Source organism: Elephas maximus, chromosome 18 (genome assembly GCF_024166365.1).
Source record: "Elephas maximus indicus isolate mEleMax1 chromosome 18, mEleMax1 primary haplotype, whole genome shotgun sequence".
NCBI lineage: Eukaryota > Metazoa > Chordata > Mammalia > Proboscidea > Elephantidae > Elephas > Elephas maximus.
The window spans coordinates 16,723,701-16,795,789 of record NC_064836.1 but is presented as its reverse complement, the minus strand read 5'-3'; the positions used below and the strand labels follow the sequence as shown (position 1 = coordinate 16,795,789).

Genomic DNA, 72,089 nt, shown 5'->3' with positions numbered 1-72,089 from the left:
AGGAGAAGCAATACTAATCTCACATAAAATAGACATTGAAATAAAATCCACCATATAAGATAAGGAAGGACTTCATATAATGAATAAAGGGACAGTCCACCATGAGTACATAACCATAGTAAATATCTATGCACCCAATGACAGGGCTCCAAAATACAGAAAACAAACTCTAACAGCACTGAAAAGAGAAACTGACAGTTCCACGATAATAGCTGGAGACTTCAACACACTACTCTCAGTAAAGGACAGAACATCTAGAAAGAAACTCAACAAAGGTACAGAAGATCTAAAGGCCACAATTAACCAGTTTGATCTCGTGGACATGTATAGGACACCGCACCCCACAGGAGCAAAATACACATTGTTTTCCAATGCACACGGACCATTCACCAAAATAGATCACATCTTAGGCCACAAAGCAACCTTCAACAAAGTCCAAAACACTGAGATAATACAATGCATCTTCTCTGATCACAACACCATAAAAGGAGAAATTTATAATGGGGAGAGGAAAGGAAAGAAAGTCAAATACATGGAAACTAAATAACAACACCTTGCTTAAAAACTTCTGGGCAATAGAAGAAATCAAAGATGGAATAAAAAGAAATTCCTAGCATCAAACAAGAATGAAAACACGTCATACCAAAACCTTTGGGACAAAGCAAAGGCAGTGCTCAGAAGTCAGTTTATGGTAATAGGTGCACAAGTCAGAAAAGAAGAAAGGGACAAAATCAAAACATTAGCTATGCAACTAGAGCAAATAGAAAGAGCACAGCAAAACAAGACAATGGTCACCAGAAGAAAGGAAATAGTAAAGATCAGAGCAAAAAATAAACGAAATAGAGAACAGAAAAAAAATACAAAGAATCAAGAAAACAAAAGTTGGTTCTTTGAAAGGATCAACAAAATCAACAAACCATTGGCCAAATTGACAAAAGAAAAACAGGAAAGGAAGTAAATAACTCAAAGAAGAAATGAAGTGGTAGACATTACAGCAGACACAACTGAAATTAAAAGGATCATAACAGACTATTGTGATAAACTGAACTCCAACAAATTTGAAAACCTAGAGGAAATGCCAAATACCTAGAAACATACTACCTATCTAAAGTAACACAAACTGAGATAGATACTCCAAACAGACCCATAGCAAGAGAAGAGATTGAAAAGGTAATAAAAAAAAAACTCCCAACAAAAAAGCCCCGGCCCAAATGGCTTCACTGGAGAACTCTACCAAACATTCAGAGAAGAGCTTCCACCAGTACTACTCAAACTATTCCAGAATATAGAAAAGGAAGGGATACTTCCAAATTCATTCTATGAAGCCAGCATAACCCTGATACTAAAACCAGGCAAAGACACCACACACACACACAAAAAAAATTACAGACCAATATCTCCCGTGAATATAGATGCGAAAATTCTCAACAAAATTCTAGACAATAGAATTTAGCATCATATCAAAAAAATAATATACCATGACCAAGTGGGATTCATACCAGGTATGCAAGGATGATTCAACATTAGAAAATCAATCAATGTAATCCACCATATAAATAAAATAGAAGAATCACATGATTATCTCAATTGATGCAGAAAAGGTATTCGACAAAGTCCAACATCCATTCCTGATAAAAACTGTCAATAAAATAGATATAGAAGGGAAATTCCTCAACATGATAAAGGGCATTTATAAAAACCCAACAGCTAACATCATCCTTAATGGAGAGAGGCTGAAAACATTCCGCTTGAGAACAGGAACAAGACAAGGACGTCATTTATCACCACTCCTATTTAACATTGTGCTGAAAGTCCTAGTAAGAGCAATAAGGCAAGAAAAAGAGATAAAGGACCTCCAATTGGTAATAAAGAAATAAAACTGTTCCTGTTTGCAGATGATATGTTACCGTACATAGAAAACCCAAGAGACTCCACAAGAAATCTCCTGGAACTAATAGATTCAGCAGAGTAGTAGGATACAAAACAAACAAACAAAATTTGGATTCCTGTACACCAAAAAAGAGAGTTACAAAAAGGAAATCAGGAAAACTATACCATTCATAACAGCCCCTAAAAAATAAAATACTTAGGAATAAATCTAACCAGGGATGTAAAAGACCTATACAAAGAAAATTACAAAATACTACTGCAAGAAACCGAATGAGATCTACAAGAATGGAAAAGCATAACATAATGGAAGAAAAATAGCGTCAACACTAAAAAACCCAGTGCTGTCGAGTCGGAATCTAGGAACCCTAATATGCGACCTTAATAGGATATAAACCATGACTAACAATGCACAAACACCAGAAGATAAGCAACATAACTCGGATCTTTAAAAATTAAACCCTTATGCTCATCAAGACTTCATCAAAAGGATAAAGAGAACCTACAGACTGGGGAAAAAATTTTAGCTATGATATATCTGACAAAAGTCTAATTTCTAAAACCTATAGGAAAATATAACACCTCTACAACAAAAAGGAAATAATCCAGTTAAAAAGGGGCAAAGGATATGAACAGACATTTCACCAAAGAAGACATTCAAGAGGCTATCAGACACATGGAGAAATACTCGAGATCACTAGCCATTGTTGTTGTTGTTGTTAGGTGCAGCTGGCTCTGACTCATAGTGACCACAGAACAAAACAAAATACTGCCCGGTCCTGCGCCATGCTCACTATTGTTGTTATGCTTGAGCCCATTGTTGCAAACACTGTGTCAATCCATCTCATTGAGGGTCTTCCTCTTTTTCACTGACGCTCTGCTTTTCCAAGCATGATGTCCATCTCCAGGGACTGATCCTTCCTGACAACATGTCCAAAGCATGTAAGACGCAGTCTCGCCATCCTTGCTTCTAAGGAGCATTCTGGTTGCGCTTCTTTCAAGACAGATTTGTTTGTCCTTTTGACAGTCCATGGTATTCAATATTCTTCGCCAACATCACAATTCAAAGGATTCAATTTTTCTTCAGTCTTCTTTATTCATTGTCCAGCTTTCCCATGCATATGAGGCAATTGAAAATACCATGGCTTGAATCAGGCACACCTTAGTCTTCAAGGTGACATCTTTGCTTTTCAACACTTTAAAGAGGTCTTTTGCAGCAGATTTGCTCAATGCAATGTGTTGTTTGATTTCTTGACTGCTGCGTCCATGGGTGTTGATTATGGATCCAAGTAAAAGGAAATCCTTGACAACTTCAATCTTTCCTCTATTTATCATGATGTTGCTTATTGGTGCAGCTGTGAGGATTTTTGTTTTCTTATGTTGAGGTGTAATTCATCCTGAAGGCTATGGTCTTTGATCTTCATCAGTTAGTGCTTCAAGTTCTCTTCTCTTTCAGCAAGCAAGGTTGTGTCATCTGCATAACTCAGATTATTAATGAGTCGTCCTCCAATCCTGATGCCCCGTCCTTCATGTGGTCCAGTTTCTTGGATTATTTGTTCAGCATACAGATTCAATAGGTATGGTGAAAGGATACAGCCCTGATGCAAAACTTTCCTGACTTTAAACCACGCAGTGTCCCCTTTTTCTGTTCGAACGACTGTCTCTTGGTCTACGTACATGTTCCTCATGAGCACAATTAAGTGTTCTGGAATTCCCATTCTTTGCAATGTTGTCCATAATTTGTTATGATCCACACAGTCAAAATGCCTTTGCATAGTCAATAAAACACAGGTAAACATCTCTGCTTTCAGCCAGGATCCACCTGACATCAGCAAAGATATCCCTGGCTCCACGTCCTCTTCTGAATCCAGACTGAATTTCTGACAGTTCCCTGTCAATACTGCTACAAGCGTTTTTGAATGATCTTCAGCAAAATTTTGCTTGTGTGTGATATTAATGATATTGTTCAATAATTTCCAGATTTGATTGGATCGCCTTTCTTGGGAATAGGCATAAACATGGATCTCTTCCATTTGGTTCACCAGGTAGCTGTCTTACAAATTTCTTGGCATAGACGAGTAAGCACTTCCAGTGCTGCATCTGTTTGTTGAAACATCTCAATTGATATTCCGTCAATTCCTGGAGCCTTGTTTTTCACCAATGCTGTCAGAGCAGATTAGACTTCTTCCTTCTGTACCACCGGTTCCTGATCATATGCTACCTCCTGAAATGGTTGAACACTGACCAATTATTTTCGTTATAATGACTCTGTATTCCTTCCATCTTCTTCTGATGCATCCTGTGTCGTTTAATATTTTCTCAATAGAATACTTTACTATTGCAACTCAAGAGTTGAATTTTTCATTCAGTTCTTTCAGCTTGAGAAATGCAGAGTGTGTTCTTTCCTTTTGGTGTTCTATCTGCAGCTCTTTGCACGTCATCATAATGTTTTACTTTTTCTTCACGAGCCACCCTTTCAAATCTTCTGTTCAGTTCTTTTACTTCATCATTTCTTCCTTTTGCTTTAGCTACTCGATGTTCAAGAGCAAGTTTCAGAGTCTCTTCTGACATCCATTTAGGGCTCTCCCGTCTCTGTCAGACCAGTAAGTCTGGTCTTTTTTTTGTGAGTTTGGATTTCATTCCATATTTCTTTCTAGCTCTGTCCAGGACCCTCTATTGTGATCACTGTCAGAGCCGTCAGTGGTGGTTGCTGGGCACCACCTACTTGTGCTGGACTCAGTCTGGTGGAGGCTGTGGTACTTGTGGTCCATTAGTCCTTTGGACTAATCTTTCCCTTGTGTCCTTGGTTTTCTTCATTCTCCCTTGGTTCAGATGGGGTGAGACCAGTGGAGCATCTTAGATGGCCACTCACAAGCTTTTAAGACCCCAGACTCTACTCACCAAAGTAGAATGTAAAACATTTTCTTTATAAACTATGTTATGCCAATTGAGCTGGATGTTCCTGGAGACCATGGTCCCCAGCCCTCAGCCCAGTGATTTGGTCCCTCAGGGAGTTTGAATGTGTCTGTGGAGCTTCCATGACCTTGCCTTGTACAAGCTGTGCTGGCTTCCCCAGTATTACGTACTGTCTTACCCTTCACCGAAGTTACCACTTACCTATTGTCTATTTAATGTTTTTCCATCCTCATCCCTCCCCTCCCTTGTAAACATGAAAGATTGTTCCTTTTTGTGTGCAAATCTTTTCATGAGTTTTTATAGTAGTGGTCTCATACAATATTTGTCCTTTTGTGATTGACTTATTTCACTCTGCGTGATGCCTTCCAGATTCATCCATGTTGTGAGATGCTTCCCAAATGCATCATTGTTCTTTATCATTGCATAGTATTCCATTGTGTGCATGTACCATAGTTTATTCACTCATTCATCTGGTGATGGGCACTTAGGGTTGTTTCCATCTTTTTGTTACTGTGAATAATGCTGCAATGAACACGGGTGTGCATATGTCTATTCCTGTGACTGCTATTATTTCTCTAGGATATATTCCTAGGAGTGGGATTGCTGTATGGTATTTCTCTTTCTAGCTTTAAAGGAAGCACCATGTCATTTTCCAAAATGGTTGTACCAGTTTGTATTCTCACCAGCTGTGCATAAGAGTTCCAATCTCCCCCAGCCTTTCTAATGTTTGTTATTTTCAGTTTTTTTGATTCAGGCCAGTAATGTGGGAGTGAGATGGTATCTCACCGTGGTTTTGATTTGCATTTCTCTAATGGCTAGTGATCTTGAGCATTTCCTCTTGTGTCTGTTATTGCTGAACATTTTGATCAAAGACTATATAAAAGAATACTGATCCAAAGGTGAAAAATGCAGAACAGAATTTCAAATTTTATGGATTCCACACTTACTGGAGCCATGGAAGCTGGATGAGCCCCTGAAACTATTGCCCTAAGATACTCTTTAAACCTTAAACCAAAACTATTCCCTGAATTCTTCTTAAAACCAAACAATAGGTTAGCCTAACTAGTAAAGAATGTCTGCGTTGCGCTTTTTCAAGATCTATCTATATGGAATCAAATTGAAAACAGCAAGTCAATAGATAAGATAGGAAACTTAGGGGGCAGCGAGTGTATTTAGTGGGGGAGGAATAACTCAGAAAAGAAGAGTGAGGATGGTTGCACAACTCAAAAAATGTTATCGATGTCACTGAACTGTACATGTAGAAACTGGTGAATTAGTGTATATTCTGCTGTGCATATTCTCAACAATAACAACATAAACAAAATTTTAAAAAGATATGATAAATACCCATCTCTATTTTCTAGTAGCTCTTTTAGATGATTTTTATTTAGTCCTTCAGTTAATTAATCCATCTGGAATTTATTTTAACAATTAATCAGAGCAAATTATTTTCTAAATTGCTAGCCAAGACCATTCTTCCTTCGTGTATCATTTGGTGACACTTATCAACTACAAAATTCTCACTTTAATAGGATAATATTGTTTCAGCTATTATACCTAATAACTCCTAGATCCTGGCTGACCTATGGCTCCCATACCACTGAATCAATGATGTCCATAGTTTCATGGGGAGAGAAGAGCCATCAAGAATGGGGATTACTCTTTGGCTCTGAGTTTAAAGACCAAGTCAAGGCCATAGTGAGATTACAGTGTGAAAGCAAAGGCTTTTGATTAACAAAATTCAGGCCATGTTGAGAAAGTTTAAAAAAGGGATGGAGGAGTTTCAGATAGTTAGGGCTTAAAGAACTAATCATAGAATAGATCATTGATTAGAGTGGAGAACAGAATATGACATTAGTGGAGTTCCTACCACCTAGGAAGGGGAAAGTTCCTTCTTAGTGCTGAGAGTAGGAGCTGGGTGAAGGAGGGAGAGAGGTAAAGGGTCACTTGAAATGTCCTGCTCCCTGCTCACCCTAGGATGGAACACTGACAAAAGAGTGGACAGGAGGGGGCGTCATGGGTAAAACAACCAATCAGACATATTTGAGAGAATCTGAGACCTTCAGGGGCTAGTATCCTGAACACCTGGGCAGAACTTAAGGAAACTTGGTCCTTCCAGAGAAATTCCTCCTGGGGTTGGGTGTCTTGTCCAACAGGATTCAAGAAAGGGGAAGTAACAGTGACTGAGACAGGTGCTGAGGGCAACCTCACAGAGCCCCCACACCACAGCATGTTGGAGAGAAAGCAATCAAGAATTTTCTGCTCCCCATAAAGGAGTGGAATAGCTGAGAGACCAGACAATACCTAGTGTTCAAATAAGGAAGCAAAGAGTAGGGCACGCTTGTCACCAGAGGCAAGAGCCAGGGTGTGGGTGAAAGATGTCCGTGTGATATTCCTGGACCAGATCAGGCTAGACGACTATGGCAAGGCAGATGAGAGGAATCTCAGCAGAGACCAGGAAGGACCCAAGGGAGAACTGAACAACTCCACTGCACCCGGACATTATCCTGAGAAGGTGTCTCAAGCCCTCCAAGCCGTTAGGGAGTCAGAGCATTGCCTTGACTGCTTTACCTAAACAAAATCTCAAAATGGAAGAAACTAAGTTAACATTAATCAGCAAATTGAAGTTTCTTGCCCTGTGTCACCTTATCCTTGCTATTCGCATAAAAAAGCATCCAGAGTGTGATACATTTATAAAACAAAAATTCTACCTTTATTTTCCCATATCTGAGTAATATGTAAATTTTGAAACTAGTACCACCAAACACACACACACACACACACACACACACACAATTGAGGCTCCTTCTGGATATTTTATTCCTTTATTGATTTAAAATATTCCCTAAATTCAAAACAAATCTTTAACGTGTTTGGGGTATGTTGTGAAGATCCTTTTGTTGTTGTTGTTTCTTTTAATAAATGTAAGTAGAGGTTTCTTTAGTGTGTCAGAGGAACTCAGAACCCTTCCTTGAATTGTCAGTCTTGTGACAGGTGTAAGGTGTAGGTATGGGACGCCTCATGCTGGGAGTGAATGTAAAAAACAACAACAAAAATGTAGGAGAATGGAAATTTGGAAACACCGCCGGATTTTCTGCCAGAAAACCCTTGAACTTCCTCTTGTTCTCTCACACCCCATAGGAATGTGTGCGTGTCCAATTGCCTGGGACAGTTCCCATTTACCACTGCTCCCCCGACACAATTACAAACCGTGCCCACTTTTGCTCTCAAAAATAGCCTGGTTTGAGTAAACTCTATGGTCACCCTGGCCATGAAGTCTTCCTGGCACGAGGGGGCAGCATCTACCCATAGTTGAAAAGCGGTGCAGCTTGTGGATGGTTGTAGTACCTGTGGCAGAGAAAGTGACCTCTTCATTAACTGTGGTCAGAAAAGAAACCCACTGCCATAGAGTTGATTCCGACTCACAGCGACCCTATAGGACAGAGGAGAACTGCCCCATCAGGTTTCCAAGGAGCGCCCGGTGGATTCAAACTTTTGGTTGGCAGTGTGGTTAGCACTTAAACTCTATACCACCAGGGTTTCCCAACTTAGGTCAGGGCCCCATAAGGCCACAGGAATGAGAGTACCTTAGAATGCAAGGACCTGTAAGGGGGTCATCTTGCCCATTCCCTGCCATGGGGCAGGCCACGTAACCATTCCAGCAGCTGTGACAATAGGAGCCCTCAAGGTGGGGATCCTTTCAGCTTTTGAAATTAGGGTCTATTTAAGCATTGCCTGTGCTGAAAAAGAACCCTTTAAACTGTTAAAAGGCAAAGATGTCACTTTGATGACTAAGGTGCAGCTGAGCCAAGCCATGATATTTTCAATCACCTTATATGCATGTGAAAGCTGGACAATGGAAAAGGAAGATAAAAGAAGAATTGATGCATTCGAATTGTGGTGTTGGCAAAGAATGTTGAATAGACCATGGGCTGCCAAAAGAATGAACAAATCAGTCTTGGAGGAAATACAGCCAGAATGTTCCTTAGAAGCAAGGATGAAAAGACTTCGCCTTGCTTACTTTGGACGTGTTATCAGGAAGGACCAATTGCTGGAGAAAGAAGTCATGCTTGGTAAAGTAGAGGGTCAACAAAAAGGAAGGAAACCCTCCATGAGATAGGTTGATACAGTGGCTACAACAATGGGCTCAAGCATACCTACTGTTGTGAGGATAGTGCAGGACTGGTCAATGTTTTATTCTGTTATACATAAGGTCACTATGAGTTGGAGTCAACTCAATGGCACCTAACAACAACAACAACCCAGGGAAGGGTCTTCTCCACCAGCAGTTTCTGAGATTCTCACACACAAAAACTCTGGTCCTTGTATTGAACATGTTGACTGCTTAAATACCCAACCATGGAGAAGATGTTTGTTTTCCAGATGGTACCTCAATTGTCAGCTCTTATCTTTTTTTTTTTTTTAATTGTACTTTAGATGAAGTTTTTACAGGACAAACTAGTTTCTCATTAAACAGTTAGCACACATGTTATTTTATACATTGGTTAACAACCCCACGATGGGTAAACGCTCTCCCTTCTCAGCCTTGGGTTCCCTATTACCAGCTTTCCTGTCCCCTCCTGCCTTCTAGTCCTTGCCCCTGGGCTGGTGTGCCCCTTCAGTCTCATTTTGCTTCATGGGACTGTCTAATCTTTAGCTGAAGGGTGAACCTCAGGAGTAACTTCATTACTGAGCTATAAGGATGTCCGGGGGCCATACTCTCAGGGTTTCTCCAGTCTCTGTCAGGCCAGCAAACAAGTCTTTGTTTTTGAGTTAGAATTTTGTTCTACAGTTTTCTCCAGCTCTGTCCAGGACCCTCTATTGTGATCCCTGTCAGAGCAGTTGACGGTCACAGCCAGGTACCATCTAGTTGTACTGAACTCAGTCTGGTGCAGGCCATGGTGGATGTGGTCCGTTAGTCCTTTGGACTAGTCTTCCCCTTATGTCTTTAGTTTTCTTCATTATTCCTTGCTCCCAAAGGGGTGAGACCAGTGGACTATTCTAGATGGCTGCTGACAGGCTTTTAAGACCCCAGATGCTACTCACCAAAGTAGAATGTAGAACATATTCTTTATAAACTATGTTATGCCAATTGAGCTAGATGTTCCCTGAGACCATGGTCCCCACAGCCCTCAGCCCAGCAATTCGGTCCCTCAGGGAGTTTGAATGTATCTATGGAGCTTCCATGGCCTTGCCTTGTACAAGTTGTGCTGGCTTCCCCAGTATTGTGTATTATTTTAGCCCTCACTAAAGTTACCACTTATCTATTGTCTCTTTAGTGTTTTTCCATCCCCACCCCCTCCTCCTTCGTAACCATCAAAGATGGTTTCTTTTTGTGTATAAACCTTTTCATGAATTTTTACAGTAGTGGTCTTATACAATATTTGCCCTTTTGTGATAGACTTATTTTACTCAGCGTAATGCCCTCCAGATTCAGCCATGTTATGAGATGCTTCACAGATTCATCGTTCTTCTTTATCTTTGGGTGTATGTACCACAGTTTGTTTATCCATTCATCTGTTGATGGGCATCTAGTTTGTTTCCATCTTTTTGCTATTGAGAACAATGCTGCAATGAACATGGGTGTGCTTATGTCTGTTCGTGTGACGACCCTTATTTCTCTAGGAGTGGGATTGCTGGATCATATGGTATTTCTATTTCTAGCTTTATAAGGAAGTGCCATATGTTTTCCAAAGTGGTTGTATCATTTTGCATTCCCACCAGCGGTGCGTAAGAGTTCTGATCTCCCCACAGCCTCTCCAACATTTGTTATTTCCTGTTTTTTTGATTCAGGCCAGTAATGCCGGGGTGAGATAGTAACTCACTGTGGTTTTGATTTGCATTTCTGTAATGGCTAGTGATCTTGAGCAGTTCCTCACGTGCCTGTTGGCCTCTTGAATGTCTTCTTTGGGGATGTGTCTGTTAATTTCCCTTGCCCATTTTTTAACTGGATTATTTGTCTTTTTGCTGTAGATGTGTTGGATTTTCTTATAGATTTTAGAGATTAGAACTTTGATTTGTAATAGCCAAAAAAGTTTTTTCCCGGTCTGTAGGTTCTCTTTTTACTCTTTTGGTGAAGTCTTTTTGTGATCATAAGTGTTTAATTTTTAGAAGATCCCAGTTATCTAGCTTATCTTCTGGAGTTTGTGTGTTGTTGGTTGTAGTTTGTATCCTGTTAATGCTGTGTATTAGGACCTCTAGCATTGATCCTATTTTTTCTTCTATGAGCTTCATAGTTTGCGGGTTTATATTTAGGTCTTTGATCCATTTTAAATTAGTTTTTGTATATGGTGTGAGGTATGGGTCCTGTTTCATTTTTTTGCAGATGGACTTCCAGTTTTGCCAGCACCATTTGTTAAAAAGACTGTCTTTGCCCCGTATGATGCACATTGGGCCCTTGTCGAAGATCAGGTGACCATAGGTGGATGAATTTACATCTGGGTTGTCAATTCTTTTCCATTTGTCAATGTGTCTGTCATTGTACCAGTACCAGGCTATTTTGACTACTGTAGCTGTATAGTAGGTTTTGAGATCAGATAGCATGAGTCCTCCTACTTTATTCTTTTTTTTTCTGTAGTGCTTTACTTCTCTGGGACTTCTTCCCTTTCCATATAAAGTAAGTGATTAATTTTTCCATCTCTTTAAAGAATGATGTTAGTATTTGGATCATGATTGCATTGTATTTATAAATTGCTTTGGGTAGAATTGTCATTCTCACAATATTGAGTCTACCTATCCATGAGCATGGTTTGTTTGTCCATTTATGTAGATCTCTTTTGGTTTTTTGCAATAGCATTTTATAGTTTTCTTTGTACAGGTCCTTTACATCCCTCGTTAGATTTATTCCTAAGTATTTTACTTGGGGGGGAGGGGCTATTATAAATGTTATTATTATTATTTTGCTGCTGTTTATTCTTTTTAAAAAATGTTTTATTGTGATTTTGGAAATAATTTACATAGAAAATTAGATTGTCATTTAACAATTTCTATATTTATTGCTATTCAGTGACATTGGTTACATTTTTCACAACGTGTCATCGTTCTTATTATTTACATTCTGGCTGTTCTGTTGCCATTGATCTAGCTTTCTTACCCCCCATACCTTCCCATCTTTGATCTAGGGTAAATATTGACTATTAGGCCTCGTTGTGGTGATTGTTTAAAAGAACACAGTACTCACAGGTGCTATTATTTATTTCATGAGACATTCTGCCTTTTAATTGATAGGTAACCTCTCCAAGTGGTTTGAGTTTCAAGTTTAAAGGGTATCCGAGGGCAACAGTTGTAGGGCTCCTCTAGTCTCTACCAGTCCAGTAAGTCTGACCTTTTTTAGCAATCTGAGTTTTGCTCTACATTTTTTATTCTGCATTCTACCCAGGACCACCTAACGTCCCTGTTCAGAATGGTCGGTAGCTGTAGCTGTGCACCATCTAGTTCTTCCGGTAAGCCCGTAGTTCATAATTAATCTTGAAGACTAGTTCCTTCTTTGAGTCTGTTTTCCTTCTTTCTCTTTCGCTCCAGACACATAGGGGACAATAGTTATATCTTAGATGGCCTCTCACAAGGTTTTTTTTTTTTTAATTTTTATTGTGCTTTACGTGAAAGTTTACAAATCAAGTCTGTCCTTCATACAAAAATTTGTATACACCTTGCAATATACTCCTAATTGCTCTCCCCCTAATGAGACAGCCCGCTCCTTCCCTCTCTACTCTCTCTTTTCGTGTCCATTCTGCCAGCTTCTAAAATGGTATTGTTTTTGTGATTTCCTTTTCTTCATTCTCTTTATTGGTGTATAGGAATACAACTGATTTTTGTATGTTTTTACTGTATCCTGTGACTCTGCTGAATCTTTCTATCAGTTCAAGTAGCTTTCTTGTGGAGTCTGTGGCTTTTCTATGTATAGTATCATTATCATTTGCAAATAAGGAGAGTTTAACTTCTTAATTACCAATTTTGATGCCCTTTATTTCTTTTTGTTGCCGTATTGCTCCAGCTAGCACTTTCAATACAATGTTAAACAGGAGTGGTGATAAAGGGCATCCTTGTCTTCTTCCTGTTCTCAAGGGGAATGTTTTCAGCCTCTCTTTATTAAGAGAGATGTTGGCTGTTGGTTTTGCATAGATGGCCTTTATTATGTTGAGAAATTTCCCTTTTATTCCTATTTTATTGAGAGTTTTTATCAGGAATAAGTGTTGGACTTTGTTCAATGCATTTTCGGCTTCAATTGAGATGATCATGTGATTTTTTCCTTCTATTTATGTGGTGGATTATGTTGATTGATTTTCTAAAGTTGAACCATCCTTGCAAATCTAGTATAAATCCTGTTTGGTCTTGGTGTGTTTTTTTTTTTTTTTTTAATAATGCTGAATTCTTTTGGCTAGAATTTTGTTGAGAATGTTTGTATCTATATTTATGAGTGATATTGGTCTGCAATTTTCTTTTTTTGTGGTGTCTTTGCCTGGTTTTGGAATCAGGGTTATGTTGGGTTCATAGAATGAATTCAGAAGTATCTGCTCTTCTCTGAATGTTTGGTAGAATTCTTCAGGGATGTCATCTGGGCTTTTTTGATTGGGAGTTTTTTCTTTTTATTATTACCTTTTCGATCTCTTCTCTCATCATGGGTTTGTTCAGATTTTCAACATCATTTTATGTTAGGTTGTGTACGTAGTGTGTTTCTAGAAATTTGTCCATTTTCTCCAGGTTTTCAAATTTGTCTGAGTATAGCTTTTCATAGTACACTGTCATGATCCTTTTAATTCAGTTGGGTCTGTTGTAACGTCCCCCGTTTCATTTCTTATTTGGGTTACTTGTGCCCTCTCCTGTTTTTCTTTTGTCAATTTGGCCAGTGGTTTGTTGATTTTGTTGATCTTTTCAAAGAACCAACTTTTGGTTTTGTTGATTCTTTCTATTTTTCTATTTCATTTATTTCTGCTCTGATCTTATTTCCTTTCTTCTGGTGGCTGTGAGCATCTTTTGCTGTTCTCTATTAGTTCAAGTTGTGTAGCTAATGTTTTGATTTTGTCCCTTTCTTTTTTTTCTTGATGTGTGTACCTATTGCTATAAATTGACCTCTAAGAACTGCCTTTGCTGTGTCCCAAAGGTTTGGTTATGATGTGTTTTCATTCTTGTTTGATTCTAGGAATTTTTTATGCCATCTCTGATTTCTTCTATTATCCAGTGGTTTTTAAGGAGGGTGTTATTCAGTTTCCATGTAATTGATTTTTTTTCCTTGTTCTTCTTGTTGTTAATTTCTATTTTGAAGGTGTTTTGATCAGAGAAGATACTTTGTATTACCTCAATGTTTTGGATTTTGTTGAGGGTTGCTCTGTGGCCTAAGATGTGGTCTATTCTGGAGAACATTCCATGTGCATTGGAAAAGAATGTGTACTTTGCAGCTGTCGGATGGAGTGTTCTATATATGTTTATAAGGTCAATTTGACTGATTGTGCCCTTTAGCTCATCTGTATCTTTCTTGAGTTTCTTTCTAGCTGCTCTGTCCTTTACAGAAAGTGGTGGGTTTAAAGTCTCCAACTATTATTATGGAACTGTCAATTTCTCTTTTTGGTACTATTAGAGTTTGTTTTATGTATTTGGAGCCCTGTCATTGGGTGCATATATGTTTATTATGGTTAAGTCTTCATGATGGGTCATCCCTTTAATCATCATATAGTGCCCTTCTTTGTCTTTTATGTTTTAAACAGACTTTGTTTTAAAGTTTATTTTATCTGAAATTAGTATTGTCACTCCTGCTCTTTTTTGGAAGTTATTTGCTTGATATATTTTTTCCATCCTTTGATTTTTAATAAATTTACATCTTTGTTTCTAAGCTGTGTCTCTTGTACACAGCATATTGATGGATCCTGTTTTTTTTTTTTTTAATCAATTCTGTCACTCTCTGTGACACCAGTATCACCAACATATAACGTTGACCTTGCTGACTGTGCACAAAGACATTATACTAACTCCTAAGAAATGTTGCATCTTTTCTGCAGCAAGTACTTTCTGCCTAACTAAACCCCTGGTGCACTGGGTATTGACTGCCTCTATCCTCCACTCTGCCTAGTTTGCTTTAAGACCCTGTGTCTTAGTCAGCACCACCCAAAGTTGTGCTCCATTCAGTCCAGCCGAAACCTAGCCACATTCTAAAAGTATGAAACAAAGTTAAAAATGTGAACTTTAAAAAAATCAATATTTATTTAGTATAGTAAGAGTCATATTGTGCTTTAAAGATCTGAATTTCCATTTCAGCTTTGCTGTTATTTATATACTATTTTGTGACCTCGAAGTCACTTGATCTGCCTAGGCTTTTGCTTCCTTAATCATGCCAGCCTCCCCTCATTCAGTGTAATTATTGATAGGTGTGAGTTTTTTGCTATCATTTTGTAGTGCTCTTTTTTGTGGTGCTGAAGTTTTCTTTGTTGTTCTTACTCTCCTATGCTGAATTCCTTTTGTTTGTGGATTTTTTTTTCATTTTTTGTTTTTGTAGATTTCGTTTTTACTGAGACTTTATGTTTTTCTTCTTTGTTTTGATGCGTAGTTTTGTTAACTTTCTTTGTGGTTACATTGAAACTTACCCATATCTTCCTAGGTTTGAACCAGCCTATTATTACTTGGTATCACCTTGTCTTCCTCTCCGTTATAAAATTCTGTACCTACACCATTTATTCCCTCTTTTATTGTTCTGATGTTGTCATTTACAGATTAATTTTTCTGGTTCCCTATTGTAATTCTTTTGGTTTTGGACAGTCCTTGAGAGTTCATTTCCTTGATTGGTGTCTGGCTGGTACACTATTGCATCCTAGATTCAAGCTGTGGTCTGATGTTGTTTGTTCTCAGACTGAAGGACTGCCTTTAATAACACTTGTAAGTTTGGTTTGGTTTTTACATATTCCCTTAATTTCTGTTTATCTCTAAATATCCTAATTTCTCCATCCTTTTTTGGTCTGAGCGTTTTGTAGGATGTATTATTCTTGGTTGGCAATTTTTTTTCTTTCGAGGTTGTGTATATGTCATCCAATTGCCTTCTTGCTTGCATGGTTTCTGTTGGATAATCAGGGTTTAGTCTTGTTGTTTCTCTTCCGTATGTGACTTTTCGTTTTTTTCGAACTGCTCTCAGAATTCTTTGTCTTTGGTTTTAGTGAGTGTGATTATGATGTGCCTTTGTGATTTTCTCTTGGAGTCTATCCTATATGGGGTTTGTTGAGTTTCTTGGATGGTCAGCTATTCATCTTTCATGAAATTAGAGAAGTTTTCTGTCAACAATTCTTCAATGATCCTCTTTGTATTTTCTGTTTCTCCTCCTGTTCTGGAACTCTAATCACTAGCAAATTTTTGCTTCTGACTGTACCCAACCTAATTTTCAGGATTTCTTCATTTCTGTTTGTCTTTTATTCTGATTTTTTCCTCAAACAGAGTTATATTCAAGTGTTTGTCTTCAATGTTGCTGATCCTATCTTCCGTCATTTCAAAACTGCTGCTCAGCCTTCTATGACACTGTCCATTTCTGAAATCTTCTTGTTTGTACTTTTGATTTCTAATTGTTGTTTTTGTATGATCTCTAGTTTTGAATTTATTTTGGCATTTTTTTTCCTGTATTATTTTCCTGAATTCTTCCATTCTTTTTTGTCTGTATTTTCCATGAATTTGTCTGCCTTTCCTGTGAATTTGTCTATTTTTTTCCTCATTTTTGTCTGCTTTTTGCTTCAACTCTTGGATAGTTCTGAACATTAGGGATTTGAATTCCCTATCAGGTAGTTCTATGCCTTTTCTTCTACTGGAAAGTCGTCTGATGTTTTATTTTGGATGCCTACTGAAACCATCCTGTCCTTTTGTAAATATGTTTTGATATTGTCTGCTGTCTTCAGGACATTCAGTAGTTATCTCCTTCATTTATTGATTGTAGATCTGTTTGTTTTGCCCTGATTTTTTGTTTTATTTGGTTATGTCTGAGCAGGTGGGCTGTGCATTCTTTGTTGTTTGCTTGTCTGCGGTCACGATGCTTTTCACCTACTTGTCCAGTGGGCAGGGCCAGTAGCTCTGCTATGGTGCAGCAGTGCAGGTCCAGCTGAAGTGTAGGGGCTGTGATGGGTTGTTTGTGGCATATACTAGGGCCAACAGGGTGGGCTGGGAATCACTGCTGGGCAGGTTCTGGTAGGCCGTGCCTGTGCTACTCGGGGTGTGATGTTCAGTGCACAGTGCGGTTAGGCAGGAAGGAGGGGGGAGATTGTGATGTGTGGAGCTAATATGGGTTTGGAAAACAGGGTGTGAGGAGAGAGAAACAAGAGCCAAAAACAAACAAGCAAAAAAGAGTGTGTAAGGAGCTTGCCATTGGAGTGGAGAGATGAGAAACCAAGAAATGGAGAAAAAAAGAAAAAGGGAAAAAGAAAAAAAAAAACTAGTTAAAAATTTGGTAGAGAGAAAAAAGAAAGGAAAGAAAAGCCCCCAGAGATCCCACTAGTGTGGCTGCAAAGAACAGGGAAGTGGCTCACAGACTGCACAGTATACCCTGGCTAGAGGGGGTATAGATGTCATACAGTGCCAGGTATTCAAAAGATAGGAAAAGAAGGCAAGTATAGAGAGATGAGAGCTGAGAAAGGAAAAAAGAGAAAAAGAAAAAGAAATGCCCCCATAGATCCCACCTACGTGTTTGCACAGATTGGGGGAGTGGCTCCTAAGCCGCGCAGTGCAGCCCTACTAGAAGGGGCTCCCAAGCCTGGAAAAGAAAAAGAAAACAAATAAACAAAACAAAACAGAAAAAAGCATAAACAAAACAAAGCACCAGGGATCCCACCAGCGTGGTGTCTTGGGCCAAGGGAGTAGTTCCCCAGTTGAGTAGCTTTTCACAGCCTTTCAAGAGGAAGTAGAGATGGCACACAGAGCCAGGTGTTCAAGACAAAGAAAGGGGAGGTGGTGGGGGACACAGAAGAAACCAAAAGAAACAGAAAAAGCAACATCAACAACAGACAAATGGCACTCAGGAAACCAGCAAGTGTGGGCAGGGTGAATCCAAGTGACCCAGGGCCAAAGTAATTGCCTCTGGGCCAAGAGATTGTGACTGATGGGAAGCAGAAGAGGCCAGGGGTGGGGGAAGAAGGGAAGGTTACTGGGTGCTCTGTCTCCTGCTGGGAACTTCATGAAGCAGCTTTCCCATACTGTTTGCCTATTGACTCCAATGTGGGTGGGGCAAATCCAAGTGGCATGGAAGCTACACTTCCTGGCCAGCTGAGCCACTGCCTGCCAGGAAGCACAGAGGTAGAGCAGTGGGAGATGATGGGGAGTGGGAAAGCATGTTTCGCTGATTACTGGGTTCTCTGTCTCCTACTGGGAGCTCCATGAAGCTGCCCTCCCGTGCTCCCTGTCCACCAATCTCTCACAGGGGTCCAAGATGGCGAATCTGTACTGTGTTAGGTGATAGGGGACCTGCACACCTATCTCTCCTTGCTCTCTGTTCTCTTTCAGTTTCTTAATCTATTCAGTGCTTTGCTTTATCTCTTCATTTGACACTTTGAGTTCCAGGACTGACATTTGTCTCTGTTTTACTTAGTTTTTCAGGTCTTTTCTGTTGAGGGACAGCATGGTGTTTCTGTCTATGGCACCATGTTGGCTGGAAGTCCAACTCTTCTCTTTTTTCTCTCTAGTTGCAGTTGCTGATTCACATTTCATGAATTAGTTATCTATTGCTGCATAACAATACTGCCATAAACTCAGCAGCTTAGAACAACATACATTTATTATCTCACAGTTTCTTTGGGTCAAGTGTCCTGGCAGGCAACATAATTTACAAGCCATTGCCCAAATTGACAAAAGAAAAATGGGAGGAAGGAAATAACCAAATAAGAAATGAAATGGAGGGACATTACAACAGACCCAACTGAAATAAAAAGGATCATAACAGAAAAACTGTATTCCAACAAATTTGAAAACATAGAAGAAATGGATGAATTTCTAGAAACTCACTACCTACCTAAACTAACACAAACAAAGGTAGAAAATCTGAACAGAGCCATAGCAAGAGAAGAGATTGAAAAAGTAACAAGAATTAAAAAAAAAAAAAAGAAAACTCCCAACAAAACAAGTCCTGGCCCAGATGGCTTCACTGGATAATTTTACCAAACATTCAGAGAAGAGCTCACACTAGCACCACTTAAACTATTTCAGAACACAGAAAAGAAAGGGATACTACCAAATGTATTCTATGAACCCAGCATAACCCTGATACAATCAGGCAAAGATGCCACAAAAAAATTATAGACCAGTATCTCTCATGAATATAGATGCAAAAGTTCTCAATAAAATTCTAGCCAATAGAATTCAGCATCATATTTAAAATATATAATACACCACCACCAAGTGGGATTCATTTCAGGTATGCCTGGGTAATTCGACATCAGAGAATTAATTCACATAATCCATGTAATCCTCCACATAAATAAAACAAAAGAAATGAATCACATGATCATCTCAATTGAGGCAGAAAAGGTATTCAATAAAATTCAACACCCATTCCTGATTAAAAAAAAAAAAAAACTCTCAACAAAATAGGAATAGAAGGGAAATTCCTAAACACTATAAATGGCATCTATACAAAACCAATGGCCAACATCATTCTTAATGGAGAAAGGCTGAAAACATTCCCCCTGAGAACAGGAACAAGACAAGAAAGCCCTCTATCGCCACTCCCATTTAACATTGTGCTGGAAGTCCTAGCTAGAGCAATAAGGCAAGAGAAAGAAATAAAGAGTATCCAAATTAGTAAAGAAGTAAAACTATCCCTATTTGTGGATGATATGATACTATACATAGAGAACCCAAAAGAATACACAAGAAAACTACAGAACTAATAGAAAGATTCAGCAAAGTTGCAGGATACAAGATAAACATACAAAAATCAGTTGGATTCCTATGCACCAATAAAGAGATCTACAGAAAAGGAAATCAGAAAAGGGCTATCATTTATGATAAAAAAAAAAAAAAAAATTTTTTTATCGCTCCTAAAAAATAAAATACTCAGGAATAAATCTCTCCAGGGACCGAAAAACCTATACAAAGAAAACTACAACAGGCTACTCCAAGAAACTAAATGAGAACAACAAAAAAAAAAAGGGGGGGGGGGAATAAAAATAAATAAAAACAAGGCAAAAAAAGAAAAGCCTCCAGCAATTCCACTGGTGCAGCCACAAAGACCACGGAAATGGCTCCCAGGTTGCAGAGTACAGCCTGGCTAGAAGGGGTAGAGATGTCACTCAGTGATAGGTGTTCAGGAGACAGGAAAAGAAGGTAAGTATAGAGAGACAAGAAACTGAAAAATGAAGAAAGACAAAAAAAAAAAAAGAAGAAGAAATGCCCCCAGGGAGCCCACCAGTGTGGCTGCACAGACCAGGCAAGTGGCTCCTAAGCCACACAGTACAGTCCAGCTAGAAGGGGCTCCCAAGCCTTGAAAAGCAAACAAACAAACAAAAAAAAGGGGGGGGGAGCCCCAGGGATCCCACCAGCATGGTGACAGGCCAGAGAAGCTGTTCTCCAGTCAAGTGGTGCTTCACAGCCTTTCAAGAAGAAGCAAAGATTGCACATGGACCAGGTGTTGGAGAGAAAGGAGGGAGAGGTGGTGAGAGGCACCGAAAAAACCAAAAGAAAAGGAAAAAAGCAAAACCAGCAACAAACAAATGGCACTCCAGAAGCTGGCCAGTGTGGGAGGGGTGAATCTAAGCAGCAAGGGGTTGAAGCCAGTGCCGCTTGGCCAAGAAAAGCAGAGGAAACTGAGCAGCAGAGGGGAGAAGGATGGGAGGTGGAAAAGCATATATCACTGGTTACTGGGTGCACCGTCTCCTGCTGAGAGCTCCTGGAATCTGCTTTCCTGTACTCCCTGTCATGGATTGAACTATGTCCCCCCCAAAAATGTGTGTATCAATTTGGCTGTGCCATGATTCCCGGTATTGTGTGATTTTCGTATATGTTGTAAATCTTGTCCCTATGATGTTAATGACGGAGGATGGGTAGCAGTTGGGTTAGTGAGGCAGGACTCAATCTACAAGACTGGATTGTGTCTTGAGGCTAATTCTTGAGATATAAAAGAAAGAAGTGACCAGAGAGACAGGGTGACCTTATGCCACCAAGAAAGCAGTGCCAGGAGCAGAGCTCATCCTTTGGATTGGGGTCCCTGTGCAAGGAAGCTCCTAGTCTGGAGGAACAATGATGAGAAGACCAACAGAGAGAGAGAATGTCTTTCCCGTGGAGCTGACACCCTGAATTTGGAATTTTAGCCTACTTTACTGTGAGGAAATAAATTTCTCTTTGTTAAAGCCACTCACTTGTGGTATTTCTGTTATAGCAGCGCTATATGACTAAGACACTCCCTGATGCAGGCGGGGTGAATCCAAGCAGCACAGACCCTGCACTTCTCAGTTGGCCGAGCGACCGCAGCCAGCTATGAAGAGGAAAAGGTTGAGCAGAGGGGAGAAGGATGGGGTGGAAAAGCATATATTGCTGGTTACCAGGTGTTCCATCTCCTGCTGGGAGCTCCGTGAAGCTGCTTTCCTGTACTCCCTGTCTGTTGATCTCCAACAGGAGTCCAAGATGGCAAATCCATGCTGCATTAGCTATAAGGGACCTCCACACATATTTCTCCTCACTCTTTTCTCTGTCAGTTTCTTATTCCATTTGGTTCTTGGCTGAGTTCTTTATCTCTTCATTTGACACTTAGGGTTCAAGAATTGACACTTGTCTCTGTTTTACTTAGTTTTTGGGGTGTCTTTGCTGTGGAGGGACGGCATGGTGCTTCCGTCTATAGTGCCATGTTGCCCAGAAGAGCACATTGTAGTTTTTTGACCAATACATGAGGATTTGTTAAATCAATTCCTCTTTGTCTTCACTACTACTCCACCCTTGACTTGACTAGAACATCAATTTGGCCTCATCAGTCCCATCTCAACTTCATTACTTTTGGTTACTGTCACATTTTTTCAAATGTTCTCCCTCTGGTACATTTTGCTCACTGCCAGTACCCTGCTCAAAACACTATCACTGATTCAGAGTGGCACAGTAGAAAACTCTAGAGGTCAGTCCAGCCACCAAAACAACAATTAAACTGGAAAGAGCAATTATTTTGGAACTCTGGAACCTGATCAGATACTTAAAACCAAACAGAAATGTCAGATGAACAGCAAGGCTGCCGGTCTTTCCTAGGTGAGCCACTTATGCCAACAGCTACCACCCCCATGGCTATTTATTCAGGTAATGGTACAGTAGGGAAAGGGGACCCATAGTCTAAATTGACATTATACCCAGAGAACCAAAGCATTATCATGACCTCTTAGTTAGAACGGGATCTTTGGGGTTCAGGTAATAAATGAAGTCCTGGCCACAGTCCAGCTTATAGTGTGTTTGTTCACTGGGTCTACAGATACACCCAGGGGTAATGTCTTCAGTTCCTTAATTGGGATTGACATACTTGTTAGTTGGAACATTGGGTCATTGGTCTGTGGGGTAAGAGCTACCATAGTGGGAAAGGCCAAGTGGCCCACTCCCAACCAAGACAGTAAATACAAAACAATATCACATGATGAAGGGGATTGTGAATATTAGTACCACCGTTAAGAATCTAAACATGCAGGAGTGGTTGTTGTTGTTGTTAGGTGCCATCGAGTCAGTTCTGACCCATAACGACCCTGTATACAACAGAACAAAACACTGCCTGGTCCTATGCCATCCTCATGATCGTTGTTATGCTTAAGCCCATTGTTGCAGCCATAGTGTCAATCCATATCATTGACAGTCTTCTTCTTTTTCGATGACCCTCTACTTTACCAAGCATGATGTCCTTCTCCAGGGATTGGTCTCTCCTGATAACATGTCCAAAGTATGTGAGATGAAGTCTCGCCATCCTCCCTTCTAAGAAGTATTCTGGCTATACTTCCTCCAAGACAGATTTGTTTTTTCGGCAGTCCATGGTATATTCAACATTCTTCACCAACACCATAACTCAAAGGTGTCAGTTCTTCAGTCTTCCTTATTCATTATCCAGCTTTCCCATGCATATGAGGTGATTGACAACACCATGGCTTGGGTGAGGTGCACCTTAGTCTTTAAAGTGACATCTTAGCTTTTTAACCCTTTAAAGAGGTCTTTTGCAACAGATTTGCTCAATGCAATGCTTTGTTTGACTTCTTGACTACTGCTTCCATGGGCATTGATTGTGGATCCAAGTAAAATGAAATCCCTGACAACTTCAATCTTTTCCCCACTTATCATGATGTTGCTTATTGGCCCAGTCGTGAGGATTTTTGTTTTCATGTTGAGGTGTAATCCATACTGAAGGCTGTAGTCTTTGATCTTCATCAGTAAATGCTTCAAATCCTCTTCACCTTCAGCAAGCAAATCCTCTTCACACTTCCTCTTGTGTCTTCTGCATAATGCAAGTTGTTAATGAGTCTTCCTCCAATCCTGATGCCCCGTCGTTCTTCTTCCTAGAGTCCAGCTTCTCAGATTATTTGCTCAGCATACAGATTGAATAAGTATGGTGAAAGGATACAACCCTGACACTCACCTTTCCTGACTTTAAACTGTGCAGCACCTCCTTGTTCTATTTGAACAACTGCCTCTTTATCTATGTACAGTTTCCTCATGAGCATGATTAGGTGTTCTGGAATTCCCTTTCTTTGCAATATTATCTATAATTTGTTATGATCCACACAGTTGGTTGCCTTTGAATAGTCAATAAAACACAGGTAAACATCCTTCTGGTATTCTCTGCTTTCAGCCAGGGTCCATCTGACATGAGCAAGGGTATTCCTTGTTCCATGTCCTCTTCTGAACGCAGCTTGAATTTCTGGCAGTTCCCTGTCAATGAACTACTGCAACGACTTTTGAATAATCTTCAAAACACCCAATCATAGGACACTAAAGGAGTATGCATCTAGAACTCTCCTCATGAGCTGCCATCTATCAGACCACCAAGTCAGAAGGCCAGGCAGGCCCACCAGCAATTCATCGTAAGTTGAGAGTGGTACCTCTGGGACTGAGCACAGGTAGGACTTGGACCACAAGAAAGATGCAGAAGCAGATAGCCTAGACTCTCATATTCATTGCCACTGATGAACAAGTGCCCCTCCCTCAGCTCATAAGGGGCCATGTAGGAGCACACTTTATGATCAATGATGGAGGAAGAAAAACCCCAAGCTTCGTTTATGGATGAGTTGGTTTAGCTATGTGAGTTCAAGTTAAGAGTGGACAGTAGCTGTACTACAGCCCCTCTGAGGAGAAGCCTTGAAAGACATTGGCAAGAGAAAGTCCTTGCAATTGACAGAGCTCTCGGCAGTGCACCTGGACATTTACTTTGTGTGAAAGGAAAAGTGGCCTGAGGTTAGAATATATACAGACCTGGATGGGGAAAGATTGCGAACAGATTGGGGTAGAGGCATGTGGATGGACATATGGAAGTAGACATGAGTGTGAAGATCTCTGTATCATATGTTGATGCTTACCAGAGAGTATCCACCATGGAAGAGGCACCAAACTACCAAGCTGACAGATAATTTGTCCAGTTGATGTCAGCCAACTTCAGTCATTGGTCACCCTGGTGCTGGCACAATGGACTCATGAGTAAAGGATGAAGGCTATACTTGGGCACAACAACACAGTCTCCCACTAACCAAGGCTGAGTTAGTTTCTGTTGCTATTCAATGTCCAACCTGAAAGCAACAGAGATCAACACTGAGTGCCCCATATAGCACCATTCCTTGAGGAGTGCAACTGTCACTTGATTGCAAATTAACTATTCTGAGCCCCTCCCATCCTGGAAGGGCTAGTGATCCACTTATTCAGAATAATGTGTGTTCCAAATAGCATCTTAACCAAATAATTCCCAACTAAAGAAAAAACAAAACAAAAAACCAAACCCGTTGCCATCTATTCTGACTCTACAGGACACAGTAGAACTGCCCCATGGGGTTTCCAAGGAGCACCTGGTGGATTTGAACTGCCAATCTTTTGATTAGCAGCAGTAGCTCTTAGCCACTACACCACCGGGGTTTTCAATTCCCAACCAGTAAGAAACATATTCATTTCAATCCCCAGACTCAAGTCACTCCAGAAGGATTATGCAAGAGGTGTTGATCATATTTTCCTACAGGGATCTATACCACCATCTTGATGTGAGCTACAGCCATGGTCTTGGGCAACTATACTCCCATTTTTCAAATGATCTCCTAGGATTCTTTCACTGGCAGTTTGTACATGAACTTAAACCATCTCAGCATTCTCCTGACTGCCTGTGGAATAGCTTCTGTATTTGGAGATTAAGCATTGCTGGGTTACAAGATTTGCTATCAGCTAACTGTTGGTAAAAAAAGTTGGTAGAGGCTGTAAAAGCTTGCTAAATGCCGATATAAAATGATTAGTTGTGCTATGCAAATACTTTGTTCTGTTATCATTTGGAGGAAGGACAAGTCTCATAGTTCACCTTCCTCTTTGAGGTTCCAATTAAGTGATCAAGGACTTATAACAGGCCAGGTGTTTTTAAACAATGTGGTTGTCAGTGCTCAGCATTCTGGCCAGAGCTAGGGAGAAAATTGTACCTTTCCAGCAGATAACAATAACGTATAAGGGTGATTGTAAATCTTGACTTCCAAGGAAGTGAGCAAAACTGGGTGAGGCACGGACACAATGGGTGCATAAAACATCTTTGTACATTGCTCTTAACCACACATTATAAAACACGTTTTAGAGAAGGAAGAGATCAATACTGTTTTATTACGCTAATGGCTTTCCTTGCATTGGTTAATTTTCTTTTTTCTGATTTTGACTTCTGTGTGTGTTTTGCAAATAAAATCCTTTGCTAAAGCTGGGATTAGGAGATGGGAAGTAGATGGGCAAAGAGTAGATAAAGCTCTAACCAGATCTGACGCTTGGTAAAATGTATTATTTAGCCTGACTTTGGAGTCTGGTGTCTGGAAATCAGTGCCGTAATGTATGTAGAGAAGTCCCCTGTAGTTTTGTGTTTGGCAAGAGCATGCGGTTATGCCCCAAAGAGCCGTAGCCAGTAGGGAGTCCCCCTGCCCTCCATAAAGCTTTAGAAAGGGAACCCTCATGGCTCTGGGTCAGTGTTCTGAAAACTGGTCCAGCACATTGCAACTAATTGTATTTTACTATAATTTGTGCCTATACCAAAACCTCGTTGCCATCGAGTCGATTCTGACTCATAGCAACCCTATAGGACAGAGTAGAACTGCCCCATACTATTTCCAAGGAGTGCCGGGTGGATTCGAACTGCCAAACTTTTGGTTAGCAGCCATGGCACTTAACCAAGAGGTCACCAGGGTTAAGTCTTTAAGATGTTCAAAAGTAGGTAAAATAGAAAATGATACGCTTAACAATGCAAAATGACTACATCAGTTACAAAAAGCTGAAAATTTGACATTCATTTAGAAATACAGAATTAAACCTTAGACAAATTGATTTATTTTTTTAATCTTTAAAATGCCAAAAACCAAAACCAAACTCATTGCCGTGGATTTGATTACAACTCAGAGTGACCCTATAGGACGGAGTAGAACTGTCCCATAGGGTTTCCAAGGAGCAACTGGTCGATTTGAACTGCCGCCCTTTTGGTTAGCAGCTGAACTCTTAACCGCTGTGCCACCAGGGCTCCAAAATGCCAAAAAGATGGTAAAAAAAAAAAAAAAAAAGAAAGAAAGAAATAGACCGCTGAATAGATAAAAATGCTCAAAAAGGAATTTTTTGAGGCTTTGATTATAAGATGCCTGCTCCTTATTGCCGCAAACTAATCTGATAATATTGCAGCTAATGTTGTTGTTAGGTGCCGTCGAGTCGGTTCCGACACATAGCGACCCATGCACAACAGAAGGAAACACTGCCTGATCGTATGCCAACCTCATGATCGTTGTTATGCTTGAGCCCATTGTTGTAGCCATAGTGTTAATCCATATCACTGACAGTCTTCTCTTTCGATGACCCTCTACTTTACCAAGCATGATGTCCTTCTCCAGGGATTGGTCTCTCCTGATAACATGTCCAAAGTATGTGAGGCTAAGTCTCGCCATCCTCACTTCTAAGAAGCATCCTGGCCACACTTCTTCTAAGGCAGATTTGTTCGTTCTTTTGGCAGTCCGTGGTATATTCAATATTCTTCGCCAACACCACAATTCAAAGGCGTCAACTCTTCTTCGGTCTTCCTTATTCCTTGTCCAGCTTTCACATGCATATGATGCGATTGAAAATACCATGGCTTAGGTCAGGCACACCTTAGTCTACAGGGTGACATCTTTGCTCTTCAACACTTTAAAGCGGTCCTTTGCAGCAGACTTACCCGATGCAATGCATCTTTTGATTTCTTGACTGCTGCTTCCATGGCTGTTGATTGCGGATCCAAGTAAAATGAAATCCTTGACAACGTCAATCTTTTCTGCATTTATCATGATGTTGCTCATTGGTCCAGTTGTGAGGATTTTTGTTTTCTTTATGTTGAGGTGCAATCCATACTGAAGGCTGTGGTCTTTGATCTTCATTAGTAAGTGCTTCAAGTCCTCTTCACTTTCAGCAAGCAAGGTTGTGTCATCTGCATAACACAGGTTGTTAATGAGTCTTCCTCCAATCCTGATGCCCCATTCTTCTTCATATAGTCCAGCTTCTAGTATTATTTATTCAGCATACAGATTAAATAGGTTGACCCACACCTTTCCTGACTTTAAACCAATCAGTATCCCCTTGTTCTGTCCGAACAACTGTCTCTTGATCTATGTAAAGGTTCCTCATGAGCACAATTAAGTGTTCTGGAATTCCCATTCTTCGCAGTGTTATCCATAATTTGTTATGATCCACAAAGTCGAATGCGTTTGCATAGTCAATAAAACACAGGTAAACATCCTTCTGGTATTCTCTGCTTTCAGCCAGGATCCATCTGACATCAGCAATGATATTCCCGGTTCCACGTCTTCTGAAACCAGCCTAAATTTCTGGCATTTCCCTGTCGATATACTGCTGCAACCGTTTTTGAATGATCTTCAGCAAAATTTTGCTTGCGTGTGATATTAATGATATTGTTCTATAATTTCCACATTCGGTTGGATCACCTTTCTCGGGAATAGGCATAAATATGGATCTCTTCCAGTCAGTTGGCCAGGAAGCTGTCTTCCATATTTCTTGGCATAGACAAGTGAGCACCTCCAGTGCGACATCTGTTTGTTGAAACATCTCAATTGATATTCCGTCAATTCCTGGAGACTTGTTTTTCGCCAATGCCTTCAGAGCAGCTTGGGCTTCTTCCTTCAGTCCCATTGGTTCCTGATCATATGCCACCTCTTGAAATGGTTGAATATCGACTAATTCTTTTTGGTGTAATGACTCTGTGTATTCCTTCCATCTTCTTTTGATGCTTCCTGTGTCGTTTAATATTTTCCCCATGGAATCCTTCACTATTGCAACTCGAGGCTTGAACAACAACAACAGGGCACTTTGAGTTGCCTGGATTATCTCAATTAATTCACATAATAACTTGATGTGGTAGGTGCTATTATCTCCTGTTTTACAGATTAAGAAAATGAGGTTTAAAGGGGATAAATAACCTGACAATATCACCTTCCCAGTAAAAAGTACAGCTGGGCTATTAACTTGGAGCTCTGACTCCAGAGTCCAAGTGATCAAACATGATGCTATACAGCTCCCTGAGAAGCTGGGAAGGGAGAATCTAGCTGGACATTAGTTACTTCTCCACCACCTGCCTGAAATCATTCAACTCTCAGGATGAGCCCAGAGGCAGGGCCTCCATTTATAGCTCTTCACATTGTACACTGCTCAAGGGTGCCACACCTAAGGGGGTGCCATCTACATTGTAGATATATTCTAACTTATATAAGAGGCTGTGGGCAGATGCAAAAATCTTGAGCTCCTGATCATGTCCTGGGTTAGTAGTGCCCATAGCTGTACACTCACTCATTAGCGCACACACACGTGCACAAGATAACCACACTACAAGCGTGGAGTTATTTCTCTTTCTCTCCTATTGTTTTCAATGGCCTAATTCCTACTGCCAAGGGGAATAGGAATACACACTTCCACCCAAGGTTATTCAAATGGTGCAGCAATATTTTTAATTTTTTTTTTAAGGAAGAGGTATTTTTCTAATTGGCCCAACTATACTATATTGACTATCTGGGTCCTGATGGGGTCCTTAACTAGACTCCACAGCACCCCTACCCGCTGAGTCACTCAATTGTTGAGTGCTTGGGCTGTGCCTGCCATTTTAATGCTAGTTTAAAACTGACAGAAGTGAGAAGATCACATCTGCGTTTTTTTGTTTTTTTTTTTTAACATTTTATTGTGTTTTAGGTGAAAATTTACACAGCAAATTAGGTTTCCCTTTAACAATTTTTCGAAACCCTACTGGCATTTTTTTTACTGGCATAGTGGTTAAGAGTTATGGCTGTTAACCAAAAGGTCGGCAGTTTGAATCCACCAGGCACTCCTTGGAAACCCTGTTATTTTTATGATGTGTCCACATTCCAATTATTTCCATTCTATTTGTTCTGTTTCCTTTGAACTAGCTTCCCTTCCCTTCCTTGCCTTCTAGCACCTTTGCTTTTCTTTGGTCTCATATAGTTAATTGTTTAAGGGAGCACATTACTCACAGGTGATACTGTTTATTTTAAAAGCCAACCTATTATTTGGCTGAAAGGTCACCTACAGAAATAGCTTCAATTCCAAGTTCAAAGGGTATCTTAGGGCAATAGTCTCTGGCATTCCTCTAGTCTCTATCAGTCGAGCAAGTCTGGCCTTTTTTAGGAATTTGAATTTTCTTCTACATTTTCCTCTACATCTTCTATTGCGTCCCTGGTCAGAATGGCCAGTAGTAGTAGCAGAGCACCATCTAGTTCTTCCAGCCTCAGGTTAGAAGAGGTTGTGGGTCATGTGGCTGTTTGTCCCACTGACTAGTTTCTTCTTTGAGCCTTTGATTTCCTTCATTCCTTTTTGTTCCATACAAGTAGAGACCAATAGTTGTGTTTTAGATGGACACTCAAAGCTTTAAAGACCCCAGATGCTACTCACCAAACTAGGATGTAGAACATTATCTTTGTGAACTATGGTATGCCAGTTGACTAAGTTGTCCCCCGAGACTTTGGTTCTAAGCCTTTTGACCCAGCAAACCAATCCCTCGAGTTGTTTGCATATGTCTAGGAAGTCTCCATAGCTGTGCCCCACGTCGCTTGTTATTTATGTGGATGTGTATGTAGTACACACAAAGGCGTATATACATATGCCTACATGTACAGATACAACTATACATGCAGGGGCATTTGCTTGAATATGACTTCCTCTACACAGGTATGCATCCATATCTACCTACATAATCACATACATATTTTTTGGTTACTTTTACTGTTGTTGCTAAATTGTATACGTTATAGTATTTACAGAAATTCTCCCTTTTTCTCGGGTACTTCTTTGTGTCTTTATTTACCTTGGTCAGGTTGTGCTTACTTCACCCGTATTTGGGATTGCCTTTGGTGTAGCGGTTAAGAGCCATGGCTGCTAACCAAAACGTCTGCAGTTCGAATTCACCAGATGCTCCTTGGAAACCCAGTGGGGCAGTTCTACTCTGTTCTATAGGGTCGCTATGAGTTGGAATTGACTCGACGGCAATGGGGTTTTTTTCCCCATCACTGAAAGTAACAATTGTCTGGTATCTGGAAAGTGATCCCTTCTCCTTCTCCCTCCCTAGTAACCATCAAAGAATGTTGCTTTCTCTGTATAAATCTATTCTTAACTTTCTATAATAGTAGAGCCATACAGTATTTATCTTTTTGTGATTGACTTATTTCACTCAGCATAATGCCCTCCAGATTCATCCATGTTATGTTTCGTGGACTCCTCATTATTCTTTATAGTTGCATAATGTTCCATTTTATGTATGTATCACTATTTGTTTATCCATTCATCCGTTGATGGGCACTTAGGTTGTTTCCAGCTTTTTGCTATTGTGAATAATGCTGCAATGAACATGAGTGTGTATATGTCTATTCCTGTAACTGCACTTATTTCTCTAGCATATGTACCTAGGAGTGGATTATAAGGTACTTCTATTTCTAGCTTTTTGAGGAAGCGCCATATTATTTTCCATTGTGGCTGTACTATTTTACACTAGTAACGTATGAGAGTTCCAATCCCCTCCACAACCTTGCCAGCATTTGCTGTTTTCTGTCTTTTGATCATTGCCATTTTTGCAGGGATGAGATGGTATCTCACTGTAGTTTTGATTTGCATCTCTCTACTGGCTAACGATTACAAGCATTTTTTCATGTATTTGTTGGCCGCTGAATGCTCTCTTTGGTCAGTGTCTGTTCATGTCCTTTGCCCATTTTTTGATTGGATTGTCTTTTTGTTGTTGAGTTGTTGAAGTTTTCTGTATATTTTAGAGATTAGACCCTTATCAGTTATGTCATTGCCAAAGATTTTTTTCCAAGTCTGTAGATTCTCTGTTTACTCTCTTGGTAAAATATTTTGATGAGCGTAAGTATTTAATTTTTAGGAGGTCCCAGTTATCTAATTTATCTTCTGTCATTCGTGCATTTCTGGTTTTGTTTGATAGATTATTTATGCCAGAAAGTAGGTCCCCTGGTTTTTGCTCCTTTGTATAATGTGGCTTTGTTTATTTGAACAAATTACACAATTATCTCATATTTTAGTAGATGGGCCATGTTTATCTCACATTTTCAGGTACACTATATGCTTAGAATGAGTGTCATTTATTTTAATTCAGAAGATAAGTTTTTTTTTTTTTTTTTTTGCATCCCTGGCTAACAGTTACAGCCTATATACAATTTTCCTGTAAATCTCTAATGTCTGGACATTTCATGAACTATGTGAAATATTGAAGGCTGCTGACTGAAGTTTTCCCATTCTCCTTGCATTTGTTCACCATGATATTTATAAATGTTTTTAATTAAGATACCCTACTTATTTATTTAATACTGAGTATTGTAGAGAGAAATAGACAATTGCAAGTAAGAAGCACACCATCTATCTTGACCAGGAAAAGAAATAAGATGTAGAAGCACATGCGCTGAGGACTAACTAGTATGATAAGATGCAGATAACATAGGAAAATGATAGTAAATAGAAGATGTTGGGAACAACTATTTTTTAAATTCTACCCCCACCTCCACTTCCTGATATTTTTCATTACAATGAATGAGAGAGTAGTTGCTTGCAGGACGAAGATCATATTTTGACGATGACTCTAGTACCATTTTATATTTGGAGTTCTTATGATACATTTTCTGAAAATTCACAATTTGCTGGATATTAGTCATACAGATCTAACATAGCAATGAGAGGCAAAATTTATTGGGACTGTAGTGGATTTACAGGAATTCAAAGATATACAGCAAAGGCTGGATATCACCAGAGGAAAGTACTGCTTGGCTTCTGCAGGACCATGTCACAGGTGTTGTTTGCATTGGTGACTTCACCGTGATCCAGGCTTTAGCCTTTAATCTAACAAGTCCACAACCTGATCTTGCCAATGTATTAGAATTCATCCAACATCGGGTGGTGGAATTACACTGATTACATCATAAGACTTAAGAATCACAACTTCCCAGGTGCAAGACATCAGTAAAAGCAGGGTGGCATTGTCAGTACTCCCCATTGTCTTCACTGGGTGAATGATGAACACACCAAAGAAATGAAGTCATACTGCAACCCCTCAAAGACTGGTTTGAGGTAGAAGAAATGCATTGTACTACTTCTCTGGAGAAGGATGGTTCGATTTCAGGCCTGGCAAAGTTGGAGATGGTGCGGAGGGGACAAGGCTATTACCTCTGTTGGAGGTTCCTTTGGCAGTGCTTTTTTGGTGGCTTGGCTTCCCACGTGTTTCCGGGAGGCACAAGGTTGATAAGACCTGAGCATCAACTCTGTCTGGTGGGCCCTGATGAGGCTGAGAGACTTGAGATGGTGGCAGGCCCTTTCCAGGTACCAGGTCCCCTAGTTTTGACCCTATGTTATCTTCCAGCAACTTTATAATTTTAGCTTTAAATTTAGGTCTTTGATTCATTTTGAGTTAGTTTTTGTGCATGGTGTGAAGTATGGATCCTGATTCATTTTTCTACATATGGATTTCCAGTTTTGCCAGCACCATTTGTTAAAGAGACTGTTTCTTCCCCCTGATAAGGACTTTGACCCTTTGTTGAAGATCAGTACCCATAGATGGATGGATTTACTTCTGGGTTCTCAATTCTATTGCATTGGTCTATGTGTCTGTCACTGAACCAGTGCCAGGCTGTTTTGATTACTATGGTTGTATAGTAAGTTTTTTTTTTTTTAATTGTGTTTTAAGTGAAAGTTTACAGTTTAAGCTATTTTCTCATACAAAAATTTATATACACATTGTTATATGACCCTAATTGCTCTCCCTATAAGAGCACACTCCTTCTTTACACCCTGGATTTCCCGAGTCCGTTCAACCAGCTCCTGTCCTTTTTTTCCTTCTCATCTTGCCTCTGGACAGGATCTGCCCATTTAGTCTCATGCATCTACTTGAGCTAAGAAGCACTTTCTTCACAAGTATCATTTTATGTCTTATAATCCAGTCTAATCTTTGTCTGAAGAGTTGGCTCCGGGAACGGTTTCAGTTCCGGGCTAATAGAGAGACCGGGGGCTATATTTTCTGGGGTCCTTCCAGTCTCAGTCAGACCATTAAGTCTGGTGTTTTTACTAGAATTTGAGTTCTGCACCCTACTTTTTTCCCGCTCCATCAAGGGACTCTCTGTTGTGTTCCCTGTCAGGGTGGTCATTGGTGGTAACCGGGCATCATTTAGGTTTTCTGGTCTCAGGCTAATGGAGCCTCTGGTTTATGTGGCCCTTTCTGTCTCTTGGGCTCATATTTTTTCTTGCGTCTTTGGTGTTCTTCGGAAACCCTGGTGGCATAGTGGTTAAGTGCTATGGCTGCTAACCAAAGGGCCAGCAGTTCGAATCCACCAGGCGCTCCTTGGAAATTCTATGGGGCAGTTCTACCCTGTCCTATAGGGTCGCTACGAGTTGGAATCAACTCGACGGCACTGGGTTTGGTTTTTTTGGGTTTTGGTGTTCTTCATTCTCCTTTTCTCTGGGTGGGTTGGGACCTATTAATGCATCTTAGATGGACTCTAGCTAGCTTTTAAGACCCCAGATGCCACTCACCAAAGTGGGATGCTGAACATTTTCTTAATAAACTTTGTTGTGCCAGTTGACCTAGAAGTCCCCTGAAACCATGGCTCCCAGACCCCTGCTTTTGCTACTCTGTCCCTTGAAGTGTTTGGTTGTATTCAGGAAACTTCTTAGCTTCTGGTTTAGTCCAGTTGTGCTGACTTCCACTGTATTGTGTGTTGTCCTTGTCTTCACCTAAAATAATTCTTGTCTACCATCTAGTTAGTGAATACCCCTCTCCCTCCCTCCCCTCCCTTGCAACTATCAAAGAATGTTTTCTTCTGTGTTTAAAAATTTTCTTGAGTTCTTATAATAATTGTGTCATACAATATTTTTCCTTTTGTGACTAATTTCACTCAGCTTAATGCCTTCCAGATTTATCCATGTTATAAGATGTTTCGTGGATTCATCATTGTTCTTTATCGCTGTGTGGTATTCCATTGTGTGCATATACCATAATTTATTTACCCATTCATCTGTTGATGGGCACCTAGGTTGTTTCCATCTTTTTGCTATTGTGAACAGTGCTGCAATGAACATGGGTGTGCATATATCTATTCGTCTGACTGCTCTTATTTCTCTAGGATATATTCCAAGGAGTAGGATTGCTGTATCTTATGGAAGTTCTATTTCTAGCTTTTTAAGGAAGTGCCAAATCAATTTCCAAAGTGGCTGTGCCATTTTACATTCCCACCAGCAGTGTATAAGTATTCCAGCCTCTCCACAACCTCTCCAACATTTATTATTTTGTGTTTTCTGGATTGTTGGAGTGAGATGGTATCTCATTGTAGTTTTGATTTGCATTTCTGTAATGGCTAATGATCTTGAGCATTTCCTCCTGTATCTGTTAGCCACCTGAATGTCTTCTTTGGTGAAGTGCCTGTTTATATCCTTTGCCCATTTTTTAATTGGGTTATTTGTCTTTTTATTGTTGAAGTTTTGCAGTATCTTGTAGATTTTAGAGATTAAACCTTGATCAGATTTGTCGTAGCCAGAATTTTTTTCCTAGTCCGTAGATTGTCTTCTTAGTCTTTTAATGAAGTCTTTTGTTGAGCATAAGTGTTTGATTTTTAGGAGCTTCCAGATGTCTAGTTTCTCTTCTGGTGTTTTGCATTGTTAGTAATGTTTTGTATTCTGTTTATGCCACATATTAGGGCTCCTAGTGTTGTGCCTATTTTTTGTTTCATGGTCTTTATCATTTTAGATTTTATATTTAGGTCTTTGATCCATTTTAAGTTAGTTTTTGTGCATGGTGTGAGTATAGGTCTTTTTTCATTTCTTTGCAGATGGATATCAAGTTGTGCCAGCACTATTTGTTAAGGAGACTGTCTTTTCCCCAGTTAATGGACTTTGGCCTTTGTCAATTATCAGTAACCTCTGGATTCTCAATTCTGCTCCACTGGTCTATGTATCTGTTGTTGTACCAGTACCAGGCTGTTTTGACTACTGTGGTGGTATAATAGGTTCTAAAATCAGGGAGTATGAGGCCTCCCACTTTGTTCTTCTTCTTCATTAATGCTTTACTTATTCGGGGCCTCTTCCCTTATGAAGTTGATTTATTTCTCCACCTCATTAAAAAATGCCATTGGAATTTGTATTGTATCTGTAGATTGCTGTGGGTAGAATAGACATTTTCACAATGTTAAGCCTTCCTATCCATGAGCAAGGTATGTTTTTCCACTTATGTAGGTCTCTTTTGGTTTCTTGCAGTAGTGTCTTGTAGTTTTCTTTGTATAGGTGTTACTTCTCTGGTTAAATTTATTCCTAAATATTTTATCTTCTTGGGGGGTATTACAAATGGTATTGATTTGGTGATTTCTTCTTTGAAGTTTTCTTTACTGGTGTAGAGGAATCCAACTGATTTTTGTATGTTTATCTTGTATCCTGATGCTTTCTTGAAATCTATTAGTTCCAGTATTTTTCTTGTGGATCCTTTCGGGTTTTCTGTGTATAAGACCATATGATCTGCAAATAGGGATACTTTTACTTCTTCCTTACCAATTTGGATGCTCTTTATTTCTTTTTCTAGCCTAATTGCTCTGGCTAGGACCTCCAGCACAATGTTGAATAAGAGTGGTGATAAAGGGCATCCTTGTCTGGTTCTCGTTCTCAAGGGGAATGCTTCTCAATGGGAATGCTTTTAGACCCCCTCCATTTAGGATGATGTTAGCTGTTGGCTTTGTATAAACACCCTTTATTTTTTTGAGGAATTTCCCTTCTATTCCTATTTCGCTGAGAGTTTTTATCATGAATGGGTGTCGAACTTTGTCAAATGCCTTTTCTGCGTCAATGATAAGATCATGTGGTTCTTGTCTTTTGTTTTATTTATGGATTACATTAATTGTGATGGATTACATTAATTGTTTTCCTAATGTTGAATCATCCTGGCATACCTGGTATGAATCCCACTTGTTCATGGTGAATTTTTTTTTTTTGATATGTTGTTGAATTCTATCGGCTAGAATTTTGTTGAGAATTTTGTGTCTATGTTCATGAGGGATATTGGTCTGTAATCTCCTTTTTTGTGGTGTTTTTACTGAACTTTGGTATCAGGGTTGTGTTAGCTTCATAGAATGAGTTTGGGAGTGTTCCATCCTTTATATACTCTGAAATACCTTTAGTAGTAGTGGTGTTAACTCCTCTCTGAAAGTTTGGTAGAATTCTTCAGTGAAACAGTCAGGGCCAGGGCTTTTTTGAGTTGGGAGTTTTTTAATTACCTCTTTAATCTCTTCTTTTGTCATAGGTTTATTTAGTTGTTCTACTTCTGTTTGTGTTAGTCTAGGTAGGTAGTGTGTTTCTAGAAATTTGTCCATTTCCTCTAGGTTTTCAAATTTGATGGAGTACAATTTTTCATAATATTCTGCTTTGATTCTTGATTTCAGTTGGGTCTGTTGTGATATCACCCATCTCATTTCTTATTCAGGTCATTTGCTTCCTCTCCTGTTTTTCTGTTGTCAGTTTGGGAAATGGCTTATCGATTTTGTTGATCTTTTCTAAAGCTCTTGGTCTTGTTAACTCTGTCTAATATTTTTCTATTTCATTTAATTCTGGCCTAATTTTTATTATTTGCTTTCTTCTGGTGCCTGAGGGCTTCTTTTGCTGCTCTCTTTCTATTTGTTCGAGTTGTAGGTTAATGTTTCAATTTTTACCCTTTCTTCTTTTTGGATGTGTGCATTTATTGCTATAAATTGACCTCTGAGCACTGCTTTTGCTGGGTCCCAAAGGTTCTGGTAGGATGTGTTTTCATTCTCATTTGATTCTGTGAATTTCTTTATTCTCTACTTAATTTCTTCTATAACCCAGTAGTTTTTGAGCAAGGTCTTGTTCAGTTTCCATGTGTTTGATTTTTTTTCCCTTGATTTTTCTGTTATTGATTTCTACTTTTATGACTTTGTGGTCAGAAAATATACTTTGCAATGTTTTGATGCTTTGGATTCTGTTAAGTCTTGCTTTATGGCCTAATATGTGGTCTGTTCTGGGGAATGTTCCATCTGAGTTGGAAAAGAAAGTATACTTGGCTGCTGTTGGGTAGAGTGTTCTGTATATGTCTATGAGGTCAAGTTGGTTGATTGTGGCATTTAGATCTTCTGTGTCTTTATTGAGCTTCTTTCGGGATGTTCTGTCCTTCACCAAAAGCGGTGTGTTGAAGTCTCCTATGATTATTGTGGGGTGTCTATCTCTCTTTTCAATGCCGTCAGAGTTTGTTTTATGTATATTGGAGCCCTGTCATTGGGTGCGTAAATATTTATAATGGTTATGTCCTCCTGGTGTATTGACCCTTTTATCATTATATAGTGTCCTTCCTTATCCTTGTGGTGAATTATACTTTAAATTCTATTTGTCAGTGATTAATATTGCTACTGCTGCTCTTTTTTGATTTTTGTTTGCTTGATATATTTTTTCCATCCTTTGAGTTTTAGTTTGTTTGTGTCTTTAAGTCTAAGGTGTGTCTCTTGTAGGCAGCATATAGACAGATCGTATTTTTTAATCTATTTGCCACTCTCTGTCTATTGGTGCATTTCGTCCATTTACATTCAGCGTAATTATTGATAGATATGAGTTTAGTGCTGTTGTTTTGATGTATTTTTGCATGTTGTTGACAGTTTCTTTGTTCCACTTAATTTTCTGTGCTGCATTATTTTTCTTTATACATTTTCTTTTCACCTTTTTCATTGTTGCTGATTTTGTATTTGCTGAGTATTTATGTATTTTTTGTTTTTTATTTTGATGTGTAGGATTGTTAGTTTCCTATGTGGTTACCTTAATATCACCTCTATTTTTCTAAGTTTAAACCAATCCTTTATTTCTTTGTATTACCTTGACTTCTTCTCTATATGAAAGATCTATGACTAAGTTTTTTAGTCCCTGTTTTTTGTTTCAATATTGTCACCTTTTATATATTGACATCTCTGTTTCCCTATTTTCAGCGTTTTAGTTTTGATTTATTTTTGTGACTTCTCTATCTGTTTGATATCTGGTTGCTCTGTCCTGTGTTCTAGTCTTGGGTTGTTATCTGACATTACTGATTTTTCTAACCTGAGGACTCCCTTTGGTATTTCTTGTAATTTTGGTTTGGTTTTTGCAAATCCCTTAAACTTCTGTTTATCTGGAAATGCCCTGATTTTGCCATATTTGAGAGCCAGTTTTGCTGGGCATATAATTCTTGGGTGCCAGTTTTTTTTTCTTCAAGGTTTTATATATGTCATACCATTGCCTTCTTGCCTGCATGGTTTCTGCTGAGTAGTCTAAGCTTAGTCTCACTGACTGTCCTTTGTAGTTGACTTTTTGTTTATCCCTAAAACCCACAACCCAGTGCCACTCTTAAAATTCTCTTTTTATCTTTGATTTTGGTGTTTGATTATAATGTCTTGGTGACTTTCTTTTGGGATCTACCTTGTGTGGGGTTTGAAGAATATCTTGGATAGATATCTTCTTACCTTTCACAATATCAGAGAAATTTTCTGCAACAAATCTTCAAGAATTCTCTCTGTATTTTCTGTTTTTTAATTCTTTTTTCTGATTTTTCCTCAAATATGTTAGTGGCAAGTGCCTTATCTTCAATCTCAATAATTCTGACTTCCATTGCCTCAGTTCTGCTCCTATGACTTTCTATTGAGTTGTCTAATTCTGAAATTTTGTTGTTAATCTTCTGGATTTCTGTTTGCTGTTTTTCTGTGTTTTCTTGCAGCCTGTTAAATTTGTCATTGTGCTCCTCTATAATCTCTTAAATTCCTCTATTGTTTTGTCTGTTTGTTCCTTGGCTTGTTCTGCATTTTGCCTGCTCTCCTTCCTGATCTCTTGAAGAGTTCTGTATATTAATCTTTTGTATTTTACTTCCGGTAATTCCAGGAAGTTTTTTTTTTCTGTGGAAGATTTCTTGATTCTTTGTTTTGGGAGCTTGGTAAAGCCATCATTGTCTGCCTCTTTATGTGCTTTGATATTGACTGTTGTTTCCTAGCCATGCATAAGTTATTGTATTTATTTATTTTATGTTTGCTTACCGTGTCCTAGCTTCTTATTTTGATATGTCCAAATAGGCTGCTCATGTGAGCTAGTTTGATTATTGGTACATTTGAAGTTCTAACGTCCTGTCACCAGGTGGTTAGATCTGTCACTAGGTATGTGAGCTTAGAAGTCCATTTACTTTACTTGTATAGATTCAGCTCAGGTGTCCAGATAGTCAATCCCCAAGTGTGTGATGCAGGCTACACAGTCGTACATAGGCAGGGGTGATTGGAGTAGACACAGGTATCTGGCCACACACTGAGCAAGGCAGAGGGCTGATGGCTGCCCTGAGTGTCTGGGAGGAAAGTGTGTCCCTGTTCCCTAGAGTGTGTAGATGGGTGGGTTTTGCATCCAGAGTATGGACACCCAGTGCTGTTGACTGTGAGGACTGGGAGGCACCACTTATTCTTGGACCCCAGTAGCAGGTGGCTAGGTGGCATGGGTGGAGCCTCCAGTCCTCACGCACCTGATATGGGTAGGTGAGGAACCTGCTTAATGGGAAGAGCAGTGTCAAATGTCACAATCTTGCCACTCCACCATATAGCTGATACAGTGAAGTTACACTTCAGGTATATACCCTGTTATACTGCACTGATGAGGGCCTATGCTGTTGAAATGGATGCATATAGGTCTATGCAGGGAAGAAAGGCATTCAAAGTCTTCAGACCCCTTATGCCTGTGCCTAGGCGAAGGGGCTGTACCTGCCCTGCAGTCCCAGTTTAGGGGAGCTGGCAGATCATTTTTTTCCTGCTTGTTAATTTGTTTCCTCTACCAGGTCAGGAGAATGGCTCAGGGTGCATGACAGGCCATACTTCTGGCCCAAGGGAAGCAGCAATTCACAGTCGCTGAAGCTGACCCAGTGCAGAGCAGGGAGGGAGCAGGGAGAGAGGTTCTTCCCAAATGGGGTGTTTTTTGGTCCGTGCAGTAGGTTAGATACATGCACTTATCTCTTGCTGATTGAGGGCAGCTACTCTCTGATTCTGGAGGGTTGAGCAGACTCTCCAAGTTCACTCTCTCCCGATTTGGAAAATTCCACTGCTTGCCTCACCATGCTTGTCAACTGATCCAGGCTGCAGGGTGCCAGTTCCTGCCGGGTCAGGTCTGGCAACTCCTTGCTGCTTCTGAACCGTCTTTCCCTCCTTCTGCCTCTCAGTCTGATTCCTCAACTTTGCCTTTGATGTTCAGGGCTCCTAGATTGTCATATATAATCGATTAACTTGTTTTTTCGGGTCTTTGTTGTAAGAGGGACTACTGGAAGTGTCCGACTAGTCCGCCACCTTGGCCCCACCTGTACAGTTAATTTTGAGATCAGGAAGTGCGAGGCCTCCTACTTCGTTCTGCCTCTTGAATATTGCTTTAACTGTTCAATGTCTCCTTCCTTTCCATGCAAAGAGATTAGGTTTTCCGTTTCATTAAAGAATGTTGTTGGGATTTGGATCAGGATTGCATTATATTTGTAGATCACTTTTGGTAGTGTTGACATTTTCACAATGTTAAGTCTTCCAACCCATGAGCATGGAATGTTTTTTTCATTTTTTTTTTATAGATTTCTTTTAGTTTCTTGCAATAGTGTTTTATAGTTTTCCTTACATATAGTCTTTTACTCCCTGGTTAAGTTTATTCCTAGGTATTTTATCCTTTATAAATGGTATTGATTTCTTGATTTCCTTTTCAGAGCCCTGCTTGTTTGTGTAGAGGAACCCAACTGACTTTTGTGTGTCGATCTTGTACCCTGCCACTTTGCTGAATCCTTCTATTAGTTTCAGTAACTTTCTTGTGGATTCTCTGAGGTTTTCTACCTACAGGATCATGTCATCTGCAAATAAGGATAGTTTTACTTCTTCCTTTCCAATTCGAATAGACTTTATTTCCCTTTCTGGCCTTATTGTTCTAGCTAGGACTCACAGTACAATATTGAATAAGAGTAGTGATAAATGGCATCCTTGTCCATTCCCATTCTCAAGGGGAAGGCTCTCAATCTTTCTCCAATGAGAATAATGTTGGCTGTTGGTTTTGCCTATATGCCCTTAATTATGTTGAAGAATTTCCTTTCTACTCATATTTTGCTCAGAATTTTTATCAGGAAAGGGTGCTGGGTTTTATCAAATGCCTTTTCTGTGCTGACTGAGATAATCGTGTGATTCTTTTTCTTTGTTTTATTTATGTGGTGAACTACATTGATTGATTTTCTAATGTTGAACTATCCTTGCATCCCTGGTGTGAATCCCACTTGATCATGATGATTTGTGGTGACATTCTAGATATCTAGAATTTTTTTGATATTCTAGAATTTTGTCAAGAATTTTTGAGTCTATATTCGTGAGGGATATTGGTCTGTAATTTTCTGTTTTAGTGAAGTCTTTGACTGGTTTTGGTATCGGGGTTATGCTGGCTTCATACAATGAATTAGAAAGTATTCATTCCTTTTCTGTGTTCTGGAATAATTTGAGTAGAATTGGTGTCAACTTTTCTCTGAATCTTTCATAGACTTCTCTAGTGAAGCTGCCTGGGCTGGGGATTTTTTTGGTTGGGAGTTTTTTTTTTTTTATAAAGACATCGTTAAGACATTGTTATGGATTGAATTGTGTCCCCCCAAAAGTTGTGTCAACTTGGCTAGGCCATGATTCCAAGTATTGCATGGTTGTCCTCCATTTTGTGATCTGATGGAATTATCCCATGTGTTGTAAATCCTAATTGCTACCTGTGGTTAGGGAAGCAAGATTAGGTTATGTTAAAAAGGGTTAGGATGGGATGCAACACCCTTACTCAGGTCACAACCCTGATCTGATGTAAGGGGAATTTCCCTGGGGTGTGGCCTGTATCACATTTTGTCTTATAAGAGATAAAATGAGAGAGAAGCAAGAAGAGAGATAAAGGCTTCGTGCCACCAAGAAAGAAGTGCCTGGAGCAGAGCGCATCCTTAGGACCTGGGGTCCCCACAATGAGAAGTTCCTGGACCAGGGAAGTTTGATGACAAGGACCTTCCCTCAGAGCCAACAGAGAGAGAAAGCCTTCCCTGAAGCTGACACCCTGAATTCAGACTTTTAGCCTCCCAAAGTGTGAGAGAATCAATTTCTGTTTGTTAAAGCCATCCACTGCAATATTTCTGTTATAGCATCACTAGATATCTAACAGACATCTTCAACTTCTTCTTCTGTTATAGGTCTATTCAAATATTCTACCTCTATTTGTAGATACTGGGCGGTTTAAAGTTAGGAAAGGTGTGTGTCAGGGTTATATCTCTTTAGCATATTTATTTAATCTATATGCTGAGCAAATAATCTGAGAAGCTGGACTATATGAAAAGAACAGGGCATCAGGATTGGAGGAAGACTCATTAACAATCTGCGTTATGCAGATAACACAACCCTGCTTGCTGAAAGTGAAGAGGACTTAAAGCACTTACTGATGAAGATCAAAGACCACAGCCTTGGGTATGGATTACACCTCAACGGAAAGAAAACAAAAATCTTCACAACTGGACCAATAAGCAACATCATGATCAACAGAGAAAAGATTGAAGTTGTCAAGGAATTCATTCTATTTTGATCCACAATCAACACCCATGGAAGTGCAATCAAGAAATCAAATGATGCATTGCATTGGGAAAATCTGCTGCAAAAGATTTTAAAATGTTAAAAAGCAATCACTTTAAGGACTAAGATACACCTGACCCAAGCCATGGTGTTCTCAATCACCTCATATCCATGTGAAAGCTGTGCAATGAATAAGGAAAACCAAAGAAGAATTGATGCCTTTGAGTTATGATGTTGGTAAAGAATACCGAATATACCATGGACTGCGAAAAGAACCAACAAATCTGTCTTGGAAGAAATACAGCCAGAATGCTCCTTAGAAGTGATGATGGAGAGATTTCATCTCACATAATTTAGACATGTTATCAGGAAGGATCAGTCCCTGGAGAAGGACATCATGCTTGGTAAAGCAGAGGGTCATTGAAAAAGCAGAAAACCCTCAACAAGATGGATTGACACAGTGGCTGCAACAAATGGCTCAAGCATAACAATGATCATGGGGATGACACAGGACTGGGCAGTGTTTCATTCTGTTGTACATAGGGTTGCTACGTGTTGGAACTGACTCGACGGCACATAACAACAACAACAACAATTTGCATTAGTTTAGATAGGTAGTGTGTTTCTGGAAATTTGTCCATTGGTACATCACATATTTTACAAGGAAAACCTCACCCAAAAAATATTTTCAGAAGGGAAATATTGGGGTGTTTTTTAAGTAAGTCATCCATCTGGGTGTGCCGAACTTGTTGGTGTTCTCTTTTCATTAAGATCTTTGTTTTATGATATTGTGCTTTGTCCAAGGCAGGAATTAATAACTGCCAGACCGCATAGTTAAGTGGAATCAGTGACATAGAGGGCCCAATCTGCCTCTCCATGGGAGATGGAAAGGTCAGGTCAGCTGGAGTGCACCAGCTGTCAGCCAGACGGCAGGGGAATTCCTCTCTCCAATTTTGAAGTTTCCCTTTTCCTCTGCCCAGGTCATTGCATCATTGTCTGGGAGATGCCTGAATGGGCTCACAAAGCCGGGGCATCCCGAAAAGTCTTGGACCCTGGAGTGGAGGGGAAGTGGGGGTGGGGCTGCATGGATCACTGTGTGTCCTTGAAGCCACTGTCACCACCCCTGGAAAAGTTCTGCTAGAATAAGCGACAGTAAGAAAAACAAGGGGCCTGTCTGGATCTCTCTTATAAGCCATAGAATCCAAACCCTGAGACAAGTGACTTAATGAATGTCCCAGAGAGATCAGTGGCAGAGCTATGCTTTGCACCCAGATGTTCTACTGATAAGTACAGCTTCTTTCCAACACACCACACTACATTCTACATTTAAAGAAGATTTAAAGGAGACTTCCAAACACCAGCAACTCAAGGAGAACAAAAGAGAAGTCCAAGGAGACCTGATTTCTGGATTGATATGGATGGAGATGCCCCAACCAAGCCCAGAGAACAGAAGGTGAGATGAGGTTTTCTCCCCAAGGTTGAGGTCTTATCTCTGAATATGGGTGGTGAGTTACAACAGCAGCTGTCAAGCATGCACAAAAGCTCTCTTCCCAGAGCAGGCTGGGCTCATCCCAGGAGACCAGGTAAGAATTCTAAAGTTCAGGCCATGGCTCCTCTCTCTACCTCGCTATTCTTCTATTTCCCCCTACCTGCCCTCCCACCAAAGTGCATGTTTCCTTAGAGTGCCCGGAATAACTTAGAACCAACAAATGCTAGAAAGAAGGGAGAGCTTGGCGATCATACAGTCAAGACCCTTTTTTATAGTGGAGACGAAAGGAGCACATTGCTCAAGGTCACTCATTTGGTTAGACGCCGGCAAAGCAGAACCTCCTGAGTCCTATCTCTGTGCTCTTGTCTCTACGCCACACTGTCCCTCCCCTTCTTATCTGCTGCTCAGTGGAGCTCCAAGAAGCAGTAGGGACCCAGAGTCCTACACCAGCCTGTACTGAGCATGAGGCAGATGCCCTCCCCAGCAAGACCAGAGGGCCGAGAGAGTTCCCGGTATTCCCCTCACTCCCTGAAATGCTGTGTGCTGTCACAGAGGCCTGTGGCCCAAATTGCTGAGTTGGGCACCCAGTCTTCTGGAAAAAGGTTATCTGAAGGTCACCAGCAAAGAAGGGACTGGGAGAAATTCTGTTGATTATCCTTCCAGCCTCCAATCAAGCCTGATAACCCTCTGAAGACTTTTTATCTCACACTCCTGAGCTTCCTCATTGCCCTGCGAGGCGGCATCTGCTTGTGAAGCTGATATTGCTGCACCATTGGATTTCAGAGGAGCAGGGTGGTGTGGTGCCCATACTTTGACCTTAACACGTGTTGTGTCAGCACTTGCCACTGCAGAAAATTGAGCCTAGAGGGAAGCAGATGCCAGCCGCAACCTTAGCCTGGACTTGGCAGATACAAATCAAACTGCAGAGATTAGGTACAAGTACTCCCTGGGACAGCCTCCAGGTGAAGGCAGCCAGATACTCTAGGAGGCAGGGAGGGGTATGAGAAGGCTAGCAGTTTCCAGGCAGGGGGCTTGCTAAGAGAAGGCACAGAAGGAGCTGTATGGAGCCTGTGGGCTTTTCCAAATCTGACCATTCAGGGTTCTAACTGGAAAGAGCAGTCGAAGCCCTTATGGAAATGAATGGGCATAGCCAAGCAGAGGTGGACAACTTGAACTGTTGTGCCAACCCATGGACTCTTCATGTTTCTCCCGTTCTCTCCTCTCTTCCCTTCTCCTTTTTTCACCTCCCACTCTTCACTTCCTCTCCTCCTTCCCCTACTTCCTCTGCCATTTTTACCCTCATTTCCTTTTCTCCTCTTTTTGGTTCCCACACCTACAGCCTATGTCCCAGACTGACCAGTGTCTCTGTGGGGCTTATTCAAGTTGGAGAGTAAGGGGAGTCCTCACCTTGGGTCTAACCATTGACTATCAGCACCTCTTCTGAACATTTTTTAAAAAGCAATTATCATTGGGTCAACTCCAACTCATGATGACTCCATGTGTGTCAGAGTAGAACTGTGCTTCAAAGGGTTTTCAGTGGCTGGTTTTTTCAGAAGCAGATCACTAGGCCTTTGTTCTGAGGCATCCCTGGGTAAACTTGAACCTTAAACCTGTTGGCTAGCAGCTGAGGACATTAACTGTATCACCCAGGGATTCCATCCTTAACATTAGTGAGGTGTGTGTTAGAGTAGAAGGAGCCCAGATGGCGCAGTGGATAAGCACTCGGCTGCTAACCAAAAGGTCAAGAGTTTGAACCCACCAGGTGTTCCACAGGAGAAAGATGTGACACAGTCTGCTTCTGTAAAGATTTACAGCCTTGGAAATCCTATGGGGCAGCTCTACTCTGTCCTATAGTGTCGCTATGAGTCAGAATCAATTCAACAGCAACGAATATTAGTGCAGGAAGGAGATACAATGGCTAAATGACTAGATTTAGTTTGCTTTTTTTTTTCTCTTTCTCTCTCTTAATCTACAGGCTCCAGGAACTGCAAGCAGTACATAGATTCGAGGAGCAGATTTTTAATAAAAGAGTATCCATGAGCACTCTCCAGGGATTACAAAAGAACTATAATGTACTATCTCTGTCGTTTTAATTGGCAAGCAATAAAAGAACCATTCAGTAGTGGTCAATATGGCATCCACTAGTGGGTGGTGGGTTCTTCACAGCAGCTATGCATTGTCACCTGCCATGTGCTGGACCTGTGTCAGAGCCTGGGGGTAGAGATGACTGAGACAAAGTCCTGCCCTCAAGCTGAGCCCCAGACCACTGGGAGACACAGACAAGGGAAAGATCAATGTACTTGGGGCAGGGAGAGCTTTCTGGAAGTTGTGGAGAAGAAGCAGAATAGGACCTGGGACAGACCCTGTGCAGACAATTGCTTGGCCAGAATGTGAATTTGTAACTCCTTATTGCTACTGGAAAGCTCAGGAACAGTGAAAGAGAAAGCTTCCCTTGAAGGAATCAATTCCTCTTCTGCAAACAGAAAGGGGTGAGGAGAGAAGGGCACAGGAACTGCTCTGTGCCAGGCAGGCTGTCGGACACGGTAACGGCTCTCTCATATAAATCGTACAGCCACCACCTGTATACATTTCTCATCCCCTGTCCTACAGGTGAGGAAACAAACCCGCAAGGCTGAGTAACTTTTCCCAGGTCCTGCAATTTCAACTCAGATCTGAACTTGTAAGCATGTGGTCTTTCCCACCCTGTGATGCTCTCCCCACAAATTCAGGGCTCCACACTGGCAAGTGGGAGGGAGCTGGGCTGGAATCCCACAGAGGGGTTTTCCCTGCTTCTGAACGCGTGAACCTCAAGGGTCGGGGAATTTTAACCTTGCCAACTGTGACCAAGGCCACATATGCATATTCAGAAGTGTGAAGATGAAGTCAAACTTCTCTCAGAGAGGGTAGTTCTTGTCCTGCTTTTGTTGCTGTTGTTAGTTGTCATCGAGTCAATTCTGACTCATGGTGACCCCATATGTGCAGAGTAAAACTGCTTCATAGGATTTTCAAGGCTGTGATCTCTCAGAAACAGACCACCAGGCCTATCTTCCCAGGTGCCTCTGAGTGTGTTGGAACAGCCAGCCTTATGGCTAATAGTTCAGTGCTTAACCGTTTATACCACGCAAGGACTCCTTTGTCTTACTCTTAGATGTAAGCAATCCAGCCCCCACTCTGTGCAGATGAGCAAACTGAGACCCGAGTGTGGGAAGGTACTGTCCCAGGTCCCTGCTGCGCCTCCTGAGCCTCTTCTCACTTAGTGTCCTTTGCAGGTCACCAACCAGGAGGCAGGATGGAAAACGCCCCTCCTCCTCACCCTGTGCCTGCTGCAAGGTGAGTGCCAACACAGCCCCCGGTTCAGAATGTACAGAACCATGCAAACACCCAGACCGCAGAGATTCCTGACCAGCACTGCAGAGGCTTCGACGCTCCCTTGCAATGTGGGCATATCCATGGTTTTTCTTCTTGGGGTCCAGGGCCAGACAGTGAGTCCGGGGAGAGGTCAGATTTGGCCAGGAGGAAGTGAGGGAGATAAGGAGCTCACAGGACAGGGCATGTGCCTGACTTGATAATTCCTAGACTATTCATATTTCAATATTGCCCATTTTCTGCTCTCTTCCATTTAAGTAGATGACTGAAAGTTGGCTGCATTTTCAGGATGAGGGTCCCAAGGCATGCAAAAGATGGAAGCAGCAGGGCTTCATGGCTATTCATCCTACAAACACTTAAGTGCCAGGCTCATAAAGATGAAGACTCTGCCCCACTCTTAAAGAGTTCAGAGTCTACAAAGGAACAAGATAGGTAAACAAAAATTCCATTTATTCACTTACTTATTTGCTCAACACACATTCATTAAGGGCCTACTCTGTGCCAGGCATTGGGAACAGAGAGATGAAGACAGGACCCTTAAAGGTCCTCACAGTCTAGTGTGGGTTGTAAGGCTGGCCAGGTATAGATCAGGCACAGATTACAAATAGGCCCCCCATGCTGTGGTGCCTGGATTTTATTCTCACGGTGATGTGGAGCCATGGAAGAACATAATGAGCTGAGTGGTTAGAGGTCCCTGAGTGCACATGCAGTTTGCCATCAGCTACTAACTAAGTTATCTAGTGTTGCTATAACACAGATACCACAAATGGGTGGCTGTAACAAATAGAAATTTGCTTTCTCACAGTTTAGGAGGCTAGAGGTCCGAATTCAGGGCACTGGCTCCAGGGGAAGGCTTTCTCTCTCTGTCAGCTCTGGGGGAAGGTTCTTGTCTCTTCCACTTGTTTCCTGGTTCCTTAGAGAGAGAAAGCCTTCCCCTAGAGCCAGCACCCTGAATTCGGACCTCTAGCCTCCTAAAAACAAATTTCCTTTTGTTAAGGCCATCTACTTGTGATATTTCTGTTACAGCAGCGCTATATGATTTTAGTGCTTGATTAATGAATAGAAAAGTTATGATAACACCAAAAAAAGAATTAACAACTGAGTCTGGCTTACACACAGGCTGTATTAAAAAAAAAAAAATCTGAGTTTTATTAAATCAAAAGTAGTCAATATTTAAGCAAGCACTCTGTACAATTTATCTTTATTTTACTCTCCCACCACCCCCTTTAAAATTTTTCAGGAGAGGCAGGTTTCCTTCGGTCTTGAATGAAACTGTAGGCAGACTCATGATTTTTATGCTAACTTAGAAATAATAGAAAGTCCCTGAGTGGCACAGATGGTTTGCTATCAGCTACTAACCAAAAGGTTGGTGGTTTGAACCCACCCAGCAGCACTGCAGAAAAAAAGAGTCCTGATGACCTGCTTCCTTAACGAAGAAAACCCCATGGAGCTCAGTTCTGCTGTGTAACCCAGGGGCCACCGTGAGTGAGAATTGACGCTAAAGCAACATTTTCTTTCTTTTTTTTAGATAGGTAATAGCCCTAATGGTCACTTTAGGTCTCAAATATTCTAAATTTAATAATGCTAAGTGTCCAGGTAAATATTTGGGCCAGCACTTTAATCTTCATACAAAGATATGCCCTCCGCAACCCCAGGGCCTGCAGTACTGGAAGGAGGAGAGGGTTGCATTCTCTCTTTGCCTCCTCCTTCCCCTCCACCCTGGCTCAGCAGTCGTCCATGATGATTTGATGCTGATTTGATGCTGATTTGGGGGACAGAGGAAAGACAGGAAACCAGGGCAGCTCTTACTTGATTGGAGGGCCTGGAGCTCTCTGGTCTGGTGGGGTGTTAAAGCTGGCCCTTCAGTGCTTCCTCCAGTGGGAGCCTTTGTGGACTTGTGGACACCACTGATGGTCCACTGCCCCAGGTTCTTCTTCTGCCCCTCCACATAAGAGTGCAGCCCTGACACTCTTAGATTCCACCTCAGAGGGCTGCAGACTGCCTCTGTCCCCTCTGGGACCCTCCTCTGGGCCAGGGAAGCACTCTTCCTCACCCCTCTGCTGGTGGAAGAAGGCAGACTTGGCAGGTGCAATCCTGTGCTCCCTCTGTCCTGCCTCAAACCTCTCACACTTTCTCAAATACCAGTCAGCTGTCCTCTAACCGCAGGCATCACTCATGATGCTCTTAAGTGGGCCATTTGGGCCTTTGGCTGGCCTGGGGTGAGGGTACGGGGACTCCTGTTGGTCAGTCATTTCACCCCATTACTAACAGAAACTTTAGCCACAGGGTGATGATGGCCAAATGAGAGCCAGAGGTACCCACCTCCACTGAAGGGTAGATGTGCACATTAGGAATCCTGGGGGGCAGCTCCAGTTGCAGGAATGTTAGAGTCCATAAGTTCTATGGATATATGAATACTTACTGTACGTTTAATGAAATGCACCACCAACTATATCAATAAAGACAAAGTTAAGTGGTAATTTATTAATAAAAGCAGAAAACCAAGGACCGTATTGGACAACAGTGATGGTGCCCAGATAAAGTTCCTGCATCCCTGATAAAAATGCCTGTACCACCACTTTGGAAATCTATCTGGCGTTATCTTAAACAGTTAAAAATAGAACTACCATACAACCCAGAAATCCCACTCCTCGGAATATACCCTAGAGAAATAAGAGCCTTCACACAAACAGATATATGCACACCCATGTTTATTGCAGCTCTGTTTACAATAGCAAAAAGCTGGAAGCAACCAAGGTGCCCATCAACGGGTGAATGGTTAAATAAATTGTGGTATATTCACACAATGGAATACTACGCATCGATAAAGAACAGTGACAAATCTGTGAAACATTTCATAACGTGGATGAACCTGGAAGGCATTATGCTGAGCGAAATTAGTCAGAGGCAAAAGGACAAATATTGTATAGGACCACTATTATAAGATCTTGAGAAATAGTATAATCTGAGAAGAACACATACTTTTGTGGTTACGGGGAGGGGGGGAGGGAGGGAGGGAGAGGGTTTTTTACTGATTAATCAGTAGATAAGAACTGCTTTAGGTGAAGGGAAGAACAATACTCAATACACGGAAGGTCAACTCAACTGGACTGGACCAAAAGCAAAGAAGTTTCTGGGATAAACTGAATGCTTCAAAGGTCAGCGGAGCAAGGGCGGGGGATTGGGGACCATGGTTTAAGGGGACTTCTAAGTCAATTGGCAAAATAATTCTATTATGAAAACATTCTGCATCCCACTTTGAAATGTGGTGTCTGGGGTCTTAAATGCTAACAAGCAGCCATCTAAGATGCATCAATTGGTCTCGACCCACCTGGATCAAAGGAGAATGAAGAACACCAAGGTCACACGATAACTAAGAGCCCGAGACACAGAAAGGGCCACATGAACCAGAGACCTACATCATCCTGAGACCAGAAGAACTAGTTGGTGCCTGGCCACAACCGATGACTGCCCTGACAGGGAGCACAACAGAGAACCCCTGAGGGAGCAGATCAGTGGGATGCAGACCCCAAATTCTCACAAAAAGACCAGACTTAATGGTCTGACTGGACTAGAAGAATCCCGGCGGTCATGGTCCCCAAACCTTCTGTTGGCCCAGGACAGGAACCATTCCCGAAGACAACTCATCAGACATGAAAGGGACTGGACAGTGGGTGGGAGAGAGATGCTGATGAGGAGTGAGCTATTTGTATCAGGTGGACACTTGAGACTGTGTTGGCATCTCCTGTCTGGAGCGGGGGTGGGAGGATAGAGAGAGTTGGAAGCTGGCAAAATTGTCACAAAAGGAGAGACTGGAAGGGCTGACTCATTAGGGGGAGTGCAAGTGGGAGTACGGAGTAAGGTGTATATAAACTTATATGTGACACTGTGACTTGATTTGTAAACGTTCGCTTGAAGCTCAATAACAGTTAATAAAAAAAAAAAAAATGCCTGTACCCCAGAATTGATCAAAAACGCTAGCCCTTTCTTTAATTCTCACAGGAAACGAACATAAAATTCCAAAGGCCTTAATTGTTATGTGTAACTAAAAGCTACTTACCAGTAAGCCAACAAATGAGTGCCTTTTTTAAAATTGTGCTTTATGGAGCAAATTAGTTTCTCATTAAACAATTAATATACATATTGTTTTTCCCTCCAGACCCCTCCCCTCCCTTATACCCATCAAAAATTGTTTCTTTCTGTGTGTAAACCTTTCCATGAGTTTTTATAACAATGGTCTCATACAGTATTTGTCCTTTTGTGACTGACACCACTCAGCATAATGCCCTTTAGATTCATCCATGTTGTGAGATGTTTCGAAGATTCATCATTGTTCTTTATCATTGTGTAGTAGTCCATTGTATGTATGTACCATTCATCCATCCATCTGCTGATGGGCATTTAGGTTGTTTCCATCTTTTTGCTACTGTAAACAATGCTGCATTGAACATGGGAGTGCATATATATATTCCTGTGACTGCTCTTATTCCTCTAGGATATATTCCTAGGAGTGGGATTGCTGAATCCTATGGTATTTCTATTTCTAGCTTTCTAAGGAAGCCTGTATCGTTTTCCAAAATGGTTGTACCATTTTTCATCCCCACCAGCAGTGCATAAGAGTTCTAATCTCCCCCCAGCCTCTCCAACATTTGTTATTTTCTGTTTGTTTTTTTTTTTAATTTGTGCCAGTAATTTCTGGTTGAAAAGGTGTCTCATTGTAATTTTGATATGCATTTCTCTAAAAGCCAGTGATCTCAAGCATTTCCTCATGTGTCTGTTAGTTATCTGAATGTCTTCTTTGGTGAAGCGTCTGTTCATACCCTTTGCCCATTTTTCAATTGGGTTATTTATTTTTTTGTTGTAGGGGTGTTGGATTTTCCTGTAGATTTTAGGGATTAGATCTTTGTCGGATGTGTCATAGCCAAAATTTTTTTCCTAGCCTGTAGATTCTGTTTTTACTGTTTTAGTGAAGTATTTTGATGAGCATAAGTGTTTAATTTTTAGAAGATCCCAGTTATCTAGCTTATCTGCTGGTGTTTGTATATTGGTAGTTTTGGTTTATATCCTATTTATGCTGTATATTATGTCCTCTAGTGTTGACCCTATTTTTTCTTCTATGGTTTTATACTTAAGTCTTTGATCCATTTTGAATTAGCTATTGTATATGGTGATAGGTATGGATCTTGTTTCATTTTTTCACAGATGGACATCTTGTTTTGTCAGTACCATTTCTTAAAAAGACTGTCTTTTTCCCATTTAATGGACTTTGGGCCTTTGTCAAACATCAGGTGGCCCTAGGTGTATAGATTTACATCTGGGTTCTCAATTCTGTTCCACTAGTCAGTGTGCCTGTCATTGTACCAGTGCCAGGCAGTTTTGACTACCGCAGCTATATAGTAGATCCTGAGGTTAGGTAGTGTGTGTCCTCCTACTTTGTCCTTCTTCAATAATGCTTTACTTATATGAAGTTAATGATTAGCTTTTCCATCTCATTAAAGAATGCTGTTGGTATTTGGATCAGGATTGCCCTGTATTTGTAGATTGCTTTGAGCAGAATTAACATTTTCATTATGTTGAGTCTATCTATTCATGAGCATGGTATGTTTTTCCATTTACATGGGTCTCTTTTGGTTTCCTGCAGTAGTGTTTTGTAATTTTCTTTGTATAGGTCTTTTATGTCCCTGGTTAGATTTATTCCTAAGTATCTTTTAATTTTTTAGGGTCATTATAGTTGGTATTGCTTCCCTGATTTCATTTTCATAGTTGTCTTTATTGGTATATAGGAATCCAACTGATTTTTGCATGTTTATCTTGTATCCTACTACTTTGCTGAATCTTTCTATGAGTTCTAGTAGTTCTATTGTGGATTCTTTTGGGTTCTCTATGAATAATATATTATCTGCAAATAGGGATAGTTTTACTTCTTCCTTAACATTTTGGACACACTTTATTGCTTTTTCTTGCCTTATTGTTCTAGCTAGGACTTCCAGCGCAATGTTAAATGGGAGTGGTGATAGAGGGCATCCTTGTCTTGTTTGTGTTCTCAGGGGAATGTTTTCAGCCTCTCTCCATTGAGAATGATGTTGGCTGTTGGTTTTGTAGAGATGCCCTTTATTACATTGAAGAATTTCCTTTCTATTCCTATTTTATTGAGAGTTTTTATCAGGAATGGGTGTTGGACTTTATTGATCGATCGTGTCCATTAGATCTTCTGTATCTTTTCTGAGTTTCTTTCTAGATGTTCTGCCCTTTACCAAAAGTGGTGCGTTGAAGTGTCCTACTATTATTATGGAACTGTCAATTTCTCTTTGCAGTGCTGTTAGGGTTTGTTTTATCTATTTTGGAGCCCTGTCATTGGGTGCATAGATATTTATTAAGGTTATGTCTTCTTGGTGGATTGTCTCTTTAATCACTGTATAACGTCATTCCTTGTCTTTTATAGTGGATTTTGTTTTAAAGTCTGTTTTATCTAGATTAGTATTGCTACTCCTGCTCTTTTTTGGTAGCTGTTTGCTTGATAGGAAACTCTGACAGTGTACTGGTTAAGTGCTACAGCTGCTAGCCAAAAGTTTGACAGTTCAAATCCACCAGGCACTCTTTGGAAACTCCATGGGACAGTTCTACTCTGTCCTATAGTTTGCTCGATATATTTTTTCCATCCTTTGATTTTTATATATTTATGTTTGTTTCTAAGGTGTGTCTCCTGTAGACAGTGTATCAGTGGGTCCTGTTTTTTTTATCCATTCTATCACTCTCTGTTTCTTCATGGGTACATTTAAGCCATTTTTGTTCAGTATGATTATCAATAGGTGTGAGTTTATTGTTGTCATTTTGTAGAGCTTTTGTGTGTGTGTGTGTGTGTGTGTGTGGCAATGACATTTTGTTTTGTTCTTCTTCCTCTCCTGTGCTGAGTTCCTTTTTTATTTTATTTTGTTGTTGTTTCTTTCATTTTTGTAGATTTTTTGTTTACTGAGACTTCATGTTTTTCTTCTTTATTTTGATGAGTAGTTTTATTAACTTTCTCTGTGGTTACCTTGAAATTTACCTCTATCTTCTTAAGTTTAAACCAGTCTTTTATTACTTAATATCTCCTTGACTTCCTCTTCATTTGGGAGTTCTATACCTATACTGTTTATTACCTTTTTCATTTTTCTGATGTTGTTGTCATTTACAGAATGATTTTTCTGGCTTCTTGTTGTAAATTTTTTAGATTTTTTTTTTTTATTCTTGAGAGTTAATTATCTCAATTGGTATCTGGCTGATGCTGTTCTGAGTCCTAGATCCAGGTTGTTGTCTAATGTTGTTGGTTCTCTAATCGAAGGACTCCCTTTAATAGTTCTTGTAAGTTTGGTTTGTTTTTTACATATTCCATTAACTTTTTTTTTAATCTGGAAATGTCCTAATTTTGCCATCATATTTGAGTGAGAGTTTTGCAGAATATTATTCTTGATTGGCGATTTTTTCTTTCAAGATTTTATACATGTCATCCCATTGCCTTCTTGCCTGCATGGTTTCTGTGGTGTAATCAGAGCTTAGTCTTATTATTTTCCCTTTGTACGTGACAATGTGTTTTTCTCAAGTTTCTGTCAGGATTCTTTCCTTGACTTTGGTTTTGGCGAGTGTGATTATGTATGTCTTGGTGACTTTCTTTTGGGGTCATTCCTGTATTGGTTTCATTAAGCTTTTTGGATGGTCAGCTTTTCATCTTTCATGATATTAGGGAAGTTTTCTGTTAGCAAATCTTTAATGATCCTCTCTGTGTTTTCTAGTTTCTCCCCCTATTCTGGAACTCCTATCACATGCAAATTTTTGCTCTTGATTGTATCCCACATCTTTCTCAGGTTTTCTTCATTTTTTTCTCTGATTTTCCCTCAAACAAAGTTGTATACAAGGATTTGTCTTCAATTTTGCTGATTCTATCTTCCCTTGTTTCAAATTTGCTTCTGAAACCTTTGATTGCACTGTCTGTTCGTGAAATCTTGTTGTTTATCTTTTGGATTTCTAATTGCTGTTTTCATATGATTTCTAGTTTTTTTTTTTTTTTTTTTTGACATTCTGTCCCTGTATTATTTTCCTGAATTCTTCTAATGTTTTCTTCTGTCTTTTCCATGATTTTGTCTGGATTTTCCATGCTTTTTTCTATTTTTTCCTTATTTTTGTCTGCATCTTCCTTCATCTCTTTCCTAATCTCTTGGACAGTCCTGAATATTAGACTTTTGAATTCCCCGTCGGGTAGTTCCAGTGCCTTTTTTTCTACCAGAAGGCGATCTGATGTTTTATTTTGGTTGCCTTCTTGAGTCATCCGGTCCTGTTTTTTATATGTTTTGATATTATCTGCTGTCTCCTTGATAATAAGGAATTATTTTCTCCCTTTCTTGACTGTAGATTTGTTTTTCTCATCCTACTTTTTTGTTTCATTTGGTTATTTCTGGGCATGTGGGCTGGGTGTGTTTTGTTGCTTGTTCATCTGTGGGCATGATAATTCTCATCACCTTGTCCAGGTTCACAGGGCACATTGCTCAGTTATGGTGCAGCAGGGCAGGTCCAGAGGGGGGAAGGGGCAAGGATGGATCATTTGTGGCATGAAATGAGGCTGATGGGGGCTAGGCCAGGGCAGTGCAAGTGGGACCTGGAAGACTGGGGGGCCACACTAACTGAAAGGTTGGTTGCTTGAACCCAACCAGAGCCACCTTGGAAGAAAATCCTGGTGATCTTTTTCTGAAAGGTTACAGCCTTGAAACCCCTGTGGAGAAGTTCTACTCTGCACTCATGGTTGCCATGAGTTGGAACCAACTTGACAGCAATGGGTTTGGGTTTGGTTTTTGTTGGAATCTGTCAGCCCAGAAAGCACCACCAGCTGATCACAACTGTCCCATTTACCTCCTCTCTCCTCTCCATGCCTAACCCTGGAGGGACCCAAAGCAACAATTTTGAGTAGATGAAGGCATAAAGCAAAGAAAGAGACCTCAACATGTCCCTTTTCTCCACAGCCAACTTCCAAGCTTAAAGCAGGTCCTGGCTGGGAGTAAGAAAAAGGCTTCAATTGGAAAAGGGATTGGAGTTGCCATATTTCACTGGACTGGAAAGAATATTTAATTTTAGACTAGACTGGATTTTTTATTATCCAAGAGAGACTCTGAAAGCTATTATAGCCAAGATTATTCCTAAGATTTCATCCAGAGGCAGAGAAGGCCACAGAACAAGTATGAAGAAGCAGTTAAAAAAAAGAAGAAAAATTTGTTTCTACTTGCATCCTGTCAAATTTAACTCCTTCAGTAACCCATAAAGTGGTCATATATTATGGTTTAACTATGAGTCATCCTTATGCCTATTGCCAAAGCAGACACATTCACAGTACTTCTCATTGGTGTTTTTACAGTGGCATTTGATTGTTTCTGTTTCTACAGAAAAGTGGCCAGTATGATAAATTTTGCAACCACTGGTCCAGGGACATACCCACCAAACAGACCAGGATCAGGACACCTTCTCCCTTTCTAATGAAAAAGCACAGTGCTCCACGCCTACTATTTAGCATCTCTGTCTCTCTCTCTCTCTCTTCACTCCCCTACCCCAGCCTCACACAGGTACTTAGATTACAGCTTTTAAAGTCTCTAGTTTTGGAGCACAGTGGAAGGCACCCAGGCTCTGGATGGTCTTGAGTTCACCATCTTTTATGAGAGCACATGGTACATGACAGAGAGAGAGAGAAAGAGAAGAAAGATAGGGAGACAGAGATAGCTGCTGTCAATTCAACTCCAATTTGTGGTGACCTTTTTTTTTTATATACAACAGGACAAAATGTTGCCTATTTCTGTGTCATCCTCATGATCACCAGCGTGTTTGAGTTCATTGTTGCAACTATTGTGCCAGCACATCTCACTGAGGATCTGTTTCACCTTCACTGGCCTTCTACTTCACCAAACATGATGTCCTCCTCCAGCAATTGATCCCTCCTAATGATGTGTCCAACACAAGTGAATAGGGCAATATTCTGTTGTGATCCATAGGGCTTTCATTGGCTAACTTTGGGAAGTAGATCACCAGTCTTTTCTCCCTAGTCCATCTTAGTCTGGAAGGTCCACTAAAACCTGTTCACTATGGGTGACCCTGCTGGTATTTGAAGTACTGGGTGGCATAACTACCAGCACCATAACAACATGCAAGCCACCACAGTACAACAAACTGACAGACAGGTGGTGAGGCATATGATAAGTGTTAGCTAAATAGTCGGTAAAATATTATACAATGATCTTCTCTCAGATGGAGCCCTGCTCCAGCAACTAAGTTCTACCATTTCCATATTGATTCTTCTTAGCTTCATTTTCATGGTGGCATTTTCTGACCTGTCCCTAATTCTGGAAGACTTTGGGGCTTGTAACTCCCCAGTCAATACACTCAGCATTCCCTCTCCTTGGACATTTTCTGTTCCTGCAGCTGCAAATGCTTTGAAGACCCCGAAGCCAGTGTCTGGGGAGCTTGGGGGAGCTGTCACCATCAAGTGTCATTATGACCCCACTCCTGTCAACAGACACCAGAGGAAGTACTGGTGCCGCTTGGGTCCCCCAAAGTGGATCTGCCGCACCATTGTGTCCACCAACTACTACACTCATCGTAGCTACCATGGCCGTGTGGCTCTAGAAGACTTCCCACAGAGCAGCTTGTTTGTGGTGAGGTTGTCCCAACTGTCCCCAACTGATGAGGGGTACTACCACTGCGGCATTGGAAATAATAACGACATGTTTTTCTTCAGTGTGAATCTGACCGTCAATGCAGGTAGGAGCCAATGGCTGGTGGGGTAAGCTTGGCAAAGTGCTAGGAAGGAGACGGTGGGAAAGGAGGCTCAGAAACCCAAGAGAACTTTAAATACTAGGGGAGTGCTGATGAGCAGCTGAGGTTAAGGCAAGGACTTTAAAAAGTAGGCTTTTATTTTAGAAGTTCTATCAGGTAGAAGAAGCTCTAGTGGTGCAGTGGTTAAGAGCTCAGCTGCCAATCAAAAGGTTGGTGGTCCGAATCCACCAGCTGCTCCATGGAAACCCTATGGGGCAGTTCTACTCTGTCCTATAAGGTCACTATGAACCAGAATTGACTTGATGGCAATAGGTTTGGTTTTGGGGATTGGATCAGGTAGATAAGAAGCCCTGGTGGTACAGTGGTTAAGCGCTCAGCTGCTAACCAAAAGATTATCAGTTTGAACTCACCAGCCACTCCGAGAGGGAAAGATGTGGCAGTCTGCTTCCATAAAGATTACAGCCTTAGAAACCCTATGGGGCAGTTCTACCCTGTCCTATTTGTTCATTATGAGTCGGAATTGACTTGATGGCAATGGGTGGTGCAAGCGGTTAGCACACTTGGTTGTTAACCAAAAGGCTGGAGGTTCGAGTCCACTCAGAAGCACCTCAGAAGAAAGGCCTGGTGATCTACTTCCAAAAAATCAGCCTTTGAAAACCTTATGGAGTGCAGTTCTACCCTGACACACACGAGGTCATCATTATTTGGGGCTGACTCTTTGGCAAACTGACTTGGGTTTTTTGGTTTCTTTTTTTTTTTCTAATCAAGTAGATATTAGGCAAAACTTCCCAACTGAATGTTCATAAGCCATCCTACCCAAGTCCCCCACCAGACGTTGTAGAGTATATGTTTGGAAGTAATTCCAAGAAGGTAGTGAATTGAATAATGTAGTCTCCCGTGGTCGTGATGTCTCAGGGGGTCAAACACGCAGAGGAGAGAGCACTGTACAGCAGGCAAGACAGGTAGGACAACTAAGGTGCAGGGACAGAGGGCCTGCAAGAAGGCTTTTCTTATAGCAGACCCTGGCTGAGCCCCTCAGCAGACATCAAGCAGCTACCCGGTCTATCCCCTCTGGATCAGGTTCCAGAAAGTTGGTCCAGAGCCAGGCACCGAGAGAAGGGCATCCCAGCTGTGTAAGTCCAATCTGCAGAAGAGAAGCAGCCAGGCTTTTATGCCTGAGCATGGATTTGTTTTATTAGATGCCACCTTCTAGCCATCTGCTGAGATTGGCTGCTCTGCTGGAATGAAAGTTTTTCTTTATTGAAGAGCTGTACATGGTGGGCTGTGGGCCTCCAGGGAAGGGACAGTATGGGGGTCCTGGTTAGCTGGGTGGAGAGATGTGGGCATGAGAGGGGAGATAGGAACATAAAATGTCAATATTTGTAACAGGCTAGAGAATGCATCCAAGATTCCCAAATTTTAATTTTATCCCATCTCTTGGCCAAAGACTGCATCTCTTAGTAGGTTGCATTCAATTTTAAACCTGGTGTCCTTTGCTAAACCCAGTAGGTGGCCTGGGGAGCTTTCCCCTGTGGTCTCTCTCTCTATTGTTCTCACAGGTCCTCCCAGCACCATCCCCACAGCAGCTCCAGCTGCTAGTGAGCTTACCATGAGATCCTCAGCAACAGCATCTCCAGTGGCCAACAGGTGGACCCCAGGAACCACCCGGACTATAGAAGGGCAGGGAACAGGATGGGACAGAGTTGTGCCAACTCCGGGAGCCAGCAGAACAACATCTTCAGCTAAAGGAGGACAAGTCCCAGGAATAACCAGGGCAGTAGCTCCCGGGACAGGCAGCTGGGTAGAGGGTTGCATTAGAGCAACAGTTCTCACCCCAGAGAGCAGGACTTCAAAACTTACAGTCACGTTGAATACAACAGAAGATGTTTCGGTGTGGGACACCACAAGCTCAGTAGCAAGCAGGGATAGGGTGAGCAAAGAAGAAAGGAAGATGACAACTCCCAAGGTTGATGGGCCAACAGAGGAAACAAGGAGGGTCAGACTACCCCCGAATCCAACCTGGAATGTCACAGGAACCATCAGACCATCGACTCTGGTCTCAGAAAAACGGGCCTGGGAAACCCTCCAAGGAGCAACATCTGTTTCTAAGCAACCAACCCTGGGCTCCACTGAAGAAACCACACCAGCTGCAGGTGTGTGGACCTTGGGAACCACCAACATAGAGATGGAAACTGAGGGAAGCACTGAAGGGGACTTGGCGTCTGCTGCTGAAAACAGTGGTCCCCAAGCAACTCCAAGCCAGTTCCCAGCAGCAGGGCCCCTGAGACCTCATGGCAAGGGGTCCTCCGTGGAGAGGTAAGATCTCAGGCCCCTTCCCTCAGCCGGGGCTCCAGCTCTGCTTTGTCCCATGGTATGCCCCTTGATGAGCTGACCTCTGTGCCCCTCTCCTTCCTTTCAGTCTCCCTGTGTACCCACAAGGCAGAAAAGGACAGGGATATAAAAATCAGATACCCTCCCTGGTTCCAGGGTCCCCGCTGTGAAAGTGCTACCTGAGTGTTTTCAGGTGGCTTTCAAGCCAAACTTAAATGATAGACTGGAACCTTAGGGACTTTTTTAGATTTTTTTACAGATGAGGAAAGGAGGCTCCAGAGAAGGGAAGTGAGTTGCTAAAACCACGGGAAAGATTGTGCAGAGCCAAGTGCAAGCCTAGGTATCCTGGCTCTTGTGGGCCTCCTTCCCTCTGTGGCACCCAGTGAGGCCGACGCAGGACCGGCAGGCAGGGGTTCTAGTCCCTGCTCTGCCACCAACCAGAGAAGAAGCCAAGGCATCTGACTTCTTTTCTGCGCCTCTAAAATGAGGGGCTTGGGCCAAACAGTGTTTAATTTTCTCTCCAACTCCAACCTCCCCTCTTCTATACTCTCCCCACCTCCACCCTGCTCCTTCCACCCCAGTTCTCTTCCAGAAGAGAACGGTGTCTCTCAGATTCTGCCTCCGGTCTCCACGGTGCTGCCCCTGGTTATACTTCTGGCTCTTGTTCTATCGCAAAAGAAGCTCTGGAGAAAGAAGGCCTGTGAGTCAAGTTTAAGTAGCTCCAAGGCTGGGGGGGGAGAGCGCTTGTTTCCACATGATACCCTTGGGGAGGGTGGAGTCAGAGGGTACCAGGTCTTTTGGATATTAGTCGATTTTCAGTTCATAGTGACCCCATGTGACAGAGTAGAACAGCCCCCTAGGATTTTCTAGGCTGTAATCTTGATAGGGAGTCCCTGGGTGCTGCAAACGGTTAAGTGCTTGACTACTAGCCCAAAGCTTGGCGGTTCCAACCCAGCTAGAGGCGCCTTGGAAGAAGCCTGGAAATTTGCCTTGAAAACCATGTGGAGCACAGTTTAAGGAGTCCTGCTGGTGCAGTGGTTAAGCGCTCAGCTGCTAACCAAAAGGTCAATGGTTTGAACCCACCAGCCACTCCGGCAGAGAAAGCTATAGCAGGCTGCTCCTATAAAGGTTACAGCCTATGGGGCAATTCTACCTTGTCTTGTAGTGTCGCTGTAAATCAGAATCAACTCCATAGCAACAGTTTTTTTGGTTAAATCTTTATGGGTGCAGATTGCCCGGCCTTTCTCCCTCAGAGATAATGGGTAGGTTTGAACCGCCAATTTTTCAGTTAGTAGCTGACCACTTAACCGTTGCACCTTCAGGGCTCCTTGAATATAGAAAAGCTAAATTCTAGTCTAAGCCATTTTACCTCTCTTGGCCTTTAGTTTCTTTTTCAATCAAATGGAGAAAATCACCTTCGTCTTTACTTCTCACTGGCATCCCAGGGCTCAAGGAGAAGTTCTTTGGAGGATGGCAAGACATAATGCAAACCCGTAGGTATACAAACCCCATAAGCAACCCCAGCAACACTCAGCAGGAGTGCAAGGCCCAGATGTGGGGCCAGACTACATTTGCACCTTCTGCACAGCCCAGCTGAAACCCTTCTAGAGCAATGTGCCCGGTTCAAATACTCCCAAAGAAGTGCTTCGTTGTGTTGGATGTGGTGAGGAAAGGTGAGGTTTTCTGGGAGCAAATGGAGGAGGTTAAGATTCTCAGACCCGAAGCCCCAAAGACCAGTCTAATTGCTGTTGATCTGAGGGCTCGGTTGCTAGTCTTCTGTTTTAAGGCTGGCAGTGGGTGGGGGTCGGGGGATCAAATTCAGCAGCTTCCACGCCCAGCACCGTCAAGGCATGCCCTGTGTCTGTGCAGCTCGGAGGCAGAAAGAGCACCACGGGTCACCCTGACCCAGATGACACGTTTCTGGGAGTTGAGCTTCACACCTGACCAGCTGCCCCTCATGGAAAGGAAGATGCTGCAGGATGGCTCATGTCATACCCATGTCGGCCTGCCCATCACGGCAAAGGACCCCAGGCCCTGAGGAATGGAAGGAGAAGTTGCTCAGCCACCATGCCATGGCAGGACAGGACAAGACATCTCCGTGACCCCACCTCTCCTCCTCACCTTCCTTCATCCATGTGGAGAGAGCTAATGAATAAAAATGTGTGGAGCGAGGCTGGTGGAGGATGGGGGTAATTGGTAAACCATCCTTGGGGCTAAGAAGGTCAGGCATTCTTCACAGCCAGAGTTGACAGTATGACTTAAAGAGCCTTCAAGAAACAGTTTATTAAACATGGAAGAAGGGCACTAAGAAGAAGTGTAGAAATTCCATTCCTGGAGGTTTGAAAATATAAGAGGCTTCCAGTCAAGGTGGAGAATTACCAAGCCTCAGCCACCATGCCCAGCCCTTGCTGGGCTACCCCAGTCAGGACTCAGTCTGCTCCACACATTTTTATTACACCCCCCTTGTGTCACTCACTGCTGTTTCAGGCACACCAGCCAGACTTGCCTTCTCAAGCTGCCTTTCCGCTCCTTTGGGGCAGTGATTGTGTTTTATCCACCTCACTATGTCCTTAGGGAATTTCTAACGCAATACCAAAATAAACCAAACCATTACCATGGAGCCAATTCCAACTCATGGTGACCTAATGTTTTACAGAGTAGAACTGAGCTCCACAGAGTTTTCTTGGCTCTAATCTTTCTTTCTTTTTTTTTTTTTTTTTTTGTACTCTAAAAGGTTTACAGAACAAATTAGTTTCTCATTAGACAGTTAGTACACATATTGTTTTATGACATTGGTTAACAACCCACAACATGTCTACACTTTCCCTTCTCAACCTTGGGTTCCCTATTACCAGCTTTCCTGTTCCAACCTGCCTTCTAGTCCTTGCTCCTGCACTGGTGTGCCGCTTTAGTCTCATTTTGTTTTATGGGCCCTACCAATCTTTGGCTGAGGGGTGAATCTCAGGAGTGACTTCATTACTGAGCTGAAATGGTGTCTGGGGGCCATACTCTCAGGGTTTCTCCCATCTCTGTCAGGCCAGCAAGTCTGGTCTTTCTTGGCTGTAATTGTTATGGAAGCAGATTGCCAGGCTTTCTTCTCTGGTGCTGCTCGATTGGCTCAAACTGACAACTTTCAGGTTAGTAGTAGAGCACAACCCATTTGCTCCACCCAGGGCCCTTCCCCATTTCAGTAGAACCCCAATAGATATTTGCAATTGATTGGCTGACTGGAGGGCATAGGCTGTGACCCATGCAGATGCTCTGAATCCCCCAGGCTTCTGCCCAATCAATTGTAGTGCTCTAGGTTGACCACAAAGGCAAGTGGCCAAAAGGAAGGACACCCCTTCCTCAAACCATTGCTTCCACTTTGTCTTGCCCTTATATGCTGTTTGGTGCTGGCAATCAAGGGTGACTTGTTGCCCAAAACCCTCAGCAATAGCTGTGGGAGAGCAGGGGTCATTGGAAGGGATTGGGCACTTCAGTCAGTCATACTAGCCCAGACCTTTTGACTCAGTCACAATTGTCTGGGATTTTCCTAAATTCATGGAGAAGGAGGGTATTTTTCAGTAGATTTATGCATTCTTCACAAAGACCTTCTTGTTCGACTGCTTATAAATCTTTGACAGCAAGGACCATAAGTGAAGCTGGGACTTTGTGTATGGGCGGGCGGTGGGGGAGGAAGGGAGGTCAAAAAGAAGGCAGAGTAATTTTATGTGGATTCCACTTTACCTCATGCCTGTTAGGGAACTTCCCTCTATCCTGGGTCCAGCTGTCTTTTCAGGAATCACATCTGATCTTTTATTTTGACAGATCTGTTGGTAAGATGTCTAGACTCTGTGTTTGGACAGGGAAGGCTTTGAGCAATGGAAGCAGAAGGGAAAGAAAGTTTCCAACGTGGAGTTGAAAATTGTCAGACAGACACTGCCATTGCCCCCTCCTAAGCCACCAGCAACACCAGAAACCCTTTATTTACACGTCTTCAGATCTGGCGCTGAGCCCAGACACTGTACTAGGAAAATCAAGGCAATGAGGCTTCATGCTTGGTGAGAGAGACAGGCAGTCTTGAATTAGTAGGGAAGTTGCCTTCACCCCACCAAGTAGAATCAGAGAATTTCAAAGCTCACAGGTTCTTAGAGATTAACTAGTCCAGTATCCTCAGTCTGGAGTCCTGCGTGGTACAGACAGTTACCACACTCGGCTACTAATGGATAGGCTGGAGGTTTGACTCCGCCCAGAAGCACCTTGGAAGAAACGCCTGGCAATCTGCTTCTGAAAAATCAGCCCTTGAAAACCCTATGGAGCACAGTTTTAATTTGATGCCCATGAGTCACCAAGAGTCAGAGTCAATGCAACAGCAGCAAGTTTACCTTTAGTCTAACCAAGCCAGTTACCATCGAGTCGGTTCTGACTTATGGCGAGCCCGTGTGTTACAGCGTAGAACTGTGCTCCACACGGTTTTCATGGCTGCGGCTTTTCAGAAACAAATCACCAGGGTTTTCTTCTGAAGCACCGCCGAATGGGTTTGAACTGCCAGTCTTTTTGTTAGTAGCCAAGCGCTTAACCATTCGCACGACCCAGGTACTCCACTTTAGTTTAGAGGTGAGGCAACTGAGGCTTAATGTGGGGAAGTAACTTGTTTAAAGTCACCCAGTTAACCCACTTACTAGTAAAGGAGTGAAGACTAGAGGAGGAAACTCACCATCTCGGTCTAATTAGCGCCCTTTCACTACCAGTGCTCAGTAGTGTATCAACGCATAACTAATTGCCAAAGATTAATGTACCATGGTTGTGTCTCCAGACCATTTTCACGCACAATATCTCAGTAACCTGGCCCACGAGCCTGTAAGAAAGCTAGGACAGACACCATTCAACCAAGGAGGAAGCAGGCCCTGAGAGTTATGTAATCCAGCCAAGGTCACCCAGGTAATTAGCGGCAGGGACAGGATGAGAACCCAGGTGCATATGTTGGTTCCTCCTAACCAGTGTTTTCCCGGTTGTCCACAGAATGCTAGATTCTCAGGATGTTAAGAAGTATTCTGAGGAAAAGAAGGATTGCCATGTCAAAGAAATGGGGGAAATATTGGGTGAGACAACAAACAGGTTCTTCTGTGCAGGATTTTTCCAAGCCTCTAACATGCTAGGAGTCCTTGGGTAGTGCAAACAGTTAATGTGCTCCACTGCTAAGCAAAAGGTTGGAGGTTTGAGTCTACCCAGAGGTGTCTCAGAAGAAAGGCCTGGCGATCTGCTTCTGAGAAATCAGCCACTGAAAACCCTGTGGAGCACATTTCTACTGTGGCACAGTAGGGTAGCCATGAGTCAATTCCGACTTGATAGCACCTGGCTTGGCTTTTGGTTAACATACTAAGGTACAGTGTGAATAGCCAGGGGGCAGGGATACTATGAGCACTTCCCAAGAACATCGGGCTATTTTGTTTTGGCGAAGCAATCTCACGGGACTCAAGCTCCTCAGCTTGCTCTTTGTTGGAGAAAGCTTGATGCAGTAAACCAGAGGCTGGCTAACTTTTTCTGTAAAGGGCCAGATAGGAAATAGCGTCAGCTTTGCAGCCTCTGTCGCCATTACTCTGCTGCTCTGAGGCAAAAGCAGCCGCAGACAATAAGTGAATGAACACCTGTGGCTGTATTCCAACAAAATTTTATTTTATTTACAGAAACAGGCGGCAGGATTTGACCTTTGAGCTATGACTTGCCAACATGCTTCTTCACTAAACCATAAAGCTAAATAGGACTCACCTGCCCCTGCTTTGGCCCGAAGGCTCAGATCCCTGACAGCCTAGCTCCTGGGGGCTCTCTCCTTTCTCTGAGCTCCTCTAATACTGTCTGTCTGGGATTTAGCAGTGAGGACATCCTGTTTGACTACCCCTTTTGGGGGAGGGAGGGAAGAGTGGGACCAGCCCAGCAAGGGTGTCGCCACATGAAGGAGTCAGAGGCAGTTTCCAGAAGAGTAAAGACTGCAGAGTCAGGGTGTCCTAGGGGAAGCTGAGGTCCACCAGAGAGAGGAGCCAGTCCAAGTTCAAAGGGGCCAGAGCAGAGCCAACATTACAGCCTTAGGGCCAAGAGTTTGGATTGCAGCTGAGCAGAGATAAGATCTGAGTCAGAGCCCTTCCAGGCAGGAGGTGGACACCGTTGGAGTTGGCAGCTGTCATTTACAGGCTAACGGATGCATGGAGTTGGGCAGGGATAGGTTGTCTTAAAGGGCCAGATGCAAAAGAGACAAAGAAGGCAAATTCTACCAATGAGTATTGTCAGTGATTTCTTTTTTCCATCTTACTTCCCCAGCTAGCATGATGCCCACACCACTGGGACGGGGGGCAGGGAAACCTCCATAACCAGGCTGGAGTCAGGGAAGCTCCCATGAGATTTTAATCCAGGATGCAGGGAAGCCGTTGACTCTCACACGATCAAGCAAGTTCTCAGGAAAGAGCACAGCTTTCCGGTATACCTCCACACCCTTTCACTGACTGATCCTGCATCAGCGTATTAAAACCAGTTGCCATTGAATCAGTTCTGCCTCGTGGAAACCCCATGTGTGTCAGACAGAGGAGAAGTGTAGACCTGTGCTCCATAGTGTTTTCAATGGCTGACATTTTAGAAGTAGATCTCCAGGCCTTTCTTCCACTGTTAATAGTACTTAAGTGTTCGTTATTTCTGCACAACAGGTACTTATCCTAGGTGTTTTCACGTTCAGCATCATGTTCAGTGCAACATTTCATACAGAGGGCATTGTGATTCTTATTTTACAGATGAGAAAACTGAAGTCCAGAGAAATTAAGTAGTTTGCACTGTTAGGGAAAAGGAAAGCTGGGATTTGAACTCAAAGTGGTCCTCTCCGCAGCTTGCATCCTGGTCACTGAGCCACGTTACTCTCCTCCTTGTTTGGATTTATGGCTTGAGTCTCAGTGAAGACTGTTCCCGTGTAAGGTTCTAAAGGCTTCCTTGTTTTCCTTTCTTAGGCCCGCATGTGGAAGGTTTCATAATCACTTCCGGTAATTTGTTCTTTTTAGCCACCTAGCTGGTTTGTTCCTCACCTGTTTAAGTGAAGAGTGAAAAGTTTACAGAGCCGGAACTGAGAGCTAAAAATTCAGGCACTGACTCTGAGTACTTTGCTAGTATTTTTACAAATAGAACTCACATCTTAATTACCTCTGTGGGGGTCCGTTGATCTTAACCAAACCCAAACCAAACCCACTGCCATCGAGTCAATTCTGACTCACAGTGACCCTATAGGACAGGCTAGAATTGCCCCACAGAGTTTCCAAGGAGCACCTGGTGGATTTGAACTGCCGACCTCTTGGTTAGCACTTAACTACTACGCCACCAGGGTTTCCCTGTTGATCTTAAGTTACTCAAAATGCTTAACCCCAAGCCAACTACCCACAGCTCTCCAAAACCCTTTGGGAGCACCTTCTTCTCTTCCAGTAGCCAGTGTGGTCTGGGAAGTGCAGGACGGGCTTAATAGCAGCCTCAGTCGGACGTAAGGAGGAAGGTACTTCAGTCAAATAGGGATGGTTCCCTTGACGACTGTCCATTTTGCAGCTGCCCTAGAGCTGAGAACTCAACAAAAGTTGAATGGAAAATGGAGATCCTGCACATAAAGAAACGGACCCTGTGTGGGGAATCCTTGATCTACTTCTGAAAAAGAGCCACTGAAACCCTATGAAGTACAGTTCTACTCTGACACACATAGGGTCGCCATGAGTAGGAAATGACCCGACAGCAACTGGTACTGGTACTGGTGGGTGGTCCTATGTGCAAAGTCTGGTCCCCATTTTTCCTTAAGTGACACAGCTTGGCTTATAGTCACCGGCCCTCTCAGGCCAGCCAGCTTCTTCACTGTCAGCAGAAAGACTAGCTGTCACACCTCTGCCTACTCTCCAAAGGGTCAGCTGAAACCCAGGCAGGTGGCAGAGAGGTGCTGGCCACAGGAGAAGAGCCCGCACCCCACCTCTGGAGCACGTGGACACCAACAGGAGCACTTGGGCCCTGGGCCGGTGGGCCACTATTTGCCTCCTGCCCCATTTTGTTAAGGACACACACTAATCAGCCCTGAACCCTCCTGCGGGGTCTTTTCCGGCCTCTGCTGTGTTCCCACGCCTCACCTACTTACTGCTCCTGTCTAGACCAGCCAGTTCTGCCCTGAGGGTAGAGAAACAAAGGCCACTTCTCCTAATGTCACAAATTTCTGGCTCTCCAACCCTGAGTGTTTTAGAGAAAAGGAAGCAGGCCTGTACTACCATGACCAAAGGCATTCTCCAAGTTGCCCCACAATTTGTCCGAAGATGTTGGTTGTACCTCATTTCAGATGATAGGTTCAGAAAAGGGCATCAGGGAATTTGCTTCCTGAGGGCCTGGAATGGGAAGGGCAACTGTTCTAAACTCTTAAATTTGCCTGTTCTCTCTTCCCCCGCCTTAGCCCACATAGTCCAAAAAACTAAAAGTTAGTTACAACATACATCACAAAGCCTGACTAGAAATAAGCAAACACTCATTCTACAGATGGGAACATTGAGGTCAGATGGGCACAGGGTGCAGGGGCCACAGAGGTGTTTTCTCAATGGCTGCCGGCTGCTTCCATCTAGATTTGCCCGTTCTGCTCAAAGGCGAACTTTGGGCTGAGGGCCAAGTCCAGACCAGGAACAAGGAAACACTGAGTCTTCGGGAGAACCCCAATGGCTTATTAAAGGGGCTGGGCCCTGTCAGCTGACACTCCTACTTCAAAAATTTTCCTCCTTCCTGTACTCCCTGGCCAGGGTGTGGAGGCACTGGAGAGCAGGAGAGTGGTTTGCTAACCTTAGAAAAGGTTTACTCGTTTCTTCCTCCCTCCTAAAACCTGCTATTAAAAGATCTTCGAGGCCCCGGGACTAGGCTCAAAGGTGAAAAAGAGAGTCGGACCAAGGCCTATTTTCCATTTTAAGGCTCTTCACGTTTGCTTTTACCACCACTGCTCCCCGCGACAGCTGTCTCCTGCCAACGGGTGACAACTAGGGTCAGGAATACTATATAATTATCTGCTGGTGGCAGTGGGGGCTACGTGTGGCATGGATAATTCCCATGGCCAATATCCTTTAAAATTTTTTTTTAAAGGATGGGGGCTTGTCATTTAACTTTGGCAGATTCACTGTCACAATTCTGTTTTCCAATGATTAGTACTAAAGTGACATCTAGAGATGACAGGGCCTTGGGGGAATGCTGGATTACAGGGTTGGCTGGCCTGGAGTTAAACTTTGACTCCAGATGGGGATTAAACATTGACACAGCCCAAGACCCACACGGAGTAGCAGAGAGCTGGCAGTCAACAGCCATGATAAGCATTTCTTCTGTCCTTTCTTATCTTGATCTTGACCGTTAGGCAAAAGCCATCCTTATGAGAACCACCCACACTGAGGGATGTCCGATGGGCAGTGGGAATCTGGGGAAAGGCTGTCTGTTTTAGCCCCTCTCCTCTACTGGTGGCTGGGCCAACTCAGGGGCTTGCAGCGCCATGCTGATAGTGCCCAGCTAAAGAGGTGGATCTTTGGAGAGCCTGGGGCTTGGCCCTCTCCAATCTTCTCTGGATCCAGCAAAGGTGCAAATGGAAGCCCCTTGCTATCTGTGAAAACACAACCCCAAAAAACCTCATACCTAGAGTGAAGGCTTTGGGAAGTAGAAAACAATGCCCAATGCCAGAAGACCTTGGTTCTAGACCCATCTGTGCCATTACCTCTTTGAGAACTGGGACAAATCATTTCACTTTTCTGCTCTTGGTTCTTCATCAGTCAGTGGGGAGCCTCTCTTTTTTATGAAAGTCTGGGCTGTCCCACTCATTTGATGCTGAATCATAAGTGCCTATTAAATGCTAGTCGCTTCACATATTACATTTAATCTTTATAACATTCTTGTGGGGTGAGTATAATTAGCCCCACTTTATAAATGAAGAAACTGAGGCCCAGAGCCCCTCAGGGTCCCCCAGCTAGCAGGTGGCAGGATTTAGATGGGAACCCAGGTGGTCTGAGTTCAGAGGCAGCACAGCCTCTCCACGCTTCTCCCTCCCAGCTTCTGTTGTTCCTGGGCAGACGACATCTCAATTAAAGGGTAAACCCGTAAAGAACAGGGATGCATGCTCCTGCTTGTCTCTGGAGCCTCCCTGGACCTCTAGATTATCCCATTCATTGTAAGTGCTTGTGCAAACTGAAAAATGCCCCCCCAAAGATATGACCAACGCTAATCCCCAAAACCTGTGAATGTGACCCTATTTGGGAAAAGTATCTTTGCAGATGTAATTAAATTAGGGATCTTGCACTGGATTATCTAGGTGGGCCTTAAACCCCACCTCAAGTGCCCTTACAAGAGAGAGGCAGAGGGAGACTTGAGACACACACAGAGGAGGAGGCCATGTCTTCACGGAGACAGACATTGGGATGATGCAGTTACAAGCCAAGGAATGCCACAGCTACCAGAAGCTGGGAGGGGCAAGGAACAGCTTCTTCCCCAGAGCCCCTGGAGGGAATGTGACCCTGCCAACACCTTGATTTTGGACTTCTGGCCCCCAGAACTGTGAGAGAATAAATTTCTGTTGTTTTAAGCCATCAAAGTTGTGGTAATTTGTTACAGCAGCCACAAGAAACTAACACAGAATCTTAGAACTGGAAGATTCTTGGAAACTCTTGGCCTAGCCCTCTCATTTAACTTGCAGCCTTAAAGAGGGAAGTGATTTGGCAAAGGCCACTCGGCAAGTTAGAGTCAGAGCCAGAACCAAGATGCTGGTCACCTATCGCCAGCCCAGGCTCTGTCCACTCCCCTGCCCTGACTCAAGCCAAGGCCCAGAATCATGAAAGTCAAACAAGAAACTATTCCTCTTATTATTTTCTTCGTTTATAATTACTTCAGAAGCAGACAAAGTGATGTAAGTTGGGAAGTATAATTACTGACATTATCATCAATATTACTGAGTTGGGCAGCTGGAACCTCTTGGCCAATCCCTCCTCCCCGAGGGCTGGGATGCAAAGGCTGTTTTAGGGTCACCAGGATCCAGATGGGGAAGCATGGTTGTGAGAGGGGAAGCTGGGGGACTCCAATCACGC

At 42.0% G+C, this 72,089-nt stretch overlaps 1 protein-coding gene across 1 annotated transcript; it reads left to right on the top strand.

Annotated features, from left to right (window-relative positions):
* The first annotated feature begins 47,705 nt into the window (after nucleotides 1-47,705).
* Nucleotides 47,706-63,626, top strand: FCAMR (Fc alpha and mu receptor). The gene is made up of 7 exons (XM_049858485.1): nucleotides 47,706-47,735; nucleotides 47,796-47,856; nucleotides 58,327-58,665; nucleotides 60,240-60,996; nucleotides 61,593-61,711; nucleotides 62,397-62,504; nucleotides 62,881-63,626. Exons 1-7 carry the CDS (start codon nucleotides 47,706-47,708, stop codon nucleotides 62,913-62,915), a joined length of 1,449 nt encoding a protein of 482 aa, XP_049714442.1. The 3' UTR covers nucleotides 62,916-63,626.
* The last annotated feature ends 8,463 nt before the right edge of the window (nucleotides 63,627-72,089 follow it).

Bases quoted from the DNA above. Each gene is read 5' to 3' on its own strand.
- FCAMR (XM_049858485.1), top strand. From the start codon at position 47,706: ATGAGCAAACTGAGACCCGAGTGTGGGAAG. The intron at 47,857-58,326 runs GTGAGTGCCAAC...CTGTTCCTGCAG, and splicing joins CACCCTGTGCCTGCTGCAAG to CTGCAAATGCTTTGAAGACC. The intron at 60,997-61,592 runs GTAAGATCTCAG...CTTCCACCCCAG, and splicing joins AAGGGGTCCTCCGTGGAGAG to TTCTCTTCCAGAAGAGAACG.